At 37.2% G+C, this 72,089-nt stretch overlaps 1 pseudogene; it reads right to left on the bottom strand.

Annotated features, from left to right (window-relative positions):
* Positions 1–61,118: 61,118 nt before the first annotated feature.
* Positions 61,119–71,749, bottom strand: LOC133290559 (uncharacterized; annotated as a pseudogene).
* Between the last annotated feature and the right edge of the window lie 340 nt (positions 71,750–72,089).

The raw sequence follows: 72,089 nt of genomic DNA, 5'->3' as shown, positions 1-72,089 counted from the left end.
TTCTTCATCGCGCTTCAACTTGGAGGAAGTTTTAACCAGTTAAGGCTTTACCTTCCTCTCATAGTTGGAGGAAGTTTTAACCAGTTAAGGCTTTACCTTTCTTTCATAGTTGGAGGAAGTTTTAACCAGTTAAGGCTTTACCTTCCTTTTATTTTTTTCATCGCGCTTCAACTTGGAGGAAGTTTTAACCAGTTAAGGCTTTACCTTCCTTTCTTCTTCGAGGAAAGTGTGTGCTATGCGCGATGAATGTAATAATCATGTATAAATCTGCAGGCTTTATTTGACGAACAAGAAATATATGCACGATGAACACGATAATCATGTATAAATCAACAAGCTTTATTTCATGAACAGGAGATACATATATTAATATGAAAAAAGGACCTAACTATAAAATATTTTAAGTTTATCTGCATTCCATGTACGTGGAATGGTGAGTCCAGATAACGTCTCAATGACGTATGCACCTTTCTCGGTTTTGCTCTAGACGCAATATGGCCCTTCGTAATTTGCGGCCAATTTACCATGTCGCGCATTTTTATTTCCAATGTTTGCTCTTCGCAAGACTAATTATCCCACGTTGGAACTGCGTTTAATGACTTTTGAGTTATATCGCATTGCTATTCTTTGTTTCAATGTTGCTTCCTTGACGTGGGCAACTTCACGCATTTCATTGATTGCATCTAAGTTGTGCAATAACGCCTGAGAATTGCCTTCTTCAGTTGTATACATTCGTCTCCAAGATGGCTCTCCAATTTCGAATGGAATCATGGCTTCGCTACCATAAACCATACGAAATGGGGTCTCATTAGTAGTTGAATGTGGAGTGGTTCTGTATATAATACATAGTCCAACTGCTCCGACCATTCTCCTTTGGCTGCCTCCAATCTTTTCTCCAGTCTTCGTTTTACGACTCTATTCACGGCTTCATCTAAACTGTTTGTTTGTGGATGTTCAACAGATGTATATTTGTGCTTGATATGCAAATCTTGAAGTACTTGATTGAATTTCTTATCCACAAACTGTGTACCATTATCGGTTATAATGGTATTAGGGACACCGAATCTGCAGATGATCTTGCGATCGACGAATCTTGCTGGCTGATATTGTGGCTAAGGCCTCCGCCTCAATCCATTTGGTGAAATAGTCAATTGCGACTATTAGCCATTTTACTCCCCCTACCGCAATTGGAAAAGGTCCTAATATATCCATACCCCACTGGTAAAACGACCACGGGGAAATGAGTGAAGATAACTCCTCAAGAGGAGCGTGGTGTAAATCTGTGTGCTCTTGACATTTGATACAATGTTGCACGTATTGAAGTCGTCTTCCATAGTGGGCCAGAAATACCCCGCGCGAAGCAATTTTCTGGATAGTGATTTTCCCCCCATGTGGTGACAACCGATTCCTTCGTTGACCTCAGTGATGACATACTGAGCTTGTTGGGGGCCCAAAAATTTAAGCACTGGGGAAGAAAATCCTTTTTTATACAGCTGATTATTGATTATGGTATAAAATGAAGTCTTGCGCGCTAACTTCCTAGTTGTGCACAGTTCTGGAGGCATTATTCCCGTAGTCAGGTATTTCCAAATTGGTGTCAACCAAGTTTCTTTATCGTTTGGTTGTATTTCATCCTCATCGATCATGTGTTGCGCATCGTGAGAGGGATGAGCTTTGCATTTAGTAACAACCATCACGATGCTGGGATTGGGAACGCTTTGCTGGATGACTGATCTATTATTTCCATATCCCTTTGTGCTGGCAAGTTTAGATAAAATATCTGCCCGGGAATTCTTTTCCCTGGGGATGTGCTCCATTTTGAATCTTTCAAAATCAGCTAATAGCAAACGTACTTTATCTAAGTATTTAGCCATTAAGACTTCTTTTGCCTGGTAAGTTCCTTGTACTTGTGCAACCACCAGTTGTGAGTCACTTTTGATGATTATTCTTGTCCCTCCCAAGTCCTTTGCCATTGTGAGTCCAGCGAGGACTGCCTCATATTCCGCTTGATTGTTGGATGCTTTGAATCCAAAATGGATAGAATACTCCACAGTGACGCATTGAGGACTTTCAACAATGACTCATGCCCCACTCCCTTTAATATTAAAGGAGCCATCAACGAAGATGGTCCAGTCATCATCTGTGCGAGTCTGTTGGGAGGATGTCATTTCGACAAGGAAATCAGCCAACACCTGGTCTTTGATAGTCTAGCGCGGTTCGTAAAAGATATCGTATTCTGATAATTCTATTGACTAGGTAATCATTTGTCCGGCCAGGTCAGGTTGCCGTAAAACCTGTCTAAGGGGCTGATTAGTTCTGACCTTGATGGTGTGCTGCTGGAAGTAATGCCGCAAACGACGGGACGTTAGAATGAGCGCGAAAGCCACTTTTTCGATCTGTTGATAGCGCAATTCTGGGCCTTGAAGGGCTTGCTGACAAAGTAAATTGGGTGTTGTCCTTGGGTGTCTTCGCGCAATAATACCGCGCTAATGGCCTCGTTGCTAACCGAAAGGTATAAGACCAGGGTTTCATCCGGTTGAGGTCTTACTAAGACTGGGGGTTTAGCCAGATGTTCTTTAATAGCAGTAAATCATGCTTCGCATTCTGGAGTCCAATTAAAATCTGTTTGTTTACGCAACAGTGTGAACATGGGTAATGATTTTTGTGCTGATGCTGGAAGGAATCGAGTTAAAGTTGTTATCCATCTAGTTAACTATTGCAACTCCTTAATATTTCGAGGGCTAGTCATGTTGAGGACGACTTTGCATTTGTCAAGGTTAGCCTCTATGCCTCGGTGCGTTAACATAAATCCTAAGAATTTTCCACCAGGAACCCCAAACGCGCATTTGGCTGGATTAAGCCGCAATCTATATTTGCGCAATTGTTGAAACACCTGCTCTAAATCTTCAGGGTGTTGTGGGGTGGTTGTTATTTTGACAATCATGTTATTAATGTATACTTCAAGCATTTGGCCAATCTGCTGGCTGAAGACTTTGTTCATCATACGTTGGTATGTGGCACCAGCATTCTTAAAGCCGAATGGCATCATATTGTAACAATAAGTATCCTTTTTGGTAATAAAGGCTGTGGCTTCCTCGTCTTGTTTAAACATGGATATCTGGTTGTACCCTGAATACGCATCCATAAGGAGTGAATTTGATACCCCGCGGAATTGTCTACTAATTTGTCAATGATGGGAAGAGGATAAAAATCCTTTGGGTAATGTTTATTAAGGTCTGTGTAATCGGTACACATTCGCCCCTTCCCATTGGCTTTTTTTGACTAACACGACGTTAGAGAGCCAGGTAGAATAAGTGATGTCCCTTATGATTCTTGCATCAAGCAGCTTTTCCACTTCTGTATCAACCACCTGTTGTTTTTCCGAAGATATTTTGCCCTTCTTTTGAGCGATGGGTTTGGCTTTTGGGTCTAAGGTAAGATGATGGCATATTACACCAGGATCTATTCCCGGCATATCAGCAGTTGTCCAAGCAAAGAGGTCTTTATTTTTAAGTAATACTGCCACCAACTCTTTCTTCTCCATCTCTGGGAGATGACCTCCTATTTTGGTAACATTTTCTGGTAACAGACCAAGTTGGAGATCTTCTAATTCCCCATCGGGTTGGGGTCGTGTATCGCATAGGTCTTCACATATGTCCAATAAAATGGTGAAGGTTTTTGTTTATGTGATGATGAGTTATGGTAGTTAGGGGCTTTTAATGATGTTGCTCCTTTGGAATTAAATGCTTAGAATGATAAATGATAATGATTGATGCAATAAAATTTATGGTGATTTGTAAAGTTGTAATTTAGTGAAATTTTTGAGTTGAATTTCAATACTTTGTGAAATGGCATGATGATAAGATTGTGTAATTGAGTTGTGGAGTAATTGTATCAGTGAATTATAAGATTGTATGATGTGTAGAAGTGTTGGAATGGATTGAAAATCTTTTGGGACCCTAGCATGAAGAATTTGACCTATTGAGGTCATGAATGGTTTGGTGATGTGAAAATGGTATAATTGATGTTATATGATTGTGGATGGTACTAATATAAATGGTTTGGTGATATAAAAATGGTATAATTGATGTTATATGATTGTGGATGGTATTAATATGGATGGTAGCTTGGTGTGATGTTGTGGAATGGAAAGAGGAATTTGGTATATATATGTATGTATGAAAATTGACCTACAGGAATGATTAAGGAAAAATAAATGTAAAATAGCCCTTTGGCCTAAGTGAGTAGGTTTGGGTATTGTATTTTGAAAGTGAAATAATTGCCTTGAAATTGTATTGATGATCATATGTTTGATCATTATAGGTTTCCTCTCACAGACTCAATAGAGGAAAATTAAGCTTGGAGCTTACATGTGGAGCATTGCGTACGGAGTTGAGGTAAACTCTTGGTACTTGAGTTTTATCCCTTGTGTGTTCCGCCACTCCTAGTGGAAGGTCGTGGTTGGATTTTATGCTCTTTGACTTTGTATGAAATGACATGTTCATGTATTATTGCTTGATTTTGTGACATGCTTGGAGCATGTTGTGTGATATATTTGTGATCTCTGGCCAGTAGATATGTGTGGTTTGGACTTCCGCTGGAGATATCCCTTTGAGGGATTCCAGTCGGGTTTTGCCGTGGGGCCGACTCTGGGAGCGGCACCAGGATGATCCAAATGTGGGACTTTCGCTGGATAGGGCTCATGAGGAGTTCCAGTTGGATTTTGCCATGGGGTCGTCTCATCCATGGGAGAGATACCAGGAAGCTTCCCGGGAGTTATATGATGGGGTCCTTGAAAGGAATCCTTGTGTGGATGTTCTTGGATGTGAGCCCAGTGTGATATGATTTTGTATTATGCATTTTATATGATGATCATTGTATGCACATTGAGTGAGCCATGGGGTGGAGTGATCCTCTAGTACCCTTGGTTTTCTGAGATATATTTGATTATAGTCTTTTCCTTTTTCCAAATTGTCAATTTTAAATTAGTGTCTTTTCATTTGTTAGTCTTTTCCTATTCTTGGAGGGATGTTCCAAGTATAAATAAGGGAGGATACAACTCTTGTAATCAGATTTGGAAGTTCTAATATAATAGAGAGGTTTCTTCTCTTTGGTTCTTATCTAGAACTCTGAACTTATCAAGAAGCTTATTCTTGTGGCGTTCAACACAGACTTATCACTCACCTTCTTCTTTCTTGAGTGTGGCGTCTTTATCCTTCTTATACCTTTGGTTCTTATCTTCCATATTGGTCAAGGTTCTTTATTTCTTGTTTTAAATTCCTGATTGTAGAAACGATCTTAACTAAATTGGTCTTGGATCTCACTATTCTTGGTGAGGTTCATATCATTTGGTATCAAAGCTAGTCTTCTAAATCAGGTTTGATCTATCCTTATTTTATTGTTAACCCTTTTTTGATTCTATTTCATTCTCTTTCTTGTGTCAACTACTCCCATTGATATTATTAAAAAAAAATAGAATCTTAGAATCTCAGAAGTAAAAAAAAAAAAGATGAAAAAAAAATAGAATCTAGTATCTCCATAAGCAAAAAAAAAGGATGGAAAAAATAATCTGATCGAAATTCCTCGAGGTAAAACTTGTGTATTTGAATTCTTTTCAGTTTTGTTCTTTTCTATTCCACTGTGTACTTCCTTCTTACTTAATTACAGTTATTAGTGCTTAAATTTATTGTTATTCCAATCTTTCTTTACCATTAATTCTTGACATAATATGTGTATATATATATATATATTCTTGTTCTTCTTGTCTCTCTTTGTATTACATCTTGTGTCTTCAAAAAAACTTCAATTGAGTTCAGCTAAGAACTAAAAGAGGGAATTCAAAAGAGGGGGGAAAGGAAAGAGTGTTTTTGAGCTTACATTACAAGAGGGTAAAATCCTAATTTTGAAACACGTTTAAAAGTTATTAATTGGGAGAGAAACACGTGAGGGTGTGTTTGTGAGGATATTTCAACTTTTATTTTTTTGCAGATTAAAAAAAAAGTCTGAAGAGGGTGATGCTCAAACTCCTAAAGATTTCAAATTCTACTTTGAAGCCATGACACAGAGATTTAAAAGATTGAATTTCAAGTTCGATGAAATATAAAATAGAATATAAAGAGTTGAACATAGGGAGAAACAACCCAGAACTTCAGAATATCAAAATAAAGATGAAACCAATTCTACGATTGATATGAGGTAGAATGAGCATCGAAAAGAAGGAAGAAGAGTGCGTAAATAGGGAAGGGTAGACACTTCCCTGATTTAAGTGTAAACACTTCCAGCCAAGGTAAAACTGAATCTCAATCCTCTAGAAATAGAGACATAAAATGTTTTAAGTGTTTGGGAAGGGGTCATATTGCTTCTCAATGTCCAACAACAAAGTCATGATTTTGAAAGATAATGGCGATATTGAAAGTGAAGGTGAATCTAATAATGAATCCATGCCTTCTTTAGAAGATGCAATTGATATTGAATTACCAGTTGAAGGAGAGCTTTTAGTGGCTAGAAGAGCTCCTAATGTGCAAGTTAAATAAGATAAGGAGTTACAATGAGAAAATATTTTTCATACTAGAGATGTAACGTAAAGGACAAGGTGTGTTCCATGCTTATTCATGGAGGAAGTTGTACAAATATTGCTAGTACTAGTTTGGTGGATAAGTTAAATTTAGCAAATCTGAAGCATCCTAAACCATATAAACTACAATGGTTGAATGATTGTGGAGAAATCAAGGTGAACAAGCAAGTGGTAGTTCCATTTTCAATTTGAAAGTATAAGGATGAGGTGTTATGTGATGTTGTGCCCATGCAAGCTGGGCATATTCTCTTAGGGCATCCATGGCAGTTTGATAGACTTGTAATGCATGATGGGTAAACCAATAGACACTCATTGATTATGAATAACAAAACCATTACTCTTGCTCCTTTAAGTACAATGCAAGTGTATGAGGATCAAGTAAGGTTAAAAAAAAGAGTGATCAGAAAAAAGAAAGAGAAAATCAGAGAGAAAAAGAGAGTGAAAAACAAGTTTCAGGTAGTGAAAAAAGAAGAGAGAAAAAAGGATAACTTCTTTGTGAAAGTTGGTGAGATTAACAAAGCATTGGTCCTAAAACAGCCTATGATTGTACTCTTGTATAAGTAGGCTTGCTTTAACACTAATGAAGTTGATTCTTCTTTTCCTAGTGTAATTGTTTCTTTTTTGCAGGATTTTGAGGATGTGTTCCTTGAAGAAATACCCGATGGTTTACCACCAATAAGGGGTATAGAGCACCAAATTGATTTCATAACAGGGGCAACAATTTCAAATAGACCAGCATATAGAACCAACCTTGAAGAGACAAAGGAGCTCCAAAGGCAAGTTAATGAGCTTATGCAAAAGGGGGCATGTGCGTGAGAGCATGAGTCCATGTGTTGTTCCAGTATTGCTTGTGCCTAAGAAAGATTGTTCTTGGAGGATATGCATTGACTGTCGCGCCATCAACAATATGACTGTAAAGTATAGACATCCCATTCCTATAATTGATGATATGCTAGATGAGTTGCATGGTGCATGTGTTTTTACTAAAATTGATCTTAGGAGTGGATATCATCAAATCAGAATGAAAGACGGTGTTGAGTGGAAAACTGCATTCAAAAAAGAATATGGGTTGTATGAATGGTTGGTTATGCCATTTGGTTTAACTAATGCACCCAGCACCTTTATGAGGTTGATGAATCATGTTTTGCTGGAGAATTTGTGGATGTATATTTTGATGACATTCTGATTTATAGCAAAAACTTTAATGAGCATGCATAGCATTTAAAACTTGTTTTGAATGTTTTGAGGAAGGAAAAGTTGTTTGCTAATCTAAAATAATGTTCTTTTTGTACTAACCAGCTTGAATTCCTTGGTTTTGCTGTTAGTTCTAAAGGGATAGAGGTGGATGAAGAAAAGGAAAAGACAATTCAAGATTGGCCTAGTCCTACTTGTGTGAGTGAATTTCGAAGTTTAAATGGGCTGGCTAGTTTTTATAGACGGTTTGTGAAGAACTTTAGTAGCCTAGCAGCACCATTGACTGAGGTTATTAAGAAAAATATGGGTTTTAAGTGGGGTGATGAACAAGAAAATGCATTTTATAATAGCCCGTTGTAGACCGGTATTGTTAACATTAATTATGATATTAAGCGCAGTTACAATCACAGCAATTCATTTATATAAATGCGAGTAAACTTTTTCCGTTTATTACGCGAGCATTTAAAACAATAAAAAGCGTAATAAATAAAAGCTGTGACCGTAACTGTAAAATCTTCGCGAAATAATTATTTAAACTATTTTTATAACATATATTACTTCCCTCAAGTCACTAAGGGGTTCCCATAAACCCACTTAGCTAATTTCTCACTTTTACGTTTTCTACCTATCCGAACATGGTTCGGTCTTTAATTTTCTGCGGACAAAACGCATTCTACAAGCCTCCCATATTTTGATATGTTATTCTACACTTAATTACCTTTCTATGAAGCTATCCCACGAGTCATAAAGTTCTCGTTTGCTCCGGATATCGCCGTTTGAAGTTGGACAAGCAAATCTGTCAGCCAACCCCAAAACAGCACCAAACATCCGTCACTCAATTAATTATTCTTGAAAATACACTCAACCAATTTCTCTCAAATTTTTAAAAAACAAACTAGACACCTCAAGCTTCAATTTGATATATTATACACCTAATTTGATCAAAAAATGAAGCGGGAATAATATTTCCAAACTCGGTCCAAAACTGCCACATGTGCAGTAACCAAATGGGCAGTCTGTGTTCCCTGCCTTCTACAGGCCGACACCAAACCCATAAAAATCCCAAATTTTACCACAAAACAGAGGACATCTCAAGCTTCAAAACGGCATATGGCACGTCCCTCTCAGACCTCTGTGGAGGGAGATATGCTCTCCCAAAGTTTGCCTAAATATTTCCAATTTATAGAAAATTCGCCATAGTTTCCTTTGTTTTTCCAAAAATCCCCAAGTTTGCAAAAGTGATCTATGACCTCAAATTGTACCTAATAATCATTGGGTGGCACACACAAAGGACCAACAATGCCTTGGGGCTCTTACAACATTTCACAGTTTATATCAAATTACTCAATTTCCATCACTTTAATTATATTTTCAACTTAACATATTTCAATCACTATAATCCATTTGCATGCATTCTTTACCTCAGAAAACATAAATCAATCCCAGAATAGGTCTATTTCCCTTTCATCATATTACATACTTCCATATTACATCAATATTCATGTACAAATTACAAACATTCCAAATGACATATTACAATTACAAACCATAACCTTCAAATAATACATAATAAACACTCCAAATAAACATGATAAATCAAGACTAAACTTAGGCAAAATACATCATGAACAAAATGATAACAATAATCCTAATCATATGCATTGTTCATGACTAAGTCTAGCCTAGGCCCAATGGCCAACAAAATGCAAAATAGCTAATCCTACGCCCAATCATCCTACGGGCTTCTTGCCCTCCGCTCCAACTCCACTGCTACCTCTTGAAATAAAGTCCCCAAAGCGGGGTGAGATATACGAATATATCTCAGTAACCCAGAGGTTCTGGAGAATACTCCGCCCAATGGTTCACTTCGATGCATATAAATAACATAGCATAACATCCGAAAACGGGATAAAGCAAGTGATTTAGTGAAATAGGGGAGCATAGGGATACAAAATACGACGAAGCTGGAATGGTCAATGCCAAAACCACGCAACATCTAGCCTATTGGCTCGGCATATAAGCCTACAGGTTTCATCCAAGGCGTGTTCCCAGAACATCAAATCAAGGCACCCTCCATCCATATCCACCCAAGACTTCGTAGTGTGCTCCTATCCGGATCACACACCACGACCCCAGGTCAACTGGAACTCCCTCAAGGAGACCTATCCAGTGGAAGTCTGTAACGCCCGAAGGCAAACAGTCTACTGGCCAGAGACACGGTACATCCTATGTACCACCACATATACAATATGCATGGACATGTTATCCTATATTATTTATATGCACTTCCTACCATTACCCTCAACGGGCATGGTGAAACACACAAGGGGATCAAACCCCAATACCAAGGGATTACCTGTAAAAAGCTCAATTCCAAGCTTGCTTGAATTTCACGTATTTAATCCAATGCCTATAAACTTGTTCTTCAACCTATGTACCATCAAATTACGTTATATCAATTCATGCCACCACACAAGTCAAAGACAATTACCCCAATGTTTTCAAGATTTAATACATATTAACACATCTTTCAAAACCACAAGTTAATACAAGTTTCCAAACTAACCATCTATATAGCATATACTTGAATTTACTTGCTAAATGTAATCAAACACTTATGTGAATTTACTTTCATTCCTAGGTCAACTAATCCTATAGTGGCCGAATTGCACTAGTTAGAAAATCCAAGAATTTGACTTGTTTTCCTATTCATATACCTTAGTTAATTCCTTGTTTGATCACTAAGTAGTCTTATATAAATTATTACATAACTTTTTCATCAAAACTCTAACATAAACATAGTCTCATCCTAGACTTAAAATTAAGATTTCACACTTTATCTTTGGTTCAAATACCAGCCAATCATCATTAAATGTCCTAAGGATCATTGTTTTACATGACCAATGAATTAAACACTTAATTTACACAATTAATTCTAAAGGGCCGAAATACACACACTTTTTACAACATCAACTTGATCCTGTGCCATTTTAATCACGAAAAATTCATCTTAACTCCGATTCCCCTGAATTTTTGATATGTTATATTACACACTTAAGGCTTTAATTTGGCGTAAATCAAATTCCATTTGGAATCCTGTAGCTTCAGATATGAGTTTTTAATATAACAGCCCCTATGTTGATCCTAAAAGGTCCATAAGGTTCTTTTGAAATTCCTATACTTCATTCTTTTTACAAACCAACTCTAAATCATATTACACTTATATTTCCACATACAAACTTGATTAAACACATCCTTTAACTATTTTATCACATGATGACCGATTTGCCTAGCTTAAGGTTTAATGAATTCTCTTTCAATTTTTCTATCACTTGAACCTTCATCAATGCATATACTATCTTTTATTTCATTTAGACATATTATCAAACACTTGGTGTGCATATTTTTACACACAAAATCTGAACCATATAGGGTTCATTAAACTCATCCCTTTTGAGATTTCAATCATTCAACCAAAGATTCATCAATTAATCCCACTTAAGAACTTGAAAGCAATCAATATTTCATCATACTATAACATAATAACATGATATTAACTTTACAAATTCTGTAACATCCCGAGCGCTGACGAGGGCGGGGAGTGATCGCCGGTGCAAAGAGGCACGGATAAGGAGCGGCTCCTGACAGGCTTCCAGTGGGGGGTTAGATGCATGAATAAATCAAATTGACACCCGAAAGAGAGGGATTCCAAAGACTGTGCAGGAATGTGACTGCACAGTTTGGGATAGCTTATAAGAATTAATTGGTACTACCTATACTAACAAGATGCATCTGCTTTTCGGTAGCCCGGAACGGAAGAACTCCATAGTTAAGCGTGCTTGACTTGGAGCAATTCTGGGATGGGTGACCTCCTGAGAAGTTTTTCCGAGAAGTGTGCGAGTGAGGAAAAAGCACACTGAAAAGTCTCGTGTTAGTATGTGGGGATAGTCGTTGATTCTTGAAGAAGCCGGGCGTTACAAGTGGTATCAGAGCAGGGCCTCTCATCCAGTACGGTGTGGTTCGAGGACGAACCAGGCGGAAGCTGGTGGGCATGTAACATCCCGAGCGCTGACGAGGGCGGGGAGTGATCGCCGGTGCAAAGAGGCACGAACAAGGAGCGGCTCCTGACAGGCTTCCAGCGGGGGGTTACATGCATGAATAAATCAAATCGACACCCGAAAGAGAAGGATTCCAAAGACTGTGCAGGAATGTGACTGCACAGTTTGGGATAGCTTATAAGAATTAATTGGTACTACCTATACTAACAAGATACATCTGCTTTTCGGTAGCCCGGAACGGAAGAACTCCATAGTTAAGCGTGCTTGACTTGGAGCAATTCTGGGATGGGTGACCTCCGGGGAAGTTTTCTCGGGAAGTGTGCGAGTGAGGAAAAAGCACACTGAAAAGTCTCGTGTTAGTATGTGGGGATAGCCGTTGATTCTTGAAGCGGCCGGGCATTACAATTTCAGCCCCCAATTTCATAAACCTAATAATAAATCCATGTAATTTAACTAAGAAAAGGTAGTTTAGTTACCTTAAACACCACTAGAAGACTACTACTTCAAATTTACTTCAAAAAAAGCATGAAAATTCATCATCACACCAAGAAGACAGCTTGATATGTGCATGGAGAAGAGAAGAAAAACACCTTCATATGATCTCTTCAAGAAGGAAAAAGCACATGGTTTTAATCTCCATTCACTAAAGAATCTTTTTTCTCAAAGGAGTTAGATGATTTAAAGACTAGAAGACCATGTTCTCTCATCACTTTTCCTCACAAGCATGTCACGGTTTTAAGGTGCAAAAAGAGGGCTGTGTTCATGTGCTTGAAAGGAAAGAAAACGATAGGCAAGTGGGAAAAATATAAAACTTATATCATTAACTTTCCAAGACTATTTCCTTTTAGGTGTTGGCTTCCTATTGGCTTGTATATTTGCACTCTAATTCCCCTCCCACATATGCGCTGATAAGGAACAAAAAGGGAGCATATTTTTATTTAATTCATCACTAACAAATACTATTCATTTAAGACTAGTTACATTTTTTTAAGACTATAACATTATTTTCTTCTAATAATTAATTTAATCTACACTTTATTCTATTTTTAACAATTAATGTAGACTTATTTAAACAAAACTAAAACTCCTTAAATTTCATATCTTAACTTAATCTACATCAATAAATTAAGCTACATGAAAAACATGTGTCTAAAATAAATATATATCTCACTAAGTTAGATTATATTTTATAATTAATTACTCTTACAAGTAATATTTCTTATTTTATTTTCTAATTATTTTCATATACAACATCTTAACTTATTTTCTATAGTTCATCCTTACATCTTCTATTTAATTTACAGCCACTATAAATCTATAAATTTTTCATACTATTATTTAAATCCTTAAAATTATAAATTAGACCTCATTTGTCTAATTATTAAAATAATATTAATATTTTCTAATTAACATATTTTTATTAAATTCCTGTAATTCTTATCATAAATTATTAAATTGACTTGCTTGGCATGAGAGGCATTCTTATTTATCACATCATGTTCCCAACATGATTTACTTGTTAATATCCATATAAAAGATTTATCTAATCCATACTTACAAACTTTATTTTTAAAGAGCTTATTTAATTTAATATTCATACGGCATTTTAAAATCTTAAAGGTATGGGTTGTTATACATTTAATCTGATTAATGAGAAATTAACTAATGCTCCTTTATTTGCTTTGCCTAACTTTACTAATACTTTTGAAATTGGATGCTATAACACATCGCATTTCTAAATTATATATTAATATATTAAATGAGGATTAAAAGGGATAATTAGTGAAAATCCTGTAAATTAGGCTAAAATACAAAGAAAGGGTAAAACGACAATTAGCCAAACACACAACCCTAGGAAGGTAAAATTGAGTAGAAGGTCTCAAATGATAAAAATAACCCCGGAAATGGATTCAGAACGAAAAATTGAGTGGTTAGGCAAGTTTCAGAAAATTCAGTGAATAGTGTTTTTACCAGGTAAAAATACTGCGGTACAGTTGCACCGTAAAACGCGTCGATTGAGTTTTGAGCTCTAGGTTTTGAATACAAGTTATACATGGTATATAGGACTTGGAAATATGATTTCTGATGAAAATTGATGGAAATTAGTAAGTTTGGGGAAACGTGCCTACGGCGCACGTAATAGCTTAAAATAGCATTTTCTCCGAACGACCGGAAAACTCCGGATTCATCTGATTAAGGGTAATTAAAGGACAATGGTTAATGTTAAAAATTAGAGTTTCTAAATAGGTTATGAAATTATTGACGTTTAGTGAAATCGGAGGGAGATTTGAATTAATTTGAATTTCGTGAGGTGGCAGTGGAACCCACCCCACTTAAGTTAAATCATGACACTTGGACCAAACCACTATTCACTTTCTCTTTCCTCCCTCCACCTTCATGAAACCGTTAACCCCCCCCCCCCCCCCCCCATTGTCATTTTCTTTCAATTCTTCTTTCCATCTTAACTTCTTCAATACTACTCCGAATCAAGAAAAGTTTGTGAGCAAAGTTGTTGGAAATCATCACCCGAACACATCCCACCGATTAGTTTCCCTTGAAATCCTATTATTTGTGAGATAAAGGGCAAAGTCATCCACGAAAATGGAGAGGATTTTTGTGATTTTGGAGTTGTATGCTCAAGCCATTGCTTGGAGATCAATTGGAGGAGTCTTGTGACTTAATTGTGAGTAAGTTTCAACACCTTTCATGGATTGATTTGATGATTTATTTTCATGGAAACCTAGAGCTTGTATGCTTGATTCATGGAGTTAGAGAGCTCAAATTGAGATTGTGTATTAGATGATTATGTCTTAGAATGATGTGTTGGAGCTATAAATGCAATAAAAATTATTGATGAAAATATGTTCATAACTTAGGAATTTTGGATGATGCCATGACTTTGTGTTGGGGATTTTTGTTAGGATTGTGTAATGGGATTGTTGTATAGTTGTATGATGTAATGATAGGATTGTATGAGGTGTTGAGTAGTTGAATTGGATTGAAAACCCTTTGGGGTGTGTCTATGGTGAATTCGGCCTTGTGAAGAAAAATAAGGAAATTGATGTTGCAAAAATTGTTTGGAAGATGTGTTGTGTATTATATGGTAATTAGAAGGGTTGTGTGATGGTTGGAAGGTTGGAAAATCAATGAAAAAATATTGGATAGTGTGCAATTGTATAATTGAACCTAGAACAAATTAATTGGCAAAATGATATTGGAATGATGTATGATGCAAATTGGCACCTAAAATGGTATTTTGGTAACCTAAGAGTGCTTAAGAAAATTAGAAAGAAAATACAAAAAAATATTTTGTGAAATAGTACACTAATTATAACACCTCGCAATTCTAAATCAAATATTAAAATATTAAACGAGAATTCAAGGAAGGATTAGTGAAAATCCTGAAAATAAGGCCAAAATACAAAGAAAGGGCAAAACGGTAATTAGCCAACACACAACCCTAGGAAGATAAAAATTGAGTAGAAGGTCTCAGATGATAAAAATATCCCTGAAAATGGATTCAGAACGAAAAATTGAGTGGTTAGGCAAGTTTCAAAAAATTCACTGAATAGTGTTTTTACCGGTAAAAATACTGCGGTACAGTGCATCGTAAAGCGTGCCGAATGAGTTTTGAGCTCTAAGTTTTGAATACAAGTTATAAATAGTATATAGGGCTAGGAAATATTATTTCTGATAAAAATTGATGAAAATTAGTAAGTTTGGGGAAACGTGCCTACGACGCGCGTAACAGCTTAGAATAGCATTTTCTCCGAACGAACAGAAAACTCCATATTCATCTGAGCATGAGTAATTAAAGGACAATGGTTAATGTTAAAAATTAGAGTTTCTAAATAGGTTATGAAATTATTGACGTTTAGTGAAATCGGAGGGAGATTTGAATTAATTTGAATTTCGTGAGGTAGCAGTGGAACCCACCCCACTTAAGTTAAGTCATGACACTTGGACCAAACCACTATTCACTCTCTCTTTCCTCCCTCCACCTTCATGAAACCGTGAACCCCCCCCCCCCCCCTCCATTGTCATTTTCTTTCAATTCTTCTTTCCATCTTAACTTCTTCAATACTACTCCGAATCAAGAAAAGTTTGTGAGCAAAGTTGTTGGAAATCATCACCCGAACACATCCCACCGATTAGTTTCCCTTGAAACCCTATCATTTGTGAGATAAAGGGCAAAGTCATCCACGAAAATGGAGAGGATTTTTGTGATTTTGGAGTTGTTTGCTCAAGCCATTGCTTGGAGATCAATTGGAGGAGTCTTGTGACTTAATTGTGAGTAAGTTTCAACACCTTTCATGGATTGATTTGATGATTTATTTTCATGGCAACCTAGAGCTTGTATGCTTGATTCATGGTGTTAGAGAGCTCAAATTGAGATTGTGTATTAGATGATTATGTCTTACAATGATGTGTTGGAGCTATAAATGTAATAAAAATTATTGATGAAAATATGTTCATAACTTAGGAATTTTGGATGATGCCATGACTTTGTGTTGGAGATTTTTGTTAGGATTGTGTAATGGGATTGTTGTATGGTTGTAAGATGTAATGATAGATTGTATGAGGTGTGGAGTAGTTGAATTGGATTGAAAACCCTTTGGGGTGTGTCTATGGTGAATTCTGAAAGAAACTGACCTTGAAGGTCGAGGCATGTGAGAAGGAAAAATAAAATTTTTCGAGCGGAATAACACATACCATATCAAGAAACATGCTTTAGGGCATGGATGTTACCTTGTTTGCTTTCCAAAACTGGAGGATGATCAAGATGAGGCTTGAAGATGCAAGCCCTCTAATGTTGATCCACACCACCCTTTGTCAAGACGGAAGAACTCTTCTTCAAGGCCACCAACGACAACACCAATGGAGGCAAGCTATGCGCCCAATGTGTGAAGGAGGAGGCTAGGTCAAGGTGTTTAGAAGAGTGAATATTCAGCAAGAATAGACACAAAAGTGGCGCATGGTTTTCTTTGAAAAAGGCTAGGTTATTTCGAAACTCTCTTAAGAAAAACCTCAAAAGGAACCCACAAGGAGATAAGAGAATGAGTTAATTAAAAATCTAATTTTCTTCACTCAAATAAGGCCCTATATATAGCGCACACTAGGGGGATGAGTGGAGTTGTTGCAAAATTCAAATCTTGTCAACAACCTCCTATCACACCCTCATAGATATCAAGTGAATATCTCAACAAGAATCTGACTCAACAACCATCATATGGCCAGCCATATGGTGCGCCCCACTTGGCCTCATAACAGTACAGATACATTGAACAGTTGCATTCAAACTTGAACCAACTGTCTCACTTATTCTCTCAACAAACCAAATCTGACTGGAGCTCATTTGGTTGATCATATGACCATCATCAGATACCTAAATCAGCGCCCCATATCCTCCCTAGAAGATTCTCAAAGATCTCCTCTTGATATTTGGGATTTGTTCCAACAAGATCTTATCTTATCCTTTTGTTATGAAACAATTTTTCATAGCCAATTCAAATTCGAATTCAAACATTTGAATTCAAACGTTCAAATATTTAAATTTTAAATTCAAATTCAAATTCCAAATTCAAATTCAAATTTCAAATTCAAAATTCAAATTCAAAATTCAAAATTCAAAATTTCAAATTTCAAATTTCAAATTCAAAATTCCAACTTCGAATTTCAAAATTCAAATTCAAAATTCAAAATTCAAATTTCAAATTTCAAATTCAAAATTCAAAATTTAAACATTTGATAATTAATTTAACTAATTAAATTAATTAGTAATGTCTTGGACCATCCAAGCCCATTAACTAACCATGCGCCCTTTTTTCCTTTTGGTGGGCTTCCAAACTTCTTCTTGGGCTAACAACCATTATTAGGCCCAATACCTTTAATGCTATATTGTCATGACAATAAAGTGTTAGTGTGTGACCCATTAGGCCCAACATAGCCACTGACATAAATGGGCTTGGGCCCAATAAGCCCACAACCCATCTAATGACAAAACAGAGCACTAGCAATGCTTTGTTGCCCCAGAGCTAGTTAGGTTAATGACATAATCATCCTATTACACATATTTGGTTGCCGTATGTATTTCCTTTCGTCTCGGTTACCTTCCCATAAAACCTAGGGTAAGGAAACGTATCAACCCTTGCAGTTTAGGGTAAGCTTTATTCGAAATAGGGAATCTTCAATTTACTGACTCTAAAGGCAGATCATCTCATGATCTCTTTTACTATGCATAGATTCCCGAGTCCCTGTAAATGTCATCCCGTTTTCTCCGGTTTACAGATAACCTAATCTCTCACAGAGATCTGACGAATTCCTTCAGCTTATCACCCTAGTCCTGTGCTCTTTCAGGACAAGCCCAAGAGTATACCTATGAGTCTCCATGTTTCAGGCAGACGAGGTATACAGTCAAAGCATGCCTTCTAGAACACAGTCTAGGTAATAACTTCTGGTCTAAGGAAAGACATACCCAAATATAAAGAGACTACTCTAATGATACTCTCTGTGAGATTTCCTCATAGAGTCTCTTTTGTGGGTCTGTTCAGTGCGAGCTATACCGTTATAGGTCCACCCACGACTTTAGCTAAGACATCTCCATATCTGTAGCACATGAGGTCTATACCTTGTATCCATATACAAGTAGATAAGTCTTGCTAGTCTTCCCCGAGATTACTGACCTCATTCTCAGTATCTCTAGACTAGGAACATAAAATTAGGAATAAACATCCGGTATTCTTGAATCCTCATGATTGTGATCTCATCACAGATACTCAAGAGATACCTATTTTAACCACGGGGTTTATCAAGTTATTCATAATATATTAACATTAATATCGAGACAGAATTATGAAACAAGATAAATAGTGCTTTCTTTTATTTGTGACAATATTAAAAAGGTCTACATCTATGTCCGTATTTAATCATAAGATTGTCTCTAGGACACCCAAATACTAACAAGCTCCCACTTGGCCTAGAGCCAATCAGACCTAAGTCGTGTACCCAAAGCCTCATAATGACTATCATGTTTTCTCCGAGAAACAGCCTTTGTCAGAGAATCGGCCAGGTTATCATCTGTGGGAACATAATCCATCTTTACATCCATTCTATCAATGATTTCTCTAATCAGGTGATATCTGCGGAGCACGTGCTTAGATCTTTGATGAGACCTAGGTTCCTTTGACTGCGCAATGGCTCCAGTGTTGTCGCACAGCAACTGTATGGGCTCATCCACGCTTGGAACCACCCTAAGTTCAGATATGAACTTCTTGATCCACACGGCCTCCTTAGCCGCTTCTGAAGCAGCTATATATTCAGCTTCTGTCGTTGAATCTGCTGTTGTCTCCTGCTTGGAACTCTTCTAAGATACTTCCCCACCGTTTAAGGTGAATACGAACCCTGACCGTGACTTGCAGTCATCTTTGTCACTCTGAAAGGTGGCAACAGTGAACCCTTTCACTGTTAGCTCATCAACCCCACCATAGACCAGAAACACATCCTTAGTTCTTCTTAAGTACTTAAGGATGGTCTTGACTGCCGTCCAGTGACCCTCTCCAGGGTCCGACTGGTATCTGCTCGTAATGCTTAAAGCATATGAGACATCTGGTCTCGTACATATCATGGCATACATGATGGATCCAATAGCCGAAGCGTATGTAATTCCACTCATGCGATCCTTGTCAGCCTGTGACTTAGGACACATGGCCTTTGAAAGATGTACCCCATGACTGACGGGAAGAAAACCCCTTTTCGACCCTTCCATGCTAAACCTCTTTAGCATCTTGTCAATATACGTGGATTGAGATAAACCCAGCAGCCTGTTTGATCTATCTCTATAGATTTTTATACCAAGTATAAAGGCTGCCTCTCCCAAATCCTTCATGGTGAAGCTTTTTGAAAGCCACTCTTTCGTCGTTTGTAATGTGGGGATGTCATTTCCTATTAACAACATGTCATCTACATAAAGTACTAGGAAGACAACATTACTCCCACTAACCTTCTTGTAAACACAAGGTTCATCCTCGTTCTTGATAAAACCGTTACTCTTAACGACTTCATCAAAACGAATATTCCAACTCCTTGATGCTTGCTTTAGCCCATATATCAACCTTTGAAGTTTGCATACCATATGCTCCTGATCTTTGATATCAAAGCCTTCAGGTTGTGTCATGTACACATCCTTCTTCAAGAACCCATTCAAGAAGGCGGTCTTAACATCCATTTGCCAAATTTCATAGTCGTGATATGCCGCTATTGCAAGCATGATCCTAATAGATTTGATCATGGCAACAGGTGAGAAAGTCTCATCATAGTCATCTCCTTGTCTTTGACGATACCCTTTCGCAACCAACCTAGCTTTGTAGGTCTGAACGTTGCCATCTGCATCAGTCTTTCTTTTAAAGACCCATTTGTTACCAATAGGAACTATTCCTTGCGGTTTAGGAACCAAGGTCCATACCTTGTTTTGATACATCGAATCCATTTCAGATTCCATGGCTTCAAGCCATCTAGAAGAGTCAACATCCTTGACTGCCTCTTTGTAGTTACTTGGTTCATCATCCTCGACGGTTTGCTGATTCTCAATCACAAACCCATACCTCTCAGGTGGATGGATGCCCCTCGTTGACCTACGGAGTTGTGTGTTTACTTCTCCATTGGAGAACGTCGCCTGTGGAGCAGAATTGGGTTCCTCAATCTGTTCATGTGGTTCTTGAACTTCTTCAAGATCAATCTTACTCCTACTAGCTCCTTGAGAGATCAAATCTTTCTCAAGGAACTCAGCATTCTTTGACACGAACACTTTGTGCTCATCCATGGAGTAAAAGTAGTATCCCTTAGTACCTTTGGGATACCCCACAAATAGACATTTAGTACTCTTAGCACTAAGCTTGTCTGATGCCAACGCTTTGACGTAAGCCGGCGATCCCCATACCCTGAGGTAACTCAGGTTGGGTCTCTTACCATTCCATATCTCATATGGTGTGGTCTGAACAGATTTAGACGGTACCCTATTTAGAAGGTATGTCGCTGTGTCTAGGGCATATCCCCAAAACAATTTTGGAAGTTGAGTCCCATTCATCTTAGACCTGACCATGTCTAACAAGGTCCTGTTTCTCCTTTCAGAGACACCATTTTGGTGTGGTGTGTAAGGTGTAGTAAACTGCGAGAGAATTCCATTTTCTCTCAGATAATCTTGAAACTCATGGCTCAGATATTCACCACCACGATCTGATCGTAATGTCTTAATCATCTTGCCACGTTGTTTCTCTACTTCATTCCTAAACTCCTTGAACTTTTCAAAGGCTTCGGATTTATATCTCATTAGGTACACATACCCAAATCTTGATTTGTCATCTGTAAAGGTAATGAAATAGGAGTATCCTCCTCTAGCCTCTATAGACATTGGCCCACAAACATCAGTGTGAATGAGTTCTAATAACTCACTAGCCCTATGAATCTCAAGCCCCTTGGGCTTGTGACAAGTCATTTTCCCAGCTAGACAAGATTCACATTGTCCATAGGATTCCAAATCCATGGAATCTAGGTATCCATCTGCATGCATCCTAGACAATCTTGTTTCATTTATGTGCCCTAGTCTACAATGCCAAATATAAGATTGATTATCTATCCTAGGTCGTTTCACAGCTACATTGAGCACTTCAGTTCCCATTTCCAGAACATACAATCCATTTATTAATGAAGCAGTACCATAAACAATATCATTCAAAATGATAGAAAATGCACCATTCTTAATACTAAAAGTAAAACCATCTTGTTCTAAACAAGAAATAGAAATAATGTTTCTAGAAATGTTCGGAACATAAAGACAATTATTCAAATGCAGTAAAAGGCCCGTAGGCAAAATAAGGTCGGCATCTCCAACAGAATGAGCAGCAACCCTTGCTCCATTGCCAACGCGAAGATCCACCTCGTTTCTCTCCAATCTCCTTGGGCTCCTAAGAACATGCAACATATTGCAGATATGAGAACCACAACCGGTATCCAATACCCATGAAGTCGGATTAGCACAAGAATAATTTATCTCAATTGTGAAAGTACCTGAGGCAGAAGCATCACCATGCTTCTTGTCCTTCACACTCTTCAGGTAGTCTGGACAATTCCTCTTCCAATGGCATTTCTTGCCACAATGGAAGCACTCAGCATCGCCTTTGTCCTTGGATGCTTTCTTACCCTTCTTGTTGCCCTTCTTCTTCTTGGATTTTCCTTTGGGCTTAAGGGAGCACCTTTAGCAGGCTCCTTACCCTTACCCTTACCCTTGGCCTTGTTAGGCCCACCAATCAGAAGAGCTTGTGTCCTATCCTTCTTGATAGACACTTCAGCAGTTGTTAACATGCTTAACAATTCAGGCAAGCTCACAAGCATCCCATGCATGTTATAATTCATTATGAATTGACTGAAGGAAGGTGGAAGTGAGGCCAGAACTAAGTCATTACTCAGTTCGGCATCCATCAAGAAGCCTAAATTTCCTAGCTTCTCAATCAGCCCGATTATCTTAAGAACATGACTACTAACAGACATGTTCTCAGACATCCTGCAAGAGAACAGTTCTCTAGAGGCCTCATACCTTTCATGCCTGCCTTTAACTGTTGGGTTTGCTCTTTTACTAAAGCCCAAATGGGTTATTAGTATGAGAAGAGCCCAAGGAACCTAGAGCCCAATGAGCTAGGGTTTCTTGGAACCAATATAAATAGTACCTCTTAAGTCATCAGCCTCCTAGGTCATTTTTGTGAGAAAGAGGCAAGCTCAGAATCTAATCAGTGCCCACACACTTCCCCTTCCTCCTCGAGAGATAGTTTGGAAGATCTGCCACAGTCCAGCTTCAAGGAGGTTGTTCGTGCTGCGGCGCTGAGGTGAGCTGTTCGTGAAGAGGAATCCTACAAGGGAAGATTCTACACGAGACCTGCGCACCGAGAGGTAATTGTGAAACAAGGATGATTCGGTAAGCATACCAATGTACTAGGTCCTAAACCGCTTCCGCATAAATCTAAGATTTCCTACAATTGGTATCAGAGCCTTGGCTGTACATTGGTATGTGAATCTAGTTTCACTATTCATGTAATTAGTTTTGCTTCTTGAAATGTGGCACCTAGGGTTCTAGGATTATGGTATGAATCTAGCATATGTATTTTATAATTCATTTTCATAAATTTTTTAAATTTTAATCGGTAAAAATGCTTTAATCCATGGTTAGGGTCTCTCGTGTATTTCTCGATTTGTAACAAGGAGGCTAATCCCATATGATTAGGTTTCCTCCTTGCTGTTTTTATTTATTTTCGGAATTTCTGTATATTTTTCCAATATTTTGTAAAAGTTCAAGATCGAGAAACTGCGAGTAAGATGCGCAGTCAGTACTGTCGGAGACTTTTCGAGGGCTTCCCGATCTCGGAATAGGGCAATCTATATATGGTTGGAAAGAGGACGGAAAGAAGAACGCAAATGTGGGTGAATCACCGCCATCGGAGACTCCACGCTCCACCACGCGCCTCCACAAGAGGCTGAGAGTGGCTGCCACTCTCTGGAAGAGAATGGGAGAGTGAGGGAGCGTCCGGCCACCTTTTTGGGTGGTTCCGGTGGCGGTGCACTCGTCTTTACGTGGCGGTCCTTCCCCTGGAGTTTCAGCTTGATTTGACTTCGGGTGACGGCGCGGCAGACCTGAGGGCTAGGGTTCCTCTTTCGCGTCCTAGGGTTTCTCGCCAAAGGATTGGGTCCATGAAACCCTAAAGGGGCTTGAGACAGATACTATGGGCTAGGCGAAAGTCGAATTCCAAAGTTGTATTATTTAATTTTATTTTATTTTATTTTCTTTAAAATAGGAAGGCCATGGATTAAAGTAATTATGATTTATTATTTAATGCTTTTATTGATTGGTATAAATTATATGATTGATAACATGCTTTATTGCGATAACATGCCATATAGAATAGGTGGTGACATATTGTTGCATAACTTGTATGATTGCATGAGCATAATAGCTATTATGTCTTCAACGACTAGTATGATAGTTATTATGGGATTATTTTGATTTTAAATCATCCTAAGAAATTAATTAATAATTATTATGATTTTTATTAAAAATCTAGATTAATAATTGAATTAATTAATTTTGGATAATTAACATCAAGACAAATAATCGTTATGGAAATTATTTTGATTTCAAATTATCCTCATAAATGATAATTATTATGATTGTTGCAATCTAGATTAATAATTAAGTCAGCTATTTGGATGATTTAAATCTAGAAAAATAATTAGAGAAAATTTCCTAAGAGAATTCTTTTATTTTGCGAGTAATTTGTGGGTTTTCTGAAATGGTCATGGAATAACACACGCTGCATACAACCTTCATGTATCATGATTGTTTGGAGCACACGCTGACGTAAAATGACCGAATTTCAGGACCTTAATGCTTTCAAAATTATGTTAAGCTTAGTGCACATTTATCGGCGCTCTTACTTATATAGGTTTTGAAATCGAACAAAGGATACTCTCAATTAAATAATTCTTGGAAATTAGAAAATGTTGCTTATGTTGAATGGAAGGAGATTTAAATTAAGAGATTAATTTAACCTTCAAGCGCATTATAGGACCATTAATAAAATAATCATGTGAAGTCCCATCGAATAAGCATGATTGGATTTTATTAGATTGGACTTAAATATCTATGGGAGGAGATTTAAATTAAGAAATTAATTTAACCTCCAGGCGCATTGTGGGCCTATCAATAAAATAATCATGTGAGGCCCCAACGGATAAGCATGATTGGATTTTATTGGGCCTTAATAATTTAAAATTTTTAATAAAGTATTGTACGACCCATCGTCGATAATACTAAGTTATTAAAGATAATTTTGAAATTAAACAATGAATTCGACTGGGCTTATAAAAATTCTCAAACAAAAATGTTGAATGTGTGAAGGTTTTAAAAATTAATTAATTTTAAAACCTGCGGGCTCCATTTGTGGGTTTATTAGTGAAATGGTTATCGCTGAAGCCCCATCGGATAAGGATAATCAGATTTCACTAGATTAAATCTTAATAATTTCAAAATTTTAGTAAAGTATTGTACGGCCCATCGTCGACAATGCTTAGACACTAAGGATAATTTTGAAATTAAACAATGGTTAATTACATTCAACTTTGGTAAAATTGTTAACCCTCCCATCGAGGCTCTGGCAATGGCACTGAAGGCCCAAATAACAATTTTGATTTTTACAAGTGACTTGCCCATCGTAAGCCTTGTAAAGATAAACTGAAGGATTGTTAACAATAAACAAGAGTAGTTATGAGAATCTACTCGCACTTCGTTTGTTTATTGCATTATTTGTTTGTAATTGTGTGCTTTATATGTTTTTCAGAAAATATCTTAGAAATGATTTTGAGTCGAAAACCTAGGGTAAGGAAACGCATCAACCCTTGCGGTTTAGGGTTAGCTTTATATGAAATAAGGAGTCTTCGATTTACTGACTCTAAAGGCGGATCATCTTATGATCTCTTTTACTATGCATAGATTCCCGAGTCACTGTAAATGTCATCCTGATTTCTCCGATTTAAGGATAACCTAATCTCTCACAGAGATTTGACGAATTCCTTCAGCTTATCACCCTAGCCCTGTGCCCTATTAGGACAAGCCCAAGAGCATACCTAGGAGTCTCCATGTTTCAGGCAGACGAGGTATACAGTCAAAGCATGCCTTCTAGAACACAGTCTAAGTGATAACTTTTGGTCTAAGGAAAGACATACCCAAATATGAAGAGACTACTCTAATGATACTATCTGTGAGATTTCCTCATAGAGTCTCTTTGTGGGTCCGTTCAGTGCGAGCTATACCCTTATAGGTCCACCCACGACTTTAGCTAAGACATCTCCATATCTGTAGCACATGAGGTCTATACCTTGTATCCATATACAAGTAGATAAGTCGTGCTAGTCTTACCCGAGATTACTGACCCCATTCTCAGTATCTCTAGACTAGGAACATAAAATTAGGAATAAACATCCGGTATTCTTGAATCCTCATGATTGTGATCTCATCACAGATACTCAAGAGATACCTATTTTATTCCACGGGGTTTATCAAGTTATTCATAATATATTAACATTAATATCGAGACAGAATTATGAAACAAGATAAATAGTGCTTTCTTTTATTTGCGACAATATTAAAAAGGTCTACATCTATGTCCGTATTTAATCATAAGATTGTCTCTAGGAAACCCAAATACTAACAATTGTCCATAGGATTCCGAATCCAAGGAATCTAGGTATCCATTTGCATGCATCCTAGACAATCTTGTTTTATTTATGTGCCCTAGTCTACAGTGCCAAAGATATGATTGATTATCCATCCCAGGTTGTTTCACATCTGTTTTGAGCATTTCAGTTCCCATTTCCAGAACATAAATTCGGCCTTGTGAAGAAAAATAAGGGAATTGATGTTGCAAAAATTGTTTGGAAGATGTGTTGTGTATTATATGGTAATTAGAAGGGTTGTGTGATGGTTGGAAGGTTGAAAAATCAATGAAAAAATATTGGATAGTGTGGAATTGTATAATTGAACCTAGAACAAATTAATTGGCAAAATGATATTGGAATGATGTAGGATGCAAATTGGCACCTAAAATGGTATTTTGGTAATCTAAGAGTGCTTAAGAAAATTAGAAAAAAAATAAAGAAAAATATTTTGTGAAATAACACACTAATTATAACACCTCGCAATTCTAAATCAAATATTAAAATATTAAATGAGAATTAAAGGGAAGGATTAGTGAAAATCCTGAAAATAAGGCCAAAATACAAAGAAAGGGCAAAACGGTAATTAGCCAACACCCAACCCTAGGAAGATAAAAATTGAGTAGAAGGTCTTAGATGATAAAAATAACCCTGGAAATGGATTCAGAATGAAAAATTGAGTGGTTAGGAAAGTTTCAGAAAATTCACTAAATAGTGTTTTTACCGAGTAAAAATATTGCGGTACAGTTGCACCGTAAAACGTGCCGATTGAGTTTTGAGCTCTAGGTTTTGAATACAAGTTATAAATGGTATATAGGACTAGGGAATATGATTTCTGATGAAATTTGATGGAAATTAGTAAGTTTGGGGAAGCGGGCCAACGGCGCGCGCAACAGCTTAAAACAACATTTTCTCCGAACGACCGGAAAATTCCGGATTCATCTGATCAAGTGTAATTAAAGGACAATGGTTAATGTTAAAAATTAGAGTTTCTAAATAGGTTGTGAATTTATGGACGTTTAGTGGAATCGGAGGGAAATTCAAGTTAGTTTGAAATCGCGTGAGGTGGCGGTGGGACCCACCCCACTTAAAATCATTTAAGCCACATGTGCTCAAGCACTATTCATCATCTCCCACACCCTCCCTCTCTCTAAAAAACGTGAACCCCCCTCCCCTTTGCCATTTTCACTTCAAAATTTCATTTCACCATAACTTAGTCATTTTGGCACCAAATCCATTGATTCTTGTCTTGAAATTTGTTGAAAATCGCCTTCCAAACACATTGGTTGTATCCATTAGCCTTGAAACCATCTCATTGGTGAGATATAAGCAAAAGTCAGCCACGAATTTCTTGAGAATTTTGGTGTTCATGGAGTTGTTTGGAGCTCCAATGGTTTAGGGTGTCTTGGAGGAGCCTTGTGCCTAGCTTTTGAGTAAGTTTCTTCACCATTTTAACGGTTTAATCTTTGGATTGAATTCATGAACCCTAAAGGGGGATTTGGTTGATTTGTGTTGTTAGAGAGCTCAAATAGAAAATATTTGTACATGAATGTGTCTTAGAATGATGTGTAGTAGCTATAAATGCAATAAAAATTATTGGTGAAAAATGTGATTTTTTAACTTAGAAAAATTTGATGGTGTCATGACTTTGGATTTGAGATTATTGTAAGGATTGTATAATGAGATTATGGTATGGTTGTATGATGATACAATGGGATTGTATGAGGTGTGGAGTAGTTAAAATTGATTGAAATTCCTTGGTGTGGCATTGGGGTGCAATTCGGCCATTTAGGGAGAATTAGGGATTTGATGTTGTTGACATTGCTTGGATGATGTATTATGGGTTAAATGATAATTAGATGGGTTGTGTGGTGGTTGGAAAGTTATAAAACCTGTGACATCCTCCCATGTATGCATCGAAGGGAGATGTCTGCTAAGCGGATTTGAGTCGTAACGAAATATAATTGAATACTGAACTGCATTTTTACGTTATGAAATAAAATCTTAGGATGAAATCTATAACACCTCACATTTTTAAGTTTAAATATTAATATGTTAAATAAGAATTAAAGGGAAGGATTAGTGAAAATCCTAAAAAGAAGGTCGAAAGACGTAAAACGGTAAATTGACAAATTGTTGTTAACCTTGTTACCAATTAATTTGACTTAGTATAAACTAAAGTATGTAGAGGAAATATAAACTAAATGGTATATGTCTAGTCTCCCAAGTAGGTGATTCATTACTTTGTCCTTAGTGAGATAACAAATCAACAAATGGTGTATATTGGTACCCAAGTAGGTGATGAATTCCACGCTAGTCTTTGATTGCATTAGTTGATAAGTGAAGTAACAAACGAGTGAAGCAAGTGTTGGCGGTGGAAAGCAATTTCCATACGGTGGAATAAAAGCAAATGAAAAAAGAGGAAAAATCCTTGTCGTGCTTAAAAATCCTTGTCGTGTTTAAAGGTCCTTGTCATGCTTAAACAAAAATGAATGAATGAAATCCTTATGGTTGTAAGCAAAGTCGGTTAGGTTTGAGATTCCATGGCTTTACTTCAAAAGAAGGTAAGCTCCTTAGTTTTAATCAAGTTCCTTGTTCTCCAAGCGATGGTGTCAAGGAGATGTTAAACGAAAAAAGAAATTCTGAATGCCTTAAACAAACATCCAAGTCGGCAATGCAAGTGACTTCCAAGCGGTGGAGTCAAGAAAGAATAAAAAAAGAGAGTCCTTGTCATGCTTAAGCAAGTTGGCAATTTAAGCAAGAGGTGGAGTCAAAGGAAACATTAAAGAAAGGAATTCTGATTGCCTTTAAACAAATAAGTCGATTCCTTCTTGTCAAAAACCTCAAATCGGTTTTCTTTTCCCTAGCAAAATACTTGACCGCTTCTTGCTTTTGTTCTTTTCTTTGCGTACACCCTAGGAGACATCAAGCAGCTGCATTCTTTTCTTCTAAACCGTAGCAGCCAAGAGAGCTAAGAGTAGGTAGTGAGATACGTGCCTCCTTCCCCTTCGACCTTGGACTATCTTACAAGGATATAAAGTTGTTTTCCAAAGATTAAAGTTGCAAGTTGATTCCTAGTGTGGTGGAGGTTAAACAAGGTAACGTATAGATGTTTGAATGGTTGGAAATTTATAGTGGATTGGATTTTATATGTCAAGGGCTGATTGTAAAAAATTAATATGGTGATTATTTAAGGAGTGTTATGTGTGGTGAACAAAAGAAATAGTAAGAAAAATCTATGGAATCCTAGTATAGGCCAATTCGGCCAAGAGGAGAAAATTGTATAAACAGTATGTTAATAAAATTCTAGGTGGAAGTGGATGTTGGTTTCTATAAGTTAAGACGATGTTTTGACATTTTTTCGTATTCTGACAGAATCGCCGTGTATTGACAATTCGTACATGGTTGTTGTAGGTTGCCGTACGTTGATTTGAACCCCGAACCGTGAGCTCGGTGGATTGCCCTTGGTCCTGGATTAAGTGGGATTGAGGCATTTCTGTTGTATAACGAGCTCGAGAAATATATTACGTTGGAGCTACGTGGAGAGGAGTATTCAGGTAACCTCTTGGTACTGGGGCTTGTTCCCCTTGTGTGTTCCACCATGCCGTTGAGGGTGATGGTAGGAAAATGTATATGAGTAATGTAGAATAACATGATCATGCATTTAGTATGTATGCTGGTACGTAGGTACCGAGTCTCTGTACAGTAGACAGTTTTGCCTTCGGGTGTTTCGAACTTCCACTGGATAGGTCTCCGAGAGGGAGTTCCAGTTGACCTAGGGTCGTGGTGTGTGATCCGGATAGGAGCACACTAGGAAGTCTCGGGTGTATGCGGATGAGAGGAGGGGTACCTTGGTTGATGTTCTAGGAACACGCCTTGGATGAGACCCATAGGCTTATATGCCGAGGACGTTGCGTGGTGTTGGTAGTTACCACTCCAGCTTCGTCGTATTTTGTATCCTATGATCCCCGTTTTCTCTAAATCCTTTGTTGTATCCTGTTTTAAAGAAGTTATTTTATATTATTTATATGCATCGAAGTGAGCCATTGGGCGGAGTATTCTCCAGAACCTCTGGGTTACTGAGATATAGGAGCGGCGGGCAAGAAGCCCGCATGATGATTAGCTGGAGTATTTGCTGTATTTTGCATTTTGGTGGCCACTGGGCCTAGGCTAGACTTAGGGCATGAATATTCCATATGTATGTAGGATGAGATTCATTGTTATATTTGTTCATGTCATTTTGCCTAAGTCTAGTACATATATCATTTTGTTGTATTTGAAGACTTTGAGTTGTAAAGTGTAATATGCATGTGGAGACAGTAAATTGTGCCTGAATACTTGAAGTAATATGTAAGCATGTAATATGATGGAAGGGTAATAGGCCTATTATAGGAATATGATTATGTGTATGTTTAGAAGATGCATGCAATTGGACTTTGATGATTGAAACGTATTAAGTATTAATTGAGAAAGAAATGTGATATGTATTATATATGTAAAATAAACTGTGATGGGGTTGTAAGTGCCCCAAGGCATTGGTTGTCCTTGTGAGTGCCACCCACTGATTATTAGGTACCATTTGAAGTCATAGATCACTTGTATAAATTTGGGAAACGTTGGAAAAACAAAAGAAACTCTGGCGAAATTTATAGGAATTGACAGTTTTTAGGTGAACTTTGAGAGATCATATCTCCTTCCATAGAAGTCCAATAGGGACGTGCCATACACCATTTTAAAACTTGAGATTTCCCCCACATTTTATTAAAATCTTAGAATATTTTGGATTGCACGCAGCCCTGTAGAAGACTGTGAACACGGACTACCCAGAACGCTCCTATGTAGGGACTGTTTCTGGCAGTTTTTGGGAATTTTATTCCCGCTTCGTTTCTTAGTCAAATTAAGTGTATGATATATCAAATTGAATCTTGAGGTGTCTAGTTTATCGTATAAAAATTTGAGAGTTTTTGAGTGAGTGGTTTCTCTGAAGTAATTTATTTAGTGAGGGATGTTTGGAGCTGTTTTGGGGTTGGCTGGCAGCTTTGCTCGTCCAACTTCAAACGGCGATATCCGGAGCAAACGAGATCGAAATACCTCGTGTGATGGTTCATTAGAAAGGTAATTAAGTTTCGTAAAATATAATAAAAGATGAGACGAACTCGAAGAAAACTGTGACGATATAAATAAATATACCGAACCATGTTCGGATAGACAGAAAACGTAAAATTGAGAAATTAGCTAAGTGGGTTTATGGGAACCCCTTAGTGGCTTTTAACAAGTAAAATAAGTTAGAAGAGTAGTTTAAATAAGTATTCCGCAAAGAGTTTACAGTTACAGTCACAACTTTTAATTATTACGCTTTTTATGGTTTTAAATGCTCGCGTAATAATCGAAAAAAGTTTATTCGCATTTTTATCAATGAATTGATGTGATTGTAACTGCGCTTAATATCATAATTAATGTTAACAATACCAGTGTACAATGGGCTGTTACAAAATCTGGTTGCCCATGAAAAATACTGTGAAACTTTATAAAATACATTGTCTGCTGAATTAGTAATTTTCCAGAGAAACCTGTCTATCTTGCAAAATCATAAAAAAATCGAGCTTTCTGACTTTGGTTATAAACTTTATATAATTTGAAACTAGACATGTGGGGCTTCAAGTACATATAAATTATAGCACATTCGGAGTCCTGTAGCTCCCGAAATAGAACTCGCAAAGTACCCGTTAATTGAAGGCAGTTTTCCCAAACATACCTGACTAAAAAATAATAATATAAAATCGTATTCACCAGCTTACAAAAATTTTCTTTGAAACAAGGAAACTAGACAACTGGGGCTTCGCGTGCGTATAAATTATAAGTGAACCAGAGGTCTGTAGCCCCACAAACAGAACTCGCAAAGTGCTTGCTAAAACAGTTTAAAAACCTGAATTTAAAACAGACAGCAAGTGGTTTGACAAATTAAACATCAGAATTGCATACGTTTCCAACTGAAAGTAAAAACCCAATTACAGCTAATTAAAACATGTTTTCCAACAGTAGTTCATCTTCCAAGGTATTACATCAAAATAAAATAAGCAGCCCACATCCATCAGAAATATCAGACAACAGTAGAATTCCAAAACAGCAGCCGTCAACGGCAAATATCCAAAATAAGTACTTCATCAAATGCTTCTATGTCTCCCTGCAATTTGTAAAATTGAGCCCCAAAAGGGGTGAGAAAAATCCCAGTAGTGTGATAGTAAAACCAGTATTGCCACAATATTAGTCTAGGTACAAAATTCCAAAACAGTCGCATCAACATTCAAATTCAGAACAGATGCTAACATATAATCGGAGTGCGTAGATAACGCCAGAATACTAGTCAAGATGCGTATATAACGCCAAAGTAATGTACGTTCATAGCACTACAGTGCACGTACTACTAACAAGCACAGTGGATATTCCATTTTGGCTCCATCAAGGGGGATTGCAACTGGGACCTATGCGGACTGAGGCCAAGTGTCCCATACCCTGGTACCGGAGGGATGCCTATATGATGCATGCTCAAACATATGCTTACTTTTATTATATACTTCGGTTTCCAAGATGAATGCATAATGATGTATGCTATGTCATGTTTGGCTTCACACACATATGAGAAATGCAGTTTTATGATGACCATGCTCATGACTAAGTATCAGAATCAGAGTACCATGTTTATCATGGATTTTTAATACCAACATATCGAATAACAAATACTTCCAAAATAGAATTTCCATCGTGTCACGTCCAAGGCAGATTGCAAATCATATTTAACAAAATACGAATCCAAGGCACATGTGAGCAACAGTTCAAAATTCCATACACTATCTAATAGTCACAAAAGGTCTCACCACCAAACACTTACCTCACGTGCCACAAATATTAACCAAACAACAGCAATAATCAGTCCACACTCAAGGGTTATGCACACCTAATCAAGCAAAGACCAAACAGAATTTCAAACGTTGATTCTTATAATTTACAAGCACTAGTCATGTCTACAAGCCTTAGCATTTTACACGTTTTCTATAAGTCTTTTACTAACTTGCTTTTCCAACTTCAAGCCATTATTATTAACTAGTTAACAGCGAAAATCCAAGGTTCCACAAGTATAGCCATTCGGGTTTCAACACCAAAAAGGCTCATGATATTTTCCATTCACAATTTCAATTCTACAAGACATGGTGCGCTAAGAGGGACCTACAACATGCTGTTAAATTTATTTAATTCATATAAAGTTTGATACAGTAATATATTCCATCACCAGATACCTTATTCTAATTTAACAAAACAGCAACTTAACAATGAAGGCTTTATTCCAAGCTCCAAAAACAATTCCTTGTCCTTGTAAAGCACAAAGCCCAACCGGTTCCATCATGGCAGAATCAAAGGAATGGAAATGACAAAAAGAACATTCTCCTATCAAGCATGTGAGGGCCAAAATGAAAGGTAAGGGAGTTTGAGTGCCACAAAACATTATTCCCCTAAAAAAATGCACCTACAAACCGAAGCAGAGAGTGAAAGAGGAGTGTAACACCCCGTGTATACCCGGTAATGTTATCATACTATCGTATTGAGCTGCGCTTAATTAAAAATGCGAAATATCTTTTTCTTTTCAATTATGACGTCATTAAACTTAGCCAAGTTGATTACTTAATCAATTTCATAAAATATCGCCTGTATGTAAATTGAAATAAGACATCTAACTGAAATACCTCAAAATAGATATAAATGTGAGTATCTAAGTCACGGATCTACTACCTGTAGTCCGGACAATAATCCTGATACATTATTACAACTCCAAATAAAACAAGACATAACAAGTCTATGTGGCATGGACAATTCTCATGCTCACCAAATCAACAGCGTAAACAACCAAGTCTCAACATAATAATCCAAAATCATAAAGAAGCTAAAAGCATAAAAGCAGCATGCATAACCAGCATCCAACAAGTCAGCATATAATAACAGCAATATCTAACTCACCTCTGGCCTCCTACCGCCTGAGGTCTCAACCCAACATTACCTGAAACTGAAATAAGCATTCCCCAAACGTGGGGTGAGATCTCTAAACTAGAAATCTCAGTAAGACAAGGGGTCTTCAAGGATCTTCCACCCCAAGCTCACTTACATGTGCAATATAAGTTCTAAAAGCAGTAATATCAATATCAGTTCCAAAACTATGCAGTGCAACAGATATTCATGCCATGTGTGTTTATCACTATTCTAGTGGCCAGAGAAATGCAGGAATACGTCTATACCTACATGTAGTACAAGGAACACCGCTTGCACCGCACCCACAACCTCACCATATTGTATGTACTACATACTCAGGCTTACCGTATAGGTGGAACACCACATGCATATCATAAAGGCACTAGCATATAACAGCTCAATAGCATTTTCAAAACATCAAAAGCATGTAACACAGCATGCATATAACCGTGGACATGGTGAAACCACAACATAGCTAAACCGGGGACACAAAAGCTTACCTGTACTCGTATGCCCCTCTGACTCGAACTGAGTATCACAATGGTCCACACCACAAATAGAATCCAATGCACTCACAGATCTGGTTCAATGACCATCATAGTATCAATATACATATTCTAAAATTCCAAGGCAATCGGATATTATTTTCTTTTTCATTTTGAACCTGTAGATCCTTTCTAAGATATACCATTTAACTTATTTAATTTAATTTAATTATTATCTTATAAATATAAATATATATATATATATAGCCACAAAATATATTTCTTTATTTATATATATATATATATATATATATATATATATATATATATATATATATGAATACGCTGACTATTAAAAGTAAGCATTCCTTTTCTTTTACCTCTGTAGCAAGCATGCCTTATTTTGTTCCTTCGGTTAGTTAAAAGTAAGCATGCCTTTTCTTTTCCCTCGGTTAGTATATATATATATATATATATATAAAACACGAAACGAAGTAGCGCACACGAGAATATTTATAGCTGTGAAACTAAAGCTAATGACATATATTATATAAAACAAGTAATAAGGCTTTATATCCATCGAAACACAGTGACCGATTTGCAAAGGTGCTGAAATTTTAGTTGAAGTCACGCAACCCAATGCAACCAAAACATAAAATGACAAAACATTTGGCCAAAGTAACGCACAGTAGGAATTTCAAGAACATTTTCGTAACAGTAGCCCATAACAAGGGTTATAACCAATTTATGGATTTACAAAGGGGTAATTAAATTTACCTAGGATGTTTTGAGAATAGAAAAATGGAAGCTTTAGAGGTTGAGGAAGCACCCAAATCCTTTAATAATGGGTTCTCCTTTAACAATACTAGAGCTTTAAAGAATGGGTGGTGTTTCAATGGAGAAGAGGAGGATAAAAGTGAAAACTTTGGAAGCTTACCAAGAGAAAAACCAAGTCCCCAAGAAAACCCCAAACGTGAGCCAAATCAGCTGCTGAGTTTCAAAAAGAAAAACTTAGGGTTTTGCTCCCATTTTCTATTTATATAGACACTTAAGTTAAACTAGTAGTATTAGTTTAATTAGTTCCACTCTTCGTTTAACTCTAAAATTTTAGATTCTTAACCTAGATATTTTTCTAGGAATTTTCATATATTTATTTTATTTTTTTGCAACACTTTTCCAGTACGCGTTTTTCACGCTGACAGTATTAGTTCTGGCACCAGTTCTCATTATTCTAACTTGAAACTCGTTTTACAAGTTCTATATATTATTCTAGTAAAATATATTCACTTTTCATAATTTTTCGGGATACTTTATCAATACGCATTTATACTGACTAGTTGAACCGGTATCTGCACTTTTCTTCCGAAAAGCGACTTTCAGCATTCTTAATCACTTACTATAATTATTAGAGCCTCGTAATAATTATTAGGGTCAATTATGGAATCATTTCCTAATTTCACATATATAATTAATTAATTTCCTTAATTAACGGTGCTGGTTCTTACAAGGAGCTTAAGGTTCAGCGTTTAGCTCCTTGTAGTCCACACAAAATACACCTAAATCGGTCAAGAATGTAGTCACCACGTTTGTGCTAAGATTTTCACTCTTCTATTCTCCAAGAATCTCGATTTACCACTGCATGCAAGGAGAATTATCCACTCTCCAAGGACTCAGATTTGCGGCTGCATGCAATGGAATTACCCTATTAAAACCGTATGGAATAAGGAGGCAACAAGAGATTAAGAAAGGACATGCTACCTCCTTGATGTTGAAGATTCGACGACCTAACCAAAGGAAAAGAGGAAGATGATGCTTTGTGTTCTTGGCTAATCCACTAGCGGTCTTGAAAGGATGAGGATGATGGCTCACGGTCTAAAAGGAAGTGGAATTGCAAGTTACGTTCTTACGGTGCTTCTTTGGTGAGTCACGATTTTGAGGGAGGTTGAGGGGCTGTGTTCTCTGTCCTGAATCTAGAAGATAATAATCAGCTTTGTTCTACCTTTCAATGCGCAAGAAAGAAAAGGATAATGTGGCTGGTCGGGTTTGGCAATTAGACACCAATTTCTGATTTTTTCCGTCACCTACCCAGCGCATAAGGGGGAGCAAGTGAGAAAGTGTTAAAGCTTACTAATAATTAAAATTAGGCTAACAAGGAAAGAAATCAGCTTTGTCATGCTCTTCTAGGCGCACAAGAGAGAAATAGGGTTGGAGGGTAGGGCTACTTCTTGCCCAATAGAAACACATGCATGAAGATGACTCTCTCCTTATTGGTTACATGTGGTGGCAATGGGGCTGACTTGCTTTGTCCAAAAATGCAAGCAATCATAATTTTCTTTTTACACTAGACACATGTGATGAGGAAGGATAGATAATGGTTGCCATGTGGTTGTGCTAGGCCAATGTGTAGTAACCATGTGGATTTCTTTAGGATAAGTGAGGATTAGCTAAGGTTGAAGAGAATGCTTTTTGGGCTGGTCACAAGACTTCTCAAGGGCTTTTGGGCCATCACCCTTGAAGGCTTTAAAGGTCCTAAAGAATAAGTTTCCTAAAGGATCACTCGTCACATGCACAAACCCGCTAATTATGGTTTCATGTACCATCTATTTATGAACTAAAATGTTTATACGTTGTAATAAAATTAATCACACACTTTTAACTACTATTCAAATTCAGAAAGTATACCTACTTATTCCTAACCGCATGTATGCACTAAAATAATTTCCCTAACTCGAATTAATTCCACTCTAATTATATGTATAATTCGAGTTCCAAATATGCTCTCCTATTCCTAACAGAAATTATATAACTTCCTAAATTCGCGGGATGTTACACTCTCCCCACCTTATTTTGAAGTTTGTCCCCAAACTTCGTCCTACCATTCCAAAAGCTGCTTATTTCAAGTGTCTAACACAATTTCATTCATACACTACTTATGTTACATCCAAATAGGCATTTATAAAGTCATCGAACATTAATCCGGTAATACAAACAGATTGCACCTTACTTGTTCATCAGATATATATATATATATATATATATATATATATATATATATATATATATATATATAACCAAGTTTTTACTCACATGGAAGAAGATAAAATTTTTCTAAACTCACTCATAACAAAACGGATGTCTGGTTCCCTTTTTATCAACCTTCATACTACTACAAAATGAAGTAAAACTGACGTATAAGGTTACTAACAAAGAACTCCAGTTGTCAACATTTATAATGAGGCTCAAGACTCTAGCACATATTTGGTCGGCAAGCTAGACAAATCCATTTACAACACTTCTTCCCTATATAAACTTTAATAAAAAATATTAGTGTGGGCATAAGTGAGTAAAAATTTTATTCATCCTGATTCAATATTACTAAATATAAAGTAGAACATGGCAATAGACAAATGGCTTCTCAAAATTCCCTATATCATTACTCACCCTTGATGTCACACCACACTACTACTCAACCGATCATAGATTTACAAGTTCCCATACAAAAATGCAATTAACAAATCAGTGGCCGAAATGAAGAGGTTCCTTAGAAGGTAGGTTTCCATGTAACAATGAAGTAATTTCACCTCCTATTACTTTCGCAAACATAGGGATGATTAACTAGGGCCCCCAATTACAAATGTTTCGTCTTCGCAATGTACATGTTACAATTTATAATTGTCATTACTCCCTAACTTAATTCCTATCAATGATACGATTCAGTTCACTCAGTAAACACATCACGCACTTGTATTATCTTCAGACTTCGACATTAATTACCTTACTTAATAACATCACAGACAGAATTCTATACTTATTAGCCTTCAGGAAGTCAAGCAAGTAAAACAGAGCACATTACATTCTAAGTTTCAAACGAGAGGAATCTTCATAAAATCACAAAACCACTATCCTGCTTTTCAGACATATCATGTTAAGTGGTACCCCTCATACAGTTCGTTAAAAACCCCATATGAGAAAACTTCATCGAGCTTTCCGCTGTCCTAGGTACCTCAGATATAATTGACTCCACTGATCAGAGGATCCATTAACCATGATATGAACTTTCCAATCATTGACACATATTACAATCTTGAAACAGCTATCAAACATAACCCACCAAAACAGACCAAGCTTTCATAAATCAAGTTCACAATAATCGCATTCAAGGTTCCTAGATGTAGTTAAATTTGTGTTCAAGGGACAAATAAAATTTACGGTACGATCATGCATGAAAAACACCAAATCTAAAGTTCCTTAAACAAATGGCTAATCTCATCCATACAAGCAGCATTACATCTATTCGATAAGAACATCTCAAAAATAATAATAATATATCATGATGTACACAAAACAAATATCAAACTTTTAAGCATGGAATTTACAACAGCGTAATTAAGTCACAGATTGAATATTATATCGATTAAACAACAATTAAACAACATCAGGGTGCTCACGTTAAATTCCACTCTTATATCACATGCTCGGTTTTTAGGTTAAACGTCCAAGGAACTATGCAAGTATAACAGGAGAGTTCTAACCAGTAACTAGCTCTAGGGACATATCCCTAAATAATCAACAGTTCTCAACAAGCATGAACAGAAAGTAAGGAAGATTCATATTAATCTATATCTAGAATTTGAGCACACATGCAATTAAATCAAGATAGTGGTTTATCCCCAACATTTATCATAGAGTAAGAAAATTATAGACCCACCGTTTCACCGTTAATAGTTCAAACGAATCGTATAGTGGATAGGTGTAATTTTAAGGATCCGTATTTATAGCACAAATATAGCTTTCTTTTGGATTCAGATACGGTACAACACAATGAAAAAACAATGGACAACACTTAATAAATTCGTGTTATGGTACATCCAAAATGTATCAATAAAGAAAGCTGAACAATTTATAATTCAGGTACAGAGTACTTGATCAAAATATAACTCTCTTTCAATTCACTTTAGCTAACCAAAGAAGGCCAAATGTATTTCAGACACCACTTTAACATTGTATGCTCATAACAATCCAATCAGCGACCTAGCACACTGCACTGCTCTACAATTTCAGTTTTGAATCACTCTACAAGAAAATAAAATCATGTAGTCTTAAGGAATGTTTCGAGTGACCAGATGTTTGACGATTTAAACGAAAATACTGATCAGAAGTAGTGAAACTGAATTGACCAAATTAATATGATAGTATTCATAAAGTAGACTGATAAACCCTTGGTTTACTATGTTTATAGGCTTAATTATGATTGATATATGTTGTGAATTGCATAGAAATTAGGGTTTTATACTGTAATATTACAATAATTGAATATCTTGCTAACATGTTGTCATAATGCTGATTTGCAAGAGTTTTTGACACTTATTATGGATTTTGGAACCAAAGGAAGGCATCAAGTTAAGTTGAAGCTCAAGAAAGCAAGATTTCAAGTGTGTGCCAGCTGAAGGAGGACGTTTTGGCGCCCAGGAAGCAAGTTTAAACGCATAAAAGGAAGAAAAACACCTTTTCCCCCTGGAGGAGAACGTTTTGGCGCACAACAGCACGCCATAACTTCCAGAAATCATCCAAAACTCTTCGAAGAGCACGTTTTGGCGTGCTACTGGATGCCAAAACGTGCTGAGGCAGAGAGCAATACACTAGGAGGACGTTTTGGCGTGCTCTTGAGTGCCAAAACGTCCATACACGGTCAAGCCAACTCCATGAAAGATTTAATCAAGATATGCAACAGATTCCATGAAGATATAAAGAGGAAACACCTCAACCTTGATTTGAAATAAGATATAACTACAATGGGAAGATATGAGGAAGATACAACAAAGATTTGAAGCTCTAATTCATCAACCAAATCTTCAAGATATTACATGCAAAAAGGAAACAAAGATGAAATCAAATACAAATCTGATATGGATTCATTAGGAGATTTAATGATGGATACAACTCCTATGGTTATAAATAAGGAGCTTGAGACCAATACTCATTCACCAATTCACAATTCCAGAGCATTACACCAAGCTTGAAGGACGAATCCTGTTGTGGAGCCCTGGAACACTGAGAAACCAAGTCAACATCATACGAATGGAGGCTTGGGGTTCTCTTTTCTTTATTATTTCTTTTCAATTCAGTATGCTAGAGTAGTTTTTTTATGTAGTTAAGGGTAGATGGGACCCAATTGAATCTTTATGTTTATGAATTCAATTGTCTCTGAATCCTGTTCTTTTTATAATTGAATAAATTATCCGTTTTTAATGCTTTCTATGAGTTTGTTCCTTATAGAATGATTTTGGGGAATTGTATGACAATAGGGATGTTGGTGCATGAACCTTGACTTGATAATTTATCATAATCCTTATGATCTAGGAATAGGAATAGGAATAGACATAGGGTAATTATGCAATCTTGTAATTCTTGATCTTAATGCATGTTTTCTTGGGGCAATAATCGGGGAACTAGAGTTCTTTCAAGATTACATATATTTATGGTAACAAGGAATTGAGCCGTAATTAACTCAGATAGAATTAATTGGCAATGTATTAAGAAACATATTCTTGGCTTTTTAATTCATAACATATTGAGGATATTGGGGGAAGTCGAAACCTTAACTATGCTTTTTAAATCTTAATCAAACATCATCTCATTCATTCTTTTTATTTTGAATTTTCATAATTGCATGTTCTTAATTGTTTTTAATTTTAAGTTCTTTGAACAACAATTCTCTTCATCTAAATTCACCATTCTCTCAACCCAAACCTTTGATTGTCCAACTAAAATGCAATTTGTGAACTAGTGCTTGAAATTCTGATCCTCGTGGGAACGATTTCGTACTCAGTACATTTTATTACTTTCACGACCGGTGCACTTACCGAGTCGCATCAATATCCCCAACATTTATCATAGAGTAAGAAAATTATTGTAACACCCTCTCTTGTATGCATCCAAGAGAGTCGTTTGCTAATCGTTATTCGAGTTGCGGAAACGAATGAATTTTTTTCTAAAAAAGATCTTTGAGAAATTGTTGTGGAAAGCTGAATCTAAGAAAAATTTTGATGGAAAGAACTTAAAATGTGTTGCTGATAAAAATGGTGAAAATTTAAGAAAACCGTATTCCTTTAAATATTAATATAAAATCGAGTTTTCAAAATATTTTTTTACAGTTAACGAAATCCAAAAGTGGACGCTTGGGGCTTCGCGTGCATATAAAATAATAGTAAATCAGAGTTCATTTGCCCCTCGAAACATAACTCGTAAGTTGTCCGTAAATCGTTAAAAATTCAGCATTTGATAAACGTTAAGAAAGTCCCTTTTCGCAAAACATTTCAGATTTCTTAAAGCAGCCGCTATTCATAAAAAGACTTAAAGCAGAAATAAGTCATAGTTTTACAGTCATCCAAAAATCATCAAGTACCACATAATACAGTCATCCCAAGCTTAAAACAGTCAACAGTGAATAAATCCAGACAGCAGCAAAAATATAACAGAGTTCAACATCCAAGTCCTCAAATGCTTTTACGTCCTCCTGCAATTTAAAAATTGCAGCCCCAAAGGGGTGAGAATAAACCCAGTAGTGTGGCAACAAAACCAAATGCAACAGTATTAACTAGGCACAAAATCATAAATAGTCACTTCAAACATTTAATCATTTTCATCATATATCATAACGCATATATAACGCCCTTTTTCCTTTACGCTCATAGCACCGTCGTGCGCGTAGCATCACAGTGGGTATTCCTAATGGCTCCCATGAAAGTGAATCCCACTGTGGAACCTATGCGGACTGAAGCCAAGTGTCCCCTCTCCTGGTACCAGGCATGCCTATATGATGCATGCTCAGTCACATGTCCTCAATACAAATATATATATATTCAATATGTCATGAATCAAGTATACATGCCATGTTATGCAATCACACCCAACAGAAAAATGTATTATGATGTAAAATGCATGCATATATCATATCATCCTTTCATATTCTTACCATTGGCTCATGATCATCCTAACATACATAGAACAAATGTGAGCAACACATCACAATTCCATACACTAGCCAATAGTCACATTAGGTAATACCGCCTACACATACCTTGGTGCTTTCAAATACTAACCAAACAGTAGCGTATAAGCCCAACATTTTATGAATGTTGCGCACCTAGACATAAGCGCACAAATCAGAATTCTGTTTTTTTTTTATGGAAATCTCCAAACACTTCTCACATTCATGTTTCTTTTATCCTTAATTTTTCCAAACTGTTTTATCTTATTTCTTTTCCTACTACTTTCTAACTTCCTAATATATTTTTCCTACGTTTCACATCACAAAAACAGAATCGTTTTTAAACTTTTCTTATGAAACGTTTTCTGATTACATCTAACCTTTTTATTAAAATTTATACAATGCCAAATCCCTAAGTTCCGCATGCATGCTACACAGTTTTCTCCATGCTTTAATCCTCCTTACCCATTCTGATTTCACTAATAATTTCTAACGTGTAATCTTTGATAAATCAACCCATTCAGCTTCGGTTTTAGGCTTAAGGAGGTCCTCAACGTTTTATGCATAGCATTCCTACTTTCCTACCTCAATTGTGCGCAAGGAAGTTTAATTAACATGCTGAATATCTAAGTAAAAGAGGCTCAAATCCAATCTAAGACCCATCAATACAAAATCGATTTTAAATTGATTAGAGCATCAAGATAATTTAGCCAAGTCCTCTTATCCTGTAATTGGAGCGCCACTAGAGAATAACATGCTGTATATTTTAGTTAATAGAGAGCCTAATTCCTAGCAAAATTTATTTAAGGCAGAACCAGTTTTATGAAGAACAAAACCTTAAGATAAGTTATTTCTAAGTTATTTTCCTAATGTTTTCCCAATTATGAACCCTAGAACACGGTAAGGAAGAATTGAATTTAAACAATAGTAAGAGTGTTACTTCCCTACATACTTCTCGGTTGGACAGAGGAAAAAAAAAGAGGTTTTGGTACCTACCTCTTGGCAACACACCAAAAGAACCGATTATGACAAAAGGGCAGTGATTCAATATCTTAGTCTCCCTTGAAACAACAAGCTCCACCCTAGACTCTTGGGAAGAACCTCACAGCGAGTAGTGAGAAGGAAGAAGTCGTATAGATACTTGGTGATTCCTCAAGTGTTCCACGGTTTTGATGCCAAAAAGAAAGGTGAAGGGGAATCTATTTCTATGGTTCAGTTTCAAAAAGTGTCGCAGCTTCAAGAAAGGATGTCAGGGAATGGAATAAGAATGATACCACAAACTTGGTTGAGGGCTGCTACAAGATGTGAGTCACGGTTTGAGTATGAGTAAGGGCGAAATGGTTGGGTTTTTCAGAGCTACAAATGTTGTTTTCAATAATCAAAATTTCCCACCTAAATCTCCTACACTAACAGCGCACAAGGGTGAGGGTGTGCAGATTTAAGGGTTGCTTTAAAGACTACCTAAATCAGAAATTTTTCCAAGTCCAGCTTCTCTTTTCCAGCACATGTGAGAGGAGATGAGGTTGCTGTATTTTTCCACCAATTGCCTCACATGCAAACTGCAGTCTCCTACTTTAATTGGATGCATGTCTTAAGGCTGAGCAGAATTTGAATTAAGGCTGAATGAGGTTTGTTAAAGGCAGCAAGTAATGTGGGCCTTGGGCATCTACTATGCGCATGTGAGAAGGGAAGGAAAGTGGTTGACTAGAATCATCTTTTAGGATTTAAATCAGAATTGTCTGATGCCTTTATTCTCTGCCTAGGCGTACATGTGGCTGATTAAAGAGATAAAGTTTGCTAGGTGGAATGACTACTCAATGGGCAGCTGCATGGTTGGATCACTTAAGATAGGATGAGGGTGATGAGAGGATTTTGGGCTGAATCTAAACACTCCTCAAGACCATTGGGGCATCGGCCATGAAAGTGTTTGGGCGACAAACTTGCCCTCTCATTAGTGTTGCTATCCTACATCTTGGCCCATAATTTATAATTTCCCATATCTTTGAAATATTTTTAATCCTCTTAAAAGTTGTTATTACATGATTTCTATAACTCTTAACTAAAATTCTACAAGCCCAAAATAAATTCTCACTTATTATTGTAATTAATTAAATTCCCTTATTTAATTCCTCTCTCCTAACCATATATCTCGAAGACTAAGCATGAGTTGCACCTAACTTGAATTAATCACAATATCCATAATCCTCATAGCAATTTATATAAGTATATATATATATATATATATATATTCCTAATTACGTGGGATGTTACAATTATAGACCCACCGTTTCACCGTTAATAGTTCAATCGAATCGTATAGTGGATAGGTGTAATTTTAAGGATCCGTATTTATAGCAAAAATATAGCTTTCTTTTGGATTCAGATACGGTACAGCACAATGAGGAAACAATGGACAACACTTAATAAATTCGTGTTATGGTACAAGCAAAATGTATCAATAAAGAAAGCTGAACAATTTATAATTCAGGTCCAGAGTACTTGATCAAAATATAACTCTCTTTCAATTCACTCTAGCTAACCAAAGAAGGCCAAATGTATTTCAGACACCACTTTAACATTGTATGCTCATAACAATCCAATCAGCGACCTAGCACACTGCACTGCTCAACAATTTCAGTTTTGAATCACTCTACAAGAAAATAAAATCATGTAGTCTTACGGAATGTTTCGAGTGACCAGATGTTTGACGATTTAAACGAAAATACTGATCAGAAGTAGTGAAACTGAATTGACCAAATTAATATGATAGTATTCATAAAGTAGACCAAACCGAAAGTCCTAAGTATATGCAGACATCAAGTTTCCGAACCCACAATGTTTATCAAATCAATAAATCATGTATAGCAAGTAATTACGCACGACCTGTAGACTACTACTGCATATAAATCATGACACTTGTAACCCAACGAAGTTTGACATGCACATAAATCGGCCATCCAAAGTCTTCATTTATCATTAAATTGTCGGGACACTTACAAGGCCAGTTTTCCTATGGCAAACAAATTACTAATATAAAGCCACAAGTTTATTTATGAAATTAGTTAGGTGTTTGGAGAATAGAGCCTAGTCAGTCAATACACTGCATAAGTTACTTTGAAGATATACTATAAGTATAACTCGGTGACATAGACGAAAGTTACAAAAAAAATATTCACTACAGTGATAATGTAAAGGAATTCATAATTCATGATCAAATCTGTTAAGTTATTCTACTCCACTTCCATATAGAAAACATTTTATTTTATATGAAATTTTCCAAAAGAAAAGTAATGACAACAATCTGCATAAAGGAGAAGCTGTCTGAATTTACTCACATAAAAGGTAGGAGTCAAGTACCCCCCTCCACACATCACCACTTTGTTCCACAGCTTCTTTCTCGAGAATGATGTCTAGTGCCAATTCACCGTTAGGAGGTTTGTAAGGGCTTAGGGCCCACATGTTTAAGTCCTAATTAACTCCAATTCTACTTTCTAAGAGCATAAACTGGATCTACTTAGATAGTGATCTATCCCTACATAAATTTGTCTCCGTACAGTTTTAAGGTCAAATAACAAGTCCTTCTTAATGCTAGTTAACTACGTCAATAATCAGGATTATATGTGGCTACTCTTACTCAATTAGGAACCTAACAGAATTAGTGAAACGACAACTGCCTCTATTATCCAGCAATATAACACAATCACATCACCCCAAGAAAATATCATGAATAAAAAATAATAATTATGTCACAGCAATAATTATTTATGGCTCAAGGCATCACTCATTAAACATTACCTCAAACAGATACATACATATACCCTCCTATATAATCCATAGAGAACAGAATTGATAATTAACCATTAATTCAAGTAGCAATCCACTATTTCACACATAGTGCCCAGGCACAAGTACACCCCGTGATAACCATGATTGTGCACACACACCTTACGCGTCAGTGAGTTGATCAGGCTCACCTCCTATCAATGAGGTGTGCACATCCATGCTTAATACCGAGTTTTACCGTTACCATCGCACCCCAAACTACAAGGCAATTTTAACTAGCATCCATTCAACAACTACATACAAATAGCAACAATTCAACGAACATATACAAACAGCCAAGACATTCAAATAGCAACAACAATTCAGCAACCAAGTACAACAACAAATATTCCTTCAATTACAGACACCTTGAATCAAAACTGCTCTGATACCATTTAGTGTGACACCCTCACCTGTATGCATCCAAGGGAGATGTTTGCTAAGCAGATTTGAGTCGTAACGAAATTTAATTGAATACTAAATTGCATTTTTACGTCATGAAATAAAATCTTAGGATGAAATCTGGTTTCCCACGAAAAATAGTGTGAAACTTTATAAAATACATTGTCTGCTGAATTAGTAATTTTCCAGAGAAACCTGTCTATCTTGCAAAATCATAAAAAAATTGAGCTTTCAAACTTTGGTTATAAAGTTTATATAATTTGAAACTAGGCATGTGGGCTTCAAGTACATATAAATTATAGCCCATTCGCAGTCCTTTAGCTTCCGAAATAGAACTCGCAAAGTACCCGTTAATTCAGGGAAGTTTTCCCAAACATACCTGACTAAAAAAATAATAATATAAAATCGTATTCACCAGCTTACAAAATTTTTCTTTGACACAAGGAAACTAGACAACTGGGGTTTCGCGTGCGTATAAATTATAAGTGAATCGGAGGTCTGTAGCCCCAGAAACAGAACTCGCAAATTGCTTGCTAAAACAGTTTAAAAACCTGAATTTAAAATAGACAGCAAGTGGTTTGACAAATTAAACATCAGAATTGCATACATTTCTGACTGAAAGTAAAAACCCAATTACAGCGAATTAAAACATGTTTTCCAACAGTAGTTCATTGTAACATCCCACGAATTTAGGAAGTCGAATAAATTACAGTCAGGAACATGGAAGCATGGCTACAATTCGTATTATGTACATATGTGTAGGGTGGACTGAATTCTAATTAGGAAAATTGTTTCATGGCAATTATGAGTGAGTATATAAATATATTTATTTTGAAGAATGCAAAACTATAGTAAAAAGGAATGGGATTAATGATATGAATAAGGAGACAATACCTAGTGATCCATTACAATTGCAAAATGGGCCAATCACAAGATCAAGGGCCAAGAAGTTCAAAGAAGCTCTTAGTGGATTGATCCAGCAAATGTGGATCAGAATTAAGTCAAGGTCATCAATGCAAGGGAGGTTGAGTGGAATGAGTAGCAATTTCCAATGTCAATTAATGCTTAGTGGGGCTGAAAGCATTTTCAATGTTATTAATGCTTAGTGGGGTTGATTCACATTTCCAACGTCATTAATGTTTAGTGGGATGAAAGAATTTTCAATGTTATTAATGCTTAGTGGGGTTGATTCACATTTCCAACGTCATTAATGTTTAGTGGGTTGATTAGAGTCTTTTCCTTTTTCCAAGTTGTCAACTTTAAATTAGTGTCTTTTCATTTGCTAAGTCTTTTACTATTCTTTGAGGGATGTTCCAAGTATAAATATGGGAGGATATAACTCTTGTAATCAGATTTTGAAGTTATAATATAATAGAGAGGTTTCTTCTCTTTGGTTCTTATCTAGAACTCTGAACTTATCAAGAAGTTTGTTCTTGTGGCGTTCAAACCAGACTTATCACTCACCTTCTTCTTTCTTGAGTGTGACGTCTTTATCCTTCTTATACCTTTGGTTCTTATCTTCCATAGATAACGGGTCAAGGTTCTTTATTTCTTATTTTAAATTCCTGATTGTAGAAACGATCCTAGCTAAATTGGTCTTGGGTCTCACTATTCTTGGTGAGGTTCATATCATTTGGTATCAGAGCTAGTCTTCTAAATCAGGTTTGATCTATCCTTTTATTTTATTGTTAATTTTTATTATTATTTCTATTTCATTCTCCTTCTTGTGTCAACTATTCCCATTGGTACTGTTCAAAAAAAAATATTAATATCTTCGGAAGCAAAAAAAAAAAATCTTAGTATTTTCGGAAGCCAAAATAAAAAAAAACAAACAAACAAAGTCTTAGTATCTGCAGAAGAAAAATAAAAGGAAGAAAAAGATCTAGTATCTTCAAAAGAAAAAAAAGAATAGGAAAAAAAAAACTCTGATCCAAATTCCTTGAAGTAAAACTTGTCTCTTTGAATTTTTTTCAGTTTTGTTCTTTTCTATTCCAGTGTGTACTTCCCTTTCTTAATTAATTTCAGTTATTGCTTAAAATTTATTGTCATTCCAACATTTCTTTACCCCTAATTCTTGAGATCAAAAAAATATTCTCTTATTCTTCTTGTCTCTTTGTATTACATATTGTGATCTGTTTGAATTTCTTCAAGGAAACTTCAATTGAGTTCAGCTAAGAACTAAAAGAGGGAATTCAAAAGAGGGGAAAAAGGCAAGAGTGTGTGAGATTATAAGAGGGTAAAAGCCTAATTTTGAAACACGAGTGTGAGAGCTGTTAATGGGGAGAGAAACACGTGAGGGTGTGTTTGTGAGGATATTTTAACTTTTATTTTTGCAGATTAGAAAAATGTCTTTTGAATTACTAGTTGAAGGAGAGCTTTTAGTGGCTAGAAGAGCTCTTAATGTGCAAGTTAAAGAAGATAAGGAGTTGCAACGAGAAAATATTTTTCATACCAGATGCCATGTAAAGGATAAGGTGTGTTCTATGATTGTTGATGGAGGAAGTTGTACAAATGTTGCTAGTACTAGTTTGGTGGAGAAGTTAAATTTAGCAACTCTGAAGCATCCTAGACCATATAAACTGCAATGGTTGAATGATTGTGGAGAAATCAAGGTGAATAAGCAAGTGGTAGTTTCATTTTTAATTGGAAAATATAAGGATGAGGTGTTATGTGATGTTGTGCCAATGCAAGCTGGGCATATTCTCTTAGGGTGTCCATGGCAGTTTGATCGACGTGTGATGCACGATGGGTACACTAATAGATACTCATTGATTATGAATAACAAAACCATTACTCTTGCTCCTTTAAGTCCAATGCAAGTGTATGAGGATCAAGTAAGGTTGAAAAAAGAGAGTGACCAGAAAAAAGAAAGAGAAAATCAGAGAGAAAAAGAGAGTGAAAAACAAGTTTCAGATAGTAAGAAAAAAAAAAAGAACTTCTTTGTGAAAGTTGGTGAGATTAACAAAGCATTGGTCCTAAAACAGCCTATGATTGCACTCTTGTATAAGGAGGCTTGCTTTAACACCAATGAAGTTGATTCTTCTTTGCCTAGTGCAATTGTTTCTGTTTTGCAGGATTTTGATGATGTGTTCCCTGAAGAAATACCCTATGGTTTACCACCAATAAGGGGTATAGAGCACCAAATTGATGTCATATCAGGGGCAATAATTCCAAATAGGCCAGCATATAGAACCAACCTTGAAGAGACAAAGGAACTCCAAAGGCAAGTTAATGAGCTTATGCAAAAGGGGCATGTGTGTGAGAGCATGAGTCCATGTGTTGTTCCAGTATTGCTTGTTCCTAAGAAAGATGGTTCTTGGAGGATGTGTGTTGACTGTCGTACCATCAACAATATCACTGTAAAGTATAGACAACCCATTCCTAGAATTGATGATATGCTAGATGAGTTGCATGGTGCATGTGTTTTTACTAAAATTGATCTTAGGAGTGGATATCAACAAATCAGAATGAAAGAAGGTGATGAGTGGAAAACTGCATTCAAAACAAGATATGCGTTGTATGAATGGTTGGTTATGCCATTTGGTTTAACTAATGCACTGAGCACCTTTATGAGGTTGATGAATCATGTTTTGCATGCATTCCTTGGAAAATTAGTGGTTGTATATTTTGATGACATTCTGATTTATAGCAAAAACTTGAATGAGCATGTTGAGCATTTAAAACTTGTTTTGAATGTTGTGAGGAAAGAGAAGTTGTTTGCTAATCTAAAAAAATGTTCTTTTTGTACTAACAAGCTTGTGTTCCTTGGTTTTGCTGTTAGTTCTAAAGGGATAGAGATGGATGAAGAAAAGATAAAGGCAATTCAAGATTGGCCTAGTCCTACTTGTGTGAGTGAAGATCGAAGTTTTCATGGGCTGGCTAATTTTTATAGACTATTTGTGAAGAGTTTTAGTAGCCTAGCAGCACCATTGACTGAGGTTTTTAAGAAAGTAGTTTTTGAACCAGGAGATTGGGTTTGGTTACATATGAGAAATGAAAGATTTCCAGCCCAAAGACGACCCATACTGCTTTCAAGGGGTGATGGACCATTTCAAGTGATTGAGAGAATAAATGATAATGCCTACAAGCTTGACCTTCCAGGTGAGTACAATGTTAGTGCAACATTTAATGTTTCTGATTTATCTCATTTTGATGTAGTGCAAATTTGAGGACAAATCCTTTTGAAGAGGGAGGGAATGATATGAATAAGGAGACAATACCTAGTGATCCATTACAATTGCCAAATGGGCCAATCACAAGATCAAGGGTCAAGAAGTTTAAAGAAGCTCTTAGTGGATTGATCCAGCAAATGTGGGCTAATCATGAAGACATCAAGCCCAAATTTATTCATAATCAGAATTTAGTCAATGTCATCAATGCAAGGGAGGTTGAGTGGAATGAGTAGCAATTTCCAATGTCAATTAATGCTTAGTGGGGCTGAAAGCATTTTCAATGTTATTAATGCTTAATGGGGTTGATTCACATTTCCAACGTCATTAATGTTTAGTGGGTTGATTAGAGTCTTTTCCTTTTTCCAAGTTGTCAACTTTAAATTAGTGTCTTTTCATTTGCTAAGTCTTTTATTGTTCTTGGAGGGATGTTCCAAGTATAAATATGGGAGAATATAACTCTTGTAATCAGATTTTGAAGTTATAATATAATAGAGAGGTTTCTTCTCTTTGATTCTTATCTAGAACTCTGAACTTATCAAGAAGTTTGTTCTTGTTGCGTTCAAACCAGACTTATCACTCACCTTCTTCTTTCTTGAGTGTGGTGTCTTTATCCTTCTTATACCTTTGGTTCTTATCTTCCATAGATAACAGGTCAAGGTTCTTTATTTTTTATTTTAAATTCCTGATTGTAGAAATGATCCTAACTAAATTGGTCTTGGGTCTCACTATTCTTGGTGAGGTTCATATCAATTAACCTAATCATAATGCATAGAAGCATTAGTTAAAAAAATGTGAAGGTATGTGAAATATTAAGTAATGGTTGAACATAAAATAGGTGAGCCTTTTGGAAACCCATCTTTCGACCCTTTCCCTTAGAAGGGCACTGGCCCCTTGTCCTTGGGTGGGATTTGAGTTCAACCCATGATACTTTAGTATTATCTCTTACTATCCAAGTGAAATATGCATGGCTATTCTTTAGTGGCCACATGGCAATAGATATCTATTCTTACTTCACCATTCCATGTACCTAGTGAAAAGAGAAAGCAACTCAAGTACTTATCCTTTGTGAAAAAAATCAAGTCAGCCTATAGTCACCTTGCAAGCTTAGTAAGTGATTGGTGAAATCTGAATGCATGTATTTTGATTGGTAAAACAAAAATAAAGTTGGATACTTATCCACCTTATCCCACCTTTTCACGCCTAGTAGGTGCAAGAAACCCACGTAATCCCTTTGTTGGCCCTTGGATAATGAAAAGCAATAAGCCTTCTCTTACCTCCTCCTTTCCCTTGCGAATTCTAAGGGAGAATCAAACTGAATTCTCACTCCCTCTCATCGCTCCAACCGTGCGAACATCACAAGGAGAGCATAGCAAATTGTATTTCTAGTCAATTGATAACAAATATGATCAACCCATTTTAGTACCTTCCTTCCATACCACTAGCAACAAGCAGAAAACGATTGTGTATGTTCTGATTTAGAATCAGAAAACCCAGCCACCTCTCAATCCCCATTTGTAGCCGTGAACCATAAGTGAATCATCCATCCATTAAGCATTTCCTCTCATCTTGTGCGCACAGCCCATACCGAGTAGGAGAAGGATTCTGTCTTGATGAAGTCGCTACTCCCGTTGCATGCAGATTGGGGCAAGCTTACACCATTCCACTACCATTCTGTTCGGCCAAGCACCAGCCTTCAAGGAGGTGTAATGATTTCTCTGCATCTTTGTTTCCCCATCCTCCATTCGGTTTTTCTTTAGGAATTTTCCTCTTGCTTGCAGTTGTGAGCTTGAACCTTGGAGTCTAGGAGTGTGAAGGTTTTAAAACAAAGATTGGGGGACAAAGTCCTTGGCTGGGTGGCGAGTTTGTAGTATGCAAACCATAAGGTACACTTGAAAAGGGGTATTATGATATATTTGAGAATTGTAAATAATGTGTACAAGGGGTTCTCTATTTATAGAGAATATTCGACCTACTTTTAACCTAAAGGCCTTGGCCCAATACAACAAATGGCTTGGCCCAATACAACAATAAACGACTAAATAAAAACTAAATCAATATTATTTACAACACTCCCCCTCAAGCTGAGGAATAGATATTTATCATTCCCAGCTTGCTAGTAAGTTCTTGAAATCTGTCTGAAGGAAGCCCCTTTGTTAATAGATTAGCTAATTGACGCCCAGTGGGAATGTATGGAGTGGTAATCAACCCGCTATCAAGTTTCTCTTTGATGAAATGGCGGTCGACCTCAATATGTTTAGTCCGATCATGTTGAACTGGATTATGAGCTATACAAATAGCGGACTTATTATCACATAGCAGCTTCATAGGTCCCTCACATTTTATTTTGAGATCATCAAGTACAATTTTCAGCCACAGTAACTCACAAATGCCTTGAGCCATAGCTCGAAATTCAGCTTCTGCACTTGATCTGGCAACCACATCTTGTTTCTTACTTCTCCATGTCACCAAGTTACCGCAAAGAAACATGCAATAACCAGTGGTAGAACGACGGTCAGTCATGGATCCAGCATAATCAGCATCTGTGTAGACTTCTAAAGATAGATTGCCATCACGTCGGAATAACAATCCTTTACCAGGAGTACCTTTAAGATACTGAAGAATTCTCTCTTCTGCCTGCATGTGTTTTTCCTTTGGATCGTGCATAAACTGACTGACAACACTAACAGCATAAGCTAGGTCTGGTCTAGTATGGGCCAGATATATCAATTTCCCAACTAGCCGTTGATATCGTCCTTTATCAACTGGAGGACTCTCTTCTTCATAGCCCATCTTGTGATTCTGCTCAATGGGAGTATTAGAGGGTTTACACCCGAGCTTTCCTGCTTCTTTGAGAAGATCAAGAACATATTTCCTTTGGCTGATAAAAATTCCTTTGCTTGAATGAGCTACTTCTATCCCTAGGAAATATCTCAGTTTCCCAAGGTCTTTGACTTCGAACTCAGAGGCAAGCCGTGTCTGCAGAATCTGTCTCTCGACAAAATCATCACCTGTGATAATAATATCATCAACATATACAAGGAGCACAGTAAGCTTCCCGTTTTGGGAGTGCTTGAAGAAAATAGTGTGATCTCCTTGACTCTGTCTATATCCTAAGGTCATCATAACCTTAGTAAACCTCCCAAACCAAGCACGAGGTGGCTGCTTCAATCCATACAAGGCCTTTTTTAATCGACAAACTTTATTTTCCCTCTTCACAGAATCAAAACCAGGCGGGATTTCCATGTAGACTTCTTCTTCTAACTCACCATTGATGAAGGCATTTTTCACATCAAATTGATTTATATCCCAATTGTAATGGGCAGCAAGGGACAACAAGATTCTCACTGTATTCATCTTTGCAACTGGAGCAAAGGTTTCTTCATAATCAATGCCATTGGTTTGAGTGTAACCTTTGGCGACTAATCGAGCCTTGTATCTCTCAAGAGTGCCACCAGAATTATATTTTAGGGCATAAACCCATCTGCACCCTACTGCTTTCTTTCCGTTGGGTCTATCAATAACCTCCCATGTTTTATTTTTCTCCAACGCATTCATCTCCTCTTGCATGGCTTGAGCCCAATTCCCATCTTTCAAAGCTTCATGTACTGATTTTGGGATTGAAGTAGAATCTAGTGCTGAAACAAAGCTTTTGTGCTGCACAGAAAGATTAGCAGAGGAAACAAAATGGGAGATAGGGTATTGAGTACAAGAGGGACAGGAAGAACAAGATTTCTTGGAACAAGATCTTTTTCCTTTTCTTAAAGCAATGGGTAAATCATCAGAAGCAGTAGTAATGGGTAAGTCATCAGAAGTATCATGATCAGAAATATGAGATTCAGGACTTACCAGTGGTTCAGACGATTGAGGTTGCTGTTGAGGCAATGTGGGCTGTTTCCTTCTTTGATATACCAATTCAGGTGTTACAATCTTCCGAATCTCTTGTGTACTTGATGTATCAGTCATAGGAGGATCAGTCACAGGAGGATCAGACATAGACACATTAGGAACAGGAACAAGAGGAAGTGACACTGACACAGGTGAAGGAGTAGACACTGAAGTTTCAAAGAAGGAAGGTGATGAGTCTTCTGGTGAATCATTCTCCCCCTGAAGATGAGGACCTTGGAAAAAGGACTCAGATTCCTGAAATGTAACATCCATAGAAACAAAAAATTTCTGACTTCCAGGGTGATAACACTTGTAGCCCTTCTTATCAGGAGCATATCCAAGGAAGACACATTTAAGAGCCCTAGGATCCAACTTACTGCGATGCTGTTTATGAATATGAACAAAGACAACACACCCAAACACTTGAGGAGGAAGACTTTGCAAAGTTGGAATAGAAGGAAAAAAAAGAAGTCATGGAGTGAATAGGACTTACATGATCGAGAACCCGAGTGGGTAGACGATTGATCAAGAATGCTGCAGTAAGAATGGCATCTCCCCAATAGCATTTGGGTACATGTGTTTGAAACAATAAGGCACGAGCAACTTCAAGAAGGTGACGATTTTTCCTTTCAGCAACCCCATTTTGTTGAGGGGTGTCTACACATGTAAGTTCATGAATCATACCTTGATTTTGTATAAATTGCGAAAAAGAGTGATTGACATATTCAGTACCATTATTTGTCCTTAGTCTTTTGATTTTTTTACAAAATTGATTCTCAATCATTTTATAAAATTGAAAGAACAGTTTTGGTACCTCAGACTTTTCATGCATTAAGTAAACCCAAGTTACACGAGTGCAATCATCAATAAAAGAAACAAACCATTTATTTCCAGAAGAATGTGGGACCTTAGAAGGACCCCAAACATCAGAATGAATAAGATCAAAAGGTTCAACACTTTTAGTAATACTAGAAGGGAAAGACACACGATGATGCTTAGAAAACTCACAAACATCACAATGATAAGACTCAACAGACTTAGACAAAAACAAAGACGGAAATAAAGACTTGAGTAAAATAAATGGAGGATGTCCCAAGCGCTTATGATGAAGCCAAATCAGAGAATCAGCAGTTGACTGGCCATATGACAGTAAGATGTGATCCTTAACATGAGTTGCAGGAGATTGTGACACCAGATAATACAGCCCACCTTGCTCTTTAGCACCCCCAATCGTCTTCCCTGTGGCGAGATCCTGAAAAACACAGTGAGTAGGAAAGAAGGTTACAGTGCAATTTAAATCTTTTGTGATTTTTTGAATAGAAAGAAGATTAGTAGAAAGTTTAGGGACATGAAGAGCATCTTTGAGATGTAAGGAAGGCTGTAATTTTATGTTACCAGAACCCGCAACTGATGTATGGGAGCCATCAGCTACGGCTATCGTATGAGTGCCAATGGTAGGGTTATAAGAAACAAAGGGGTCAGCACAACAAGCCATATGATCAGTAGCACCAGAATCAACAACCCAAGAATGTTTAAAATCAATACATGAAGTAAGAAAAGAAGAAATTTTGGAGCTCATACCAGTCATAGCCAAATCACTAGTACCAGATGGCTTACTCAGAGAATCAAGTATGGTTCGAAGTCGTTCCAACTCATCTGGACGAAATGCAGGTTGGGTCTCATTAGGTGTAGGAGCTATATCAGAAGAAGTAAAATGCGAAAAAAAAAATGCGCTTGACCACACATCCTTGCCATCTTTTCTAAGACAGTTTGCTTTCCATGGAGGCGATAGCATAGATCCTTGATATGACCTGTTCTTTTACAATAAGAACACCAGCGATCATCTTTCTTAGGTCTAGAAGATGCTCCATCAGAATATTTTGGAAAGGAACTCCTGTAAGTAGAACCATTCTTTTTTGTTGAAATCATAGCAGACCCATCAGTGGGTTTAGAAGCAGCACCATCTTTTGATGATAACATGACAGATTTATCAGGGTTCATCATAACACCCCGACGATTCTCCTCTCCCCGAACAGTATTGAAAACAGCAGAAAGGGATGGAAAAGTTTCTTTGCCAAGTATCTGAACCCGAATAGGATCATACTCGGAATTCAAACCAGCAAGAAAATCAAAAATACGCTCATTTTCCACCTCCTTGGCTAAAGCAGTAGCATCTGCAGTACATTTCATCTTCAAACTCTGAAATTGATCAAGTTCAGTCCATAACTCCTTCAAGGTGCCATAGTACTCAGTCACAGATAAAGAATCTTGTTTTGTAGTGAATATTTTATTGCGCAATTCATAGCGCACAGCCATATCTTGTTTCAAGGAATAAGTGGAGTGGACAGTTTCCCAAATCTCCATAGAAGAAGACAAGAACATACAATGACGACCCACTTCAGGAGTCATCGAATTCCACAACCAAGTCATGATAAGAGAATCCTCATTATTCCAAACAGCAAAATCGGGATCCGTGGCAGCAGGAGCAGGGCCATCAAGATGAGCAATCTTATTGCGACTCTTGATGGTAGTACGAATGAACTGAGACCATGACAAATAATTTGATCCGTCAAATCGATAACTTTGATGTAGACTTGGAAGATCATTGTGACCAAGAGGGGTCACCACAGATGAGGTAGAATTTTTTTCAGATAAGTTTAGAGTTGAATCACCGTCGGAAGCGGCCATACTGCAAAACAACCCAAGGAATAGTACCAAGAAGCCAAAAATCACAAAAAATTACCAAACGAGGTCCGATCAAAGAGGTGAGCACAGATCCAGAACGAGCTTGGAGAGTCGATCAAGACTGCACCGGTCCGCAGCCAATAGCAACCGTCACGCGCTGTCACGCGCCGGTGAAGCTGGCGGCGCGTGGGATTCACGCGCAGGAAAAGAAGCGGCGCGTGGAGGCGCGTCTGACGTCCGATCTGGCTGGGCTTTTCAGGCGAAGGTCGTCCAAGGGTTGCGAACCTATCTGGGGCTGATCGGAGTTGAATGGCCGCCAGAAAGAAGGTCAATCGCGATGAATAGTGTTCTTAGTTAGTGAAAAATGCTTTCTGTTTGGAGGTGACGTTGAACGGTTCAGTTTGGGGTCTTGTTATTGAGGAAGATGAGAGAAAAACAAAGAGAAGCAGTGATCTCTCGGTCCAAGAGGTCCCCGGAAAATTTTTCCGGTGGCGGCTGATTGCAGCGAGAGATGGAAAAACAAAAAAAGGTTTCGTAGGCGCGGAAGCAGAGCCCTCAAGATCGAGAGCTCTGATACCAACTTGAAAAAGGGTATTCTGATATATTTGAGAATTGTAAATAATGTGTACAAGGGGTTCTCTATTTATAGAGAATATTTGACCTACTTTTAACCTAAAGGCCTTGGCCCAATACAACAAAGGGCTTGGCCCAATACAACAATAAACGACTAAATAAAAACTAAATAATAACTAAATCAATATTATTTACAACAGGTACCTTTGAATATCGACTTCTTATTTCTTTTCCTCTGTTTCGGTTAGCAAGAGTGAGCTATGGAGTTGGTTTTAATGTCTTTCTTTCCCTTGCTGTACGGTCACAAAACTCTTGGCCTTGGACGCATGCAAACTGAATGACTGAATTTGTGAAGCTTAAATATAGCCCTCTTGATGTGGTTAAACCGGGTCTTAGGTATAATATTTGGTTAAGCTTTACTTATGTTAAAACCGCATGTGTGACCTTGGAAGATTAAATTTTGTCATTTACATTCACTTGTTTCCGCCTATTTGAACAAGCATTGGGACCTTTGGTATAGGCAAATTGTAATAGATTGTTGTAAGTTAGGAGAGTTTTGTTAATATGAAATTGTGAGGACTGAGTTAATGAACCACACCTTGGGTATGTAAGAACTTAATTGGACAGCTTGCTTTAGCCTCACAAGTACACCTTAAAACGTATAGGGCATTACATGTAATAGATAAAATTATAAGCACCTAGTAATCCTGAAAACCGAACCTATGTACTTAAGGAATTGTGGGTTGTGACTTTTTGTATAAATAAAAAATTGGGAACACTTGTTTATGGATAAGAACCGAACCCACACGTATGGAAAATTCTGGTTACGTCACTTGCTATCAATTGGTGAAATAAGCTCCATGTTGGGAAAAGTTAAATTAGTATGAAAATCATGAAATCTGTTTTGAATTAAGCTTGGCATATGTTAAAACAGTATGGATAGCTTTGCTAAAGGCCTTGTTCACTCACGTAAGCCTTGGGGAATGGTATGCAAATAAAAAAGCTATGTGCACCTAGTTGTTGGCTAAACCGAACCTGCATGTGTAGGTCCTTGGAATGTTTCTTTCGTTACTTGCTAGCAATTGATAGGACAAAAAAAAAAATCAAAGGCAGAAATATATAATTAACATTGGAAGCATAGAGCTCGATTAACTCCAAGGGTTAGGGAGCATGGTAATTAATTGTAAATCATAAGAAAAATAGATGTAAATTCTGACTTGGTACATATGTTTGTTAGGTGCGCAAGACCCTAAATAAGTGGACTGTTCGATGATATTTGGAATGCTTGATTAAAAAGCTAAAGTATCAAGGTAAGTGTTTGGTGGTGAGACCTATTGTGACTGTTAGCTAGCATATGGAATTTTGAATTGATGCTCACATGTGCCTTATGATTTGAATTCTGTTATTCTGTTAAATATTGTTAGTAATCTGCCATTGGACTTGACTTGATGGAAATTTTGTTTTGAGAAGTATTTGGGACTCGGCATCTTGGTATTAAAAGTACAATAAAAATATGCTATTATGATCTTTTTTTTTTGTATATCTATATGCTATTATGATCTAGTCATGCATATGCACCTCATGATTCATCTGTTTCTCTTTGTGTGTGCCAAACATGTCATAGCATCCAGCATTATACATTCATTCTGGAAATCGAAGTATATAATAAAAGTAAGCATACGTTTGAGCACGCATCATATAGGCATCCCTCTGGTACCAGGGTATGGGACACTTGGCTTCAGTCTGCATAGGTCGCAGTTGGAACCCTCTTGAGTAGCCACTATGGGATCTCCACTGTGCTTGTTAGTACGTGCACGACGGTGCTATGAACGTACACCTTTGGCATTATATACGCATCTTGATTAGTATTTTGGCGTTATATACGCAATATGATTAGTACTTTGGCGTTATATACGCACTACGATTATATGTTAGCATCTATCCGGAAAATGATATGTTGATGCGACTGTTTTGAAATTTTGTACCTAGTCTAATATTGTTGCTTTATTGGTTTTACTATCACACTACTGGGATTTTTCTCACCCCTTCAGGGGCTCAATTTTTATAAATTGCAGGAGTACGAAAAAAGCATTTGATGATGTACTTGTATTGGAGATGCCCTGTTTATTTGCTGCTGCTGTTTTGGGAATTTTGATGACATGCTGTTTATGTTGATTGTTGGCTGATCGCTCTAGTATGCTGTAACATTTGTTTTTGAGATGTTGTAAGAAAATGTGAGAACATGTTTAATTTCTGTATTTGGGCTTTGGGGTCTATTTGTTACTGGTGAAAGTCTGGTGTTCTTTAGCAAAATAATTCATGCACATTTTCAATTCTGAATTTTTAAACTACTTTCGCGAGTACCTTGCGAGTTCGGTATCTGGGGCTTCAGACCTCTGAATGACACATAATTTATATGCACGCGAAGCTCCAGATGTATAGTTTCTTATTATATAAACTTTACAATGAAATTCTGAAAGTTTGATTTATTATGATTTTTGCAAGTCAGGTCTTTTGAAACATTTTCACTGATTTATCTCTCATCTTGCGAGTTCTGTTTCGAGGGGCTAGACACCTCCGAATGAAGTGATTTTTATATGCGCATAAAGCCCCGAATGTCTAGTTTCTATATATCAAAGAATTGTTTTTAAGCTGTTGAACTGGAATTGATATGATTTTTTTAGACAGTAAGGTTTTCTGGAAAACTGTAATTTCAACAAGCTATGCATTTGATTAAGCTCCACTCTAAGTTTTATGAAGTTTCACACTAATTTTCATGTGCAATTAGGTTTCCTTATAAGACTTTTATTTCATGACTTCAAAATGCAGTTCAGTTTTAAATTATTTCTATCACGACTCTAATCCGCTTAGCAGATAACTCCCTTGGACGCGTACAGGGGAGGGTGTCACACTCATCTTCCAAGGTATTACATCAAAATAAAAGAAGCAGCCCACTCACATCCAACAGAAATATCAGACAACAGCAGAATTCCAAAATAGCAGCAGTCAACGGCAAATGTCCAAAATAAGTACTTCATCAAATGCTTCTATGTCTCCCTGCAATTTGTAAAATTGAGCCCCAAAAGGGGTGAGAAAAATCCCAGTAGTGTGATAGTAAAACCAATATTGCCACAATATTAGTCTAGGTACAAAATTCCAAAACAGTCGCATCAACATTTAAATTCAGAACAGATGCTAACATATAATCGGAGTGCGTAGATAACGCCAGAATACTAGTCAAGATGCGTATATAACGCCAAAGTAATGTACGTTCATAGCACTGTAGTGCACGTACTACTAACAAGCACAGTGGATATTCCATTTTGGCTCCATCAAGGGGGATTCCAACTGCGACCTATGCGGACTGAAGCCAAGTGTCCCATACCCTGGTACCGGAGGGATGCCTATATGATGCATGCTCAAACATATGCTTACTTTTATTATATACTTCGGTTTCCAAGATGAATGCATAATGCTGTATGCTATGCCATGTTTGGCTTCACACACGTGAGAAATGCAGTTTTATGATGACCATGCTCATGACTAAGTATCAGAATCAGAGTACCATGTTTATCATGGATTTTTAATACCAACATATCGAATAACAAATACTTCCAAAATAGAATTTCCATCGTGTCACGTCCAAGACAGATTGTAAATCATATTTAACAAAATACGAATCCAAGGCACATGTGAGCAACAGTTCAAAATTCCATACACTAGCTAATAGTCACAATAGGTCTCACCACCAAACACTTACCTCACGTGCCACAAATATTAACCAAACAGCAGCAATAATCAGTCCACACTCAAGGGTTATGCGCACCTAATCAAGCAAAGACCAAACAGAATTTCAAACGTTGATTCTTATAATTTACAAGCACTAGTCATGTCTACCAGCCTTAGCATTTTACACGGTTTCTATAAGTCTTTTACTAACTTGCTTTTCCAACTTCAAGCCATTATTATTAACTAGTTAACAGTGAAAATCCAAGGTTCCTCAAGTATAGCCAATTCGGGTTTCAACACCAAAAAGGCTCAAGATATTTTCCATTCACAATTTCAATTCTACAAGACATGGTGCGCTAAGAGGGACCTACAACATGCTGTTAAATTTATTTAATTCATATAAAGTTTGATACAGTAATATATTCCATCACCATATACCTTATTCTAATTTAACAAAACAGCAACTTAACAATGGAGGCTTTATTCCAAGCTCCAAAAACAATTCCTTGTGCTTGTAAGCACAAAGCCCAACCGGTTCCATCATGGCAGAATCAGAGGAATGGAAATGACAAAAAGAACATTCTCCTATCAAGCATGTAAGGGCCAAAATGAAAGGTAAGGGAGTTGGAGTGCCACAAAATATTATTCCCTTAAAATGCACCTACAAACCGAAGCAGAGAGTGAAAGAAGAGCTTAAGGTTCAACCTTACCTCCTTGTAGTCCACACAAAATACACCTAAATCGGTCAAGAATGTAGTCACCACGTTTGTGCTAAGATTTTCACTCTTCTATTCTCCAAGAATCTCGATTTACCACTGCATGCAAGGAGAATTATCAACTCTCCAAGGACTCAGATTTGCGGCTGCATGCAAGGGAATTACCTTATTAAAACCGTATGGAATAAGGAGGTAACAAGAGATTAAGAAAGGACATGCTACCTCCTTGATGTTGGAGATTCGACGGCCTAACCAGAGGAAAAGAGGAAGATGATGCTTTGTGTTCTTGGCTAATCCACTAGCGGTCTTGAGAGGATGAGGATGATGGCTCACGGTCTAAAAGGAAGGGGGATTGCAAGTTACGTTCTTACGGTGCTTCTTTGGTGAGTCACGGTTTTGAGGGAGGTTGAGGGGCTGTGTTCTCTGTCCTGAATCTAGAAGATAATAATCAGCTTTGTTCTACCTTTCAATGCGCAAGAAAGAAAAGGATAATGTGGCTGGTTGGGTTTGGCAATTAGACACCAATTTCCGATTTGTTCTGTCACCTACCCAGCGCACAAGGGGGAGCAAGTGAGAAAGTGTTAAAGCTTACTAATAATTAAAATTAAAGGCTAACAAGGAAAGAAATCAGCTTTGTCATGCTCTTCTAGGCGCACAAGGGAGAAATAGGGTTGAAGGGTAGGGTTGCCTCTTGCCCAATAGAAACACATGCATGAAGATGACTCTTTCCTTATTGGTTACATGTGGTGGCAATGGGGCTGACTTGTTTTGTCCAAAAATGCAAGCAATCAGAATTTTCTCTTTACACTAGACATATGTGATGAGGAAGGATAGATAATGGTTACCATGTGGTTGTGCTAGGCCAATGTGTAGTAACCAAGGTTGAGGAGAATGCTTTTTGGGCTGGTCACAAGCACTTCTCAAGGGCTCTTGGGCCGTCACCCTTGAAGGCTCTAAAGGTCCTAAAGAATAAGTTTCCTAAAGGATCACTCGTCACATGTACAAACTCGCTAATTATGGTTTCATGTACCATCTATTTATTAACTAAAATGTTTATACGTTGTAATAAAATTAATCACACACTTTTAACTAGTATTCAAGTTCAGAAAGTATACCTACTTATTCCTAACCGCATGTATGCACTAAAATAAATTCCCTAACTCAAATTAATTCCACTCTATTATATGTATAATTCGAGTTCCAGATATGCTCTCCTTTTCCTAACAGAAATTATATAACTTCCTAAATTCGCAGGATGTTACAAAACCAATGGAAAAATATTTGGTAATGTTGAGTGGTTAATTGGACCTAGAGGAAAATATTAAGCAAAACGACGTTTAGATGACGTAAAATGAAAAGTGGCACTTGATATGGCCTTTTGGTAACCTAAGGATGCCTAATAAAATGAGAAATAAAATTTAGAAAAATAAATTGTAAAATAAGCCTACCTTGGCCGAACCTATACGGTGTAGGGGAGGTTTTTGACATTTTTCGTATTCTGATAGAATTGCCGTGTATTGATGATTCGTACATGGTTGTTGTAGGTTGCCGAACGTTGATTTGAACCCCGAAACGTGAGTTCGGTGGATCGCCCTTGGTCCTGGACCAAGTGGGATTGAGGTAAGTGATTGGAACCATGCTTGTGTAATTGATGACTTGCATGTGTTGTATGAATTTTAAGTAATTGAGAATGTCCTCTGTGTAGGAATTTTTGCTGTATAAAGAGCTCGGAGAATATTTCATTGGGAGCTAAGTGAAGAGGACTAAACAGGTAACCTCTTGGTACTGAGGCTTGATCCCCTTGTGTGTTCCACCATGCCCGTTGAGGGTGATGGTAGGAAATGTATGTAAGTAATGTAGAATAACATGATCATGCATTTAGTATGTGTGTTGGTACATAGGATGTACCGAGTCTCTGGCCAGTAGACAGTTTGCCTTCGGGCTTTTCGGACTTCCGCTGGATAGGTCTCCGAGAGGGAGTTCCAGTTGACCTAGGGTCGTGGTGAGTGATCCGGATAGGAGCATACTAGGAAGTCTCGGGTGTATATGGCTTAGAGGGGTGCCTCGGTTTGATGTTCTAGGAACACGCCTTGGTTGAGACCCGAAGGCTTATATGCCGAGCCATTAGGCAGGACGTTGCATGGTATTGGTAGCGACCATTCCAGCTTCGTCGTAGTTAGCCATTAGGTGGAGTTTTCTTCGGAACCTCTGGGTTACTGAGATATATTCGTATATCTCACCCCGTCTTGGGGGCTTTATTTCAGGAGGTAACAGTGGTGCAGGAGCGGCAGGCAAGAAGCCCGTAGGATGAGTCGTTGGAGGACTTTATACTTTTTGCATTTTGATGGCCATTGGGCCTAGGCTAGACTTAGGGCATGAACATTGTATATGTTTTTAGGATGATATTTATGTCATATTTGTTCACGCTATTTTGCCTAAGTCTAGATACATGTAGTTTATGACATTTGGAGACTTATGAATTATGTTATAATTTGGAGAATTGTAAATATTGTATTTGGATCTTGTGTAATGTGAAGCATATGTAATATGATGAAAGGGCAATAGGCCTATTTTAGGATTATGATTATGTGTATGATTAGAAAATGTATGCAATTGGACTTTGATGATTGAAACGTATTAAGTATTAATAAAGGAAGCAATGTGATACGTATTGTATAAGTAAGATAAACTGTGATGGATTGTAAGTGCCCCAAGGCATTGTTAGTCCTTGTGTGTGCCTCCCAATGATTATTAGGTACATTTGAGGTCTAGATCACATTAGCAAATATGGGGATTTTTGTAAAAACAAAGGAAACTCTGGCGAAATTTCTATAAATTGGCATAATTTAGGCGAACTTCGGGAGAGCATATCTCCCTCCACAGAGGTTCGATAGGGACGTGCCATACGTAAATTTGAAGCTTGATATGTCCTCTATCTTGTGGTAGAATTTGGTAAACTTCTGGGGTGAACGTCGACCTGTAGAAGGTAGAGAGTGAAGACTGCCCATTTGCTCACTGCACATGTGGCAGTTCTGGACCAGTTTTGGGAAATTTATTCCTGCTACGTTTCTTAGTTCAATTAAGTTTATGATATATCAAATTGAATCTTGAGGTGTTTAGTTTGTTGTATAAAAATTTGAGAGCAATTGGTTGAGTGGATTTTCTGCAGTAATTCGTGGAGTGAGAGATGTTTGAAGCTGTTTTGAGGATGGTTGGTTGTTTTGCTTGTCCAACTTCAAACGGCGATATCCGGAGCAAAAAAGCTCTAAATAACTCATGTGATAGCTTCCTAGGATGGTAATTCAGTGTAGAATAACATATCAAATGATGGGAGGCTTAAAGAATATGATCTATCCGCAGAAAATTAAAGACCGAACCATGTTCGGATATGTAGAAAATGTATAATTGAGAAATTAGCTAAGTGGGTTTATGGGAACCCCTTAGTGACTTGTAGTAAGAAAAATAAGTTATAAAAGTAGTCTAAATAAGTATTCCGTAAGAGTTTACAGTTACGGTCACAACTTTTAATTATTACGCTTTTATTGTTTTAAATGTTCGCGTAATAAACAAAAAAAGTTTACTCGCATTTTTATAAATGAATTGCTGTGATTGTAAATGCGCTTAATATCATAATTAATGTTAACAATACCAGTGTACAACGGGTTGTTACATTATATGGTATCAGAGCAGTTTTGTAAGGAAACTTTGATCGTGTATAACTGTATTTCATGTTGCATAGCTATCTGTGAACTGTTTATGATTAATGTATATGTGATTCCTTAGTGTGGGTCTGATCAGCTCATTCCTTTGTGTTACATGTACAGATATCATTAGTAGGGCACGTGGTCGCCGTGGAATCCGAGGTGCAGATCGTCTAGCAGCACCAGATCCTATTAATGCAGTTTTGAATGCTCCGCACGAAGAGACTGCTGCGAATAGAAATATGACCGAGACCTTGATGAAGAATAATCAGGATATGATATGAACCCCCATTAGGATTGGAGGAATGGATCTAATAGGAATGAAAATTATAACTCCAAATTCAGCCGCCAACATGTACTGTTAAAAACAGAACGTATCTCACGCTACGGACCTCGGATTTGGGTGATTCTAAAACGAGGTGAAAGATGGCTTCCTGAATCACGATTTTGGCACAAGAATCACCGGAAAAGGATAAGAAATTCGGGAGATATGAATCCAAGATAATATAGAACGAAATTGGAGTTTAAGGATTATAGGTAGGCGCCACAATTTCAAAGAATTGATAAGCCCAAGAACGCCACAAGGATTGATGCCCTTGATAAGTTCAGAGATTCTCAAAAGAACCCAAGAGAACTAGTCTCACCAAAATAGGTCAACTTGATATTCCAAATCTATCTTCAAAAGCCATGGTGTTCCCTTATATAGTGGGCAACAACCATATTGAGTTTAACCTAAAAGTGCTTACACATAAAAGAAAATAGATAGCCCAATAATCCAGCCCAATAAGCCTTATTACAAAAAGTTTAACTAAATATAAGAAAATAAAATTAAGTGCAGAATTTGGGCCAAGTAAAATAAAGCCTTCATGCATATCCATTGAGGCTTATTCTTCAAGGTCTTCAATTTGAATTAAGTGTATCATTTTGGGCTCTTCTTCCTTTAGACTTGGGCTTGTCTCAAGTAAAGTCGTCACCAAGAGATTTAGAGCCTCTTTAGCCTTTTTAGCTTTTGCTCTTGTCATTGGGCCTCCAAGACCTTGTATGTCCTCCAAGTTTGTTGTCTTGGTTATGCCACCTCCTATGTCCTCATCAATATCCATTGAGGCTTATTCTTCAAGGTCTTTAATTTGAATTAAGTGTATCATTTTGGGCTCTTCTTCATTTAGACTTGGGTTTGTCTCAAGTAAAGTGGTCACCAAGAGATTTAGAGCCTCTTTAGCCTTTTTAGCTTTTGCTCTTGTCATTGGGCCTCCAAGACCTTGTATGTCCTCCAAATTTGTGTTGTCTTGGTCATGCCACCTCCTATGTCCTCATCATTCCCTCCTTCTTTAGAAGAATTTGTCCTCAAATTGTAATCCTCGTCTCCTTCTTCCTTCCTTTATTTTCCTGCTTAGCATAGCTCTCTACCCTTTTCTTAATGTTTGCTTTTACCCTTTCATGTAGTTTTCGCCCATATTTAGCCTTACTCTTACCATCTTTATGCTGAAAAATAGAGTTGTTAGGCAAAGGTAGCAAATCAAGAGGAGTGAGAGGGTTAAAGCCATAAACAATTTCAAAAGGAGAATAATGAGTAGCACTATGAACTGCCCGGTTATATGCAAACTCAACGTGGGGCAAACATTGTTCCCATGACTTGATGTTCTTTTTAATTACAGCCCTCAAAAGAGAAGAAAGAGTTCTATTCACTACCTCAGTTTGGCCATCAGTTTGTGGATGACAAGTAGTAGAAAAGAGAAGTTTAGTCCCCAACTTACTCCATAATGTCCTCCAAAAATGGCTTAAGAAATTAGTATAACGATCAGAGACAATGCTTCTTGGAAGCCCATGGAGTCTTACCACTTCCGTGAAGAACAAATCAGCAATATGGATTGCATCATCAACCTTTTTGCACGGAATGAAATGTGCCATCTTAGAAAACCTGTCCACCACAACAAAAACAGAATCTTTACCATTTTTAGACCGAGGTAGTCCTAACACAAAATCCATAGAAATATCAATCCAAGGGCAATCTGGAATAGGTAAAGGAGTATACAACCCATGACGCAATAATTTAGACTTAGACTGCTTACATACAATGCATCTTTCACACAATTTATGTACATCACGCTTCATGTGTGGCCAATAAAAATGTTCATGCAACATGTCTAGAGTCTTTTGGATTCCAAAATGTCCCATTAATCCCCCCACATGTGCCTCTTTCACAAGTAATTCCCTAATGGAACCTTTAGGAACATACAATCTCTTTTCTTTAAACAAGTAATCATTATGCCTAAAAAATCCATTTTGAGCAGCATCCACACAAGTTTTATAGATTTGTGCAAAGTCTGGATCATGCTCATACAATGCCTTAATATGATCAAAACCAATGAACTTAGTTTCAAGAGTAGAGAACAAGGCATACCTTCTTGAAAGTGCATCTGCAACTACATTAGACTTACCTTTCTTGTGCTTGATCACATAGGGAAACTGCTCCAAGAACTCTACCCATTTGGCATGCCTTTTGTTAAGCTTGCCTTGTCCTTTTAAGTACTTTAAGGACTCATGGTCACTGTTGATGACAAACTCTTTGGGCAAGAGATAGTGTTGCCATGTTTGCAAAGCCCTTACCAATGCATACAATTTCTTATCATATGTGGAATAATTAAGAGCAGCCCCATTCAGTTTTTCACTAAAATGGGCAATGGGATGCCCCTCTTGCATCAAAACAGCCCCTATCCCCACATTAGATGCATCACATTCAATCTCATAAGATTTAGAAAAATTAGGCAATACAAGAATAGGTGCATGTGTCAATTTTTCCTTGAGAGCAGCAAAGGCTTGCTCTTGTTTTTCACCCCATTTGAAACCAACATGCCTTTTAATCACTTCATTCAAGGGTGCAGCTATGGTACTGAAATCTTTAACAAATCTCCTATAGAAACTAGCTAAGCCATGAAAGCTTCTCACCTCACTTACATTCTTAGGAGTTGGCCACTCTTGAATAGATTTCACCTTCTCTTGATCAACTTGCACTCCTTGTGAGCTAACAACAAAACAAAGAAAAACAACATGGTCTATACAAAACACACATTTTTCCATGTTAGCATACAATTTCTCATGCCTTAGTGCTTCCACAACATACCTCAAGTGCACAAGATGATCATCATAGGATTTTCTATAAATCAGAATATCATCAAAATAAACCACAACAAACTTTCCTAGAAACTCCCTTAACACATGATTCATTAGTCTCATGAAGGTACTAGGAGCATTGGTTAAACCAAAGGGCATAACCAACCATTCATACAGCCCATATTTAGTTTTAAAAGCTGTTTTCCATTCATCCTCTTCTCTAATCCTAATTTGATGGTATCCACTTTTTAAATCAATTTTAGAGAAGAAACAAGCACCATGCAATTCATCCAATAAATCATCCAATCTAGGAATAGGATGTCTATACTTTACCGTGATGTTATTGATGGCTCTACAGTCAGTGCACATTCTCCAGGTTCCATCTTTCTTAGGCACTAAAAGGACTGGGACTGCACATTGACTTAAGCTTTCTTGCACCCATCCTCTTTTCATCAAGTCTTCAACTTGTCTCTGAATCTCCTTGGTCTCTTGGGGGTTACTCCTATAGGCTGGCCTATTAGGAAACGCAGCTCCCGGCACGAGATCAATTCGATGTTCAATGCCTCTTAGAGGAGGCAGTCCATGAGGCACCTCTTTGGGAAAGACATCTTCAAATTCTTGCAACAAAGAAGAAACCTCATTTGGAAGAGAGTTAGTAAGACTTGCATCTTTGATATTATTACACTCTTTACTCAAAAGTAAGAGCATTGGCTTTTTCAATTGTATAGCCTTTTTCACCTCTTTTTCTTTTATAAACAAATTTTGTGTTTTTCTCTCTTTTTCTTGCTCTCTTCCACTCTCTTTCCCCTTTTTCTCTCCACTTTCTTTTCTTTCTTGCTTTCTTTTATCTCTCATTTTCAAATGATCCTCACTAACTTCTCTTGGAGTCAAAGGTGCAAGAATAGTCTTGCGTTCTTCATGCACAAAAGAGAATTTGTTGGTGTAACCATCATGCATAACTTTCTTATCATATTGCCAAGGTCTCCCAAGAAGAAAATGACAAGCCTCCATTGGTACCACATCACATAAAACTGTATCATCATACTTTCCTATGGAGAAGTTCACCTCCACTTGTTTGCTTACGGTCACTTCACCATCCTCACTAAGCCATTGAAGCTTATATTGCAGCGGGTGCGGTTTGGTTTCCATGCCCAATTTAGACACCATTCTAGCACTTGCAACATTGGTACAACTCCCTCCATCAATAATTAAAGAACATACCTTTCCTTGGATAAGGCATCTAGTATGAAAAATGTTCTCTCTTTGACTATCATCCATGTCTTTTACTTGGCTACCCAACATCCTTCTTACCATAAACAAATCTCCTTCCGTTATAATTTCCTCGTCATACTCATCTTCATCATCATGTGAGGCAGGATCTGAAGAAGACTCACTAGTAATCTCTCCATCCTCTTTAAGTAACATAGTCTTCTTAGTTGGACATTCTGAAGCTATGTGACCTCTTCCCAAACACTTGAAACATTTTATTTCACTACTCCTTGTCTTCTTAGGGGTCTCATTGGACTTAATTTGAGTTCTTTGAGGTGCAGCAGTGGGGTTGCTTGATAAAGTACCTCCCTCCTTCTTATTTCTGTCCTTCCAACTTGAATAATTAAAATTAGAAGAGTTTTTCCTCATGACACCCTTTCTTTGAGTTGTTGTTCTACCTTACTAGCTTGATGCACTAAATCCTCCAACTCCACATAATTTTGCAACTCCACAACATCCCTTATGTCACTATTCAGTCCATGCAAGAAACGTGCCATAGTAGCCTCCCGATCTTCACTAACATTTGCTCTAATCAAGGAAACCTCCATCTCTTTATAATACTCATCTACACTCTTGTTACCTTGTGTAAGCCTTTGAAGTTTATTGTGAAGGTCTCTATGATAATGGGAAGGAACAAATCTTCTTCTCATTAGCCTTTTCATCTCCACCCAACTATCCACCAATGGTTCTTCATATCTTACCCTGTCCTTTTGCAATTGGTCCCACCAAATGAGAGCATAATCACTAAACTCCATGGCTGCCACCTTCATTTTCTTTTCTTCAGTATAATTGTGACATGAAAATAAATGCTCAATCTTCATTTCCCACTCCAAATAGGCCTCCGGATCACTTTTTCCTTTAAAAGATGGTATATTAAGCTTCACCCCTTCAATTCTGTCCTCTCTAGCAACATTCTCATTATCTCTTCTTCTCCTTCTTTCATCCCTCCCTCTATGTCTATCATCATCATGATTCTCCTGATTTTCTATTCTCTCAATCCTCTCGTATAACTCCTCTGTATGTTCCCTCATCATCCTTTCCATCTGAGTTGTAATGGCGTCAATTAGCAATCTGTTATCTCCCGTAGGAGGAGGAGTACCTTCACCTGCACCTGCCATGTTTTAAGCAAAAGAACAAGAGTAAAAAAGAAATTGGACCTCACCACTCGCTCACGTGTTTACACTCTTAAAAGTATCACTCGTGTTTGTTGCTCTCTATTAGGCTTTTGTGTAGTGTGCTCTCTTGCCTTTTTCCTCTCAATAGCTCTCTTTAAGTTCTTAACAGAATCTCCAAGAACACTCAAGAGTACAATCCCAAACTCAAGAATTCGTAATGACACAATACAAATTGGAAATATGTCAAAGAAGGCAAGACAAAGAAAACCAAACCAAATTGAAGGAATTATTCAAGGAAGACACTTTGGACCTGATTTGAGAGTAGTAGTGTGTAAC

The sequence above is a fragment of the Gastrolobium bilobum genome, unplaced genomic scaffold (genome assembly GCF_033153095.1).
Source record: "Gastrolobium bilobum isolate Gb01-03AN ecotype WA unplaced genomic scaffold, APGP_CSIRO_Gbil_v1 utg17012, whole genome shotgun sequence".
Lineage (NCBI taxonomy): Eukaryota > Viridiplantae > Streptophyta > Magnoliopsida > Fabales > Fabaceae > Gastrolobium > Gastrolobium bilobum.
Note: the sequence above shows the minus strand (reverse complement) of the source record. Positions and strands in the feature narration are given on the sequence as shown.